At 37.5% G+C, this 72,089-nt stretch overlaps 1 protein-coding gene and 1 long non-coding RNA gene across 2 annotated transcripts; one reads left to right on the forward strand and one right to left on the reverse strand.

Annotated features, from left to right (window-relative positions):
* Positions 1–508: 508 nt before the first annotated feature.
* Positions 509–42,104, reverse strand: LOC121999870. Its single transcript, XR_006116814.1, has 5 exons — positions 41,963–42,104; positions 1,840–1,929; positions 1,208–1,285; positions 850–927; positions 509–773 (listed from the first exon to the last, which is right to left on the reverse strand). It is a non-coding gene; the product is annotated as an uncharacterized LOC121999870 (long non-coding RNA).
* Positions 42,105–44,521: 2,417 nt separating this feature from the next.
* LOC121999871 (mitogen-activated protein kinase kinase kinase 18-like) lies at positions 44,522–45,877 on the forward strand. The gene has a single exon (XM_042554504.1). It carries the CDS (start codon positions 44,555–44,557, stop codon positions 45,875–45,877), a length of 1,323 nt encoding a protein of 440 aa, XP_042410438.1. The 5' UTR covers positions 44,522–44,554.
* The last annotated feature ends 26,212 nt before the right edge of the window (positions 45,878–72,089 follow it).

Genomic DNA, 72,089 nt, shown 5'->3' on the forward strand with positions numbered 1-72,089 from the left:
GAAAGATGTCTTCCAAGCTATTTAAGGCGCCTTCCCTGAGGCAGATTAGCTCCTTAGTTGATCTCTTCGCAAGAGTGATGCTCCAGTTAACCGAAGTTGAGCTCATCCGAATCCAACTTCGACCTTCTCCTCGAGCAGGCTTCCTTCCTGGCTTCTCATCCCTCAAACATTGTGAACATCCTTCAAACATCGTGGATATATTATTGTAGCACAAGCAAGCCAACTAAAAGTAGCAGATTCAATATCAATCTAACATAGCCAAAAAAAAACATCAAAGGTCAAAAGTAATCTACTTCAAATATATTATTGGAATTTGAATATAACTAGCCAACAAAGATGTGGATGTAAGTGTAAGGCTCGCACTTGTATCATTATAATTAACTAATAAAAATATTGAAATTTACTAAGCTGAAATTAGAAGAATATATGTAGTTCATTTCAAATGCAATAAAATGAATTCATGTACATATCTATTCATAAATATGATCTTGTATGCATTCGGCTACCTCAAAGCACACTTCATTAATTTCTTCTTGAGAGTACTCTACTTTTTTAAACTGTGAACACACATAAATTATATAATCTTAAAGAATACAAAATATTTAATCGAAAAAAATGACAACTAAACAACTTATAATTATTTTAGATAATAAAGATAATATTACTATCGATCGCAGTGCATCCCCCTTAATTGGTGCAACTTTTTCGATAATTTGTCTCATAAATGTCATCACGTAATAATCGCATTGTTTCATATCTGACTTCTTAGGAGCCTACGTTAAAAAATATCAAATTGTTAATGACTAATATACACATTAAAATATTTGATTGAAATAGAAGTACACATACCTTGATTACTTCCCATTATTATCACTATTGAACCTAATTTTAAGCTTTCCAAAGGATGTCATAGAGTCCAGATTTAATCTGTTGATAAAAAAAAATGAAAAAGCATATCAAAATTCCAGTAATGGATATGTGAAGTTGGTCATCTATTCCTATCTAAATGAGTAGTATAGTAGTATATGAACAGAGTGCTATTGAAAAAAAGATGCAATACCACAATAGTCAAACAACAGCAGAGAAATACCATAGCAGTCAAAGAAGATGCAATACCACAACAGTCAAACTAAACATACCACACGATCATGACTTATGCAATAGCTAATTGTATAAGACCTGAATAAAAGGGCCAAATTGAACATACCAAAGCATCCAAAGTAAGAAAGCACCCTCTTTTATCTGGAATGTCTCACGCAAATACAGTAACCTAGCAAGCAAAATTCTGGAAAAAACAATAGGAAGTTATTTGAATTCCTCAACGACATTAAAAAATGGTAATTGAAAATAAAAATAAAAACAAATAGAACCACAAGCGTTGCAAGGTTAAACTACTGTTTCCAACTGTTTTTCACTATTTCCTCCTGTTACAACCATTTTGGAAGGAATCAAAGGTGAGGAAAAAAGAGCCAAGTTGTTCCCTTCTTTACCCTTTTTGCCCTACCACCTAAGTAGACAAGGGAAATGATTACTATCACTCCTCTCTTGCTTCTATTTAAGCTCCCATCTTCTCAAGTAGAGATAGCTTTAAGGTAACAAACAAACTATGCAAGGAAAATAAGAATAGGAATGGCCTCGGTAAGGAACAAAGTGTCAAATTAGAAATATTGCCAATGAAAACTATCACTCCTTAATTCATAACCTTAATTCATACAACATCCAAAGTGATGATTGAGCAAAGGTGTTTCAGAATTTTCTCATTCCAATCAATCAAACTAGAGAAGCTAGATGGGAAGGATCCATATTTAGTGATGACATGACAATTAACCTTAAGATTACCTGCTCTGTGTATATTGGAAAGGAACCTCAAACATGATAACAAGTCTTCCATAGTGTCGACCAAAATCTATACCTTCAGCAACTTTACCCCTGCAATAGCATATTAATTAACTCTTAATATTGAGTTCTTAGTACAGATACCAAGAAGAAAGCATACACTGAAATGTGCATATGAAATAAGACAAAAATATAATAATATATAATTAGATAGTTACTAGCAAAACCTAATCCAAGAAGTTGAAAGTTCTAATTAAATGACTTGATTTTTCCACACAGGAGATAACCTAGTATGTCTGGATTTCTGTAACTATAATATTCTTTATTTATCTATTATGTATTCATATTGATAAGGTTGTTAGCATAGATTATTACCTTCTCCACAAAATTAGCCCACCAAGAGAACCCGAGGAAGATGATGAAGAAGAACGGCCCCAAAGATCCCAAGTTCTCCTCAATCCCAAGAACAGCCAGCGCAAAGAAGTGGTGGAGGAGGTGTCGAGGAGGCACAAAGGAGTGTTTTGGCAGAGGAGGCACGGAGAAGTGCAGGCAGCTAGGTTTTGGCAGAGGAGGCGTTTTGGTGGAGGAGTCGTAAAGGAGAAGTTTTGGTGGAGGAGCGGTGCTTCGCAGAGGAGAGGCGGAGTCACGATGCTTGGAGGAGTCGTGAAGAGGAGAGGAGGAGTCGCGATGCTAGGACGAGTCGCGAATGAGCGGTGCTTGGAGGAGTAACGAAGGAGGAATCGCGAAGGTTTTTGTTTGTGGAAGAGTTACGGAGAAGTGGCAAGCCGCTGAGTATAATTTTTAGGTTTTGAGTTTTTTTTCATGAAGTTTAAAAAAATCATGGTTTATTATCATGTTTTTAGGATTCAACAATATTTGATAGACAACAGTTTAATAAAATTATTGTATAAGCAATGCTAAAAGACAATAATTTTAATAAAACTATTGTCTTTGACCTACATTAGACAACAGTTTTTTAAAAAACCGTTGTCATTTAAAAAGAAATATGATGAACAACAACAGTTTTTAATAAAATCGTTGTTAAATGGTAAAAAGACAACAGTTTCTTAAAAAATCGTTGTCTATTAGGTGTGGTTAAATCTAAAATTTCTTGTAGTGCTTACTTGAATGGTTAGATTGTAATGCATACCTTGATTAAAGATTATGCTTATGTTTGTTTCAAAAATTCATACGAATACTCCTTTGGTTTAATTGTTAAATCATAAAATATATTATAATTTTTTACTACACAAAGGGGTGTAGAAACATGATATATGAATTCTAAACTCGCACCAATAGTTGTATCAAAGTTAGTTTAATTGTTTGTCGTATGGATTTTGAAACAAGATTATATATGTTTTTAATTAGTTTTTACCATGTAAGAAAATTAGAATGGATTTGATAAAATTATTTTTCTTACAAAATGAATAATTAAGATAATATTTTTAATTATTTATGATGAAATATGATTTTACCTATACTAATTGTCTTACCAAAATTAACTATAGATAAATTGATTTGGCAATTTATCTGATAATCTTGCAATCAATTAAAAGAATTAACAATTGTTGTAGCAAAAAAAAAGTAGAATTCGCCACCCCAACGACTCCACACGATTTGTCTCATGACTATTTATATGGAGATAAATTGAGAAATTATAGTTGTGCACTATGGGGAGGATTATTCATTCGACTTTGTCAAGAATCGACCTCTGCTCATTGTAGCAAGTTCTGGCTTGCAATAGCCAACTCAACTCTGCCTCGTGGACTAATTAAAAGAATTGACAAGAAATGTAAATTGATCAATTAATTAATTAATATAAAATAGTTTATATTATGCCTATATTACAAAAAGGATGATCCAATGACTCTCACTGATTATTTATCCTTAAATTATGAATATGTGATTATGATATATATATATATATATATATATATATATATATACAATTTTGATATCATGCATACTTTTATATGAGGGACGGTGGGTGACATCTTATATGACAATCTGACGAAGCCAAAAGTGAGTTCTTTTAATCATTCTCTCATCTGCATGCAACTCTCTTATCTCTCCTGCATGCAAAGTGGTGCTGATTTCAACAAACCAGCACCACATTAGTGCGGGTTTCATTGTTATTTTTTTCTAAACAACACCATCATTGTGCTATTTTTTTTTTTCAAAATGTGGTGCTGATTTTTTTTTCAAAATATGGTACTATTTTTTTCAAACCAAAACAGTACCCACATGGTGTTGTTTTTTTTCAAACCAACACTATGTTGATTTTTTTTTTAAACAACACCAACATGGTGTTGTTTTTTTTTTTTCAAAATATGATGCAATTTTTTTTCAAACCAACATCACGTTGATGCTATTTTTTTTTTCAAAATGTAGTTTTTTAAAAATAGCACGTATTGTTTTTTCTCAAAACGTGTTACTGTTTTTTTCAAACCAACACCACCTTGGCGTTAATTTTTAAAATAACACCAAGTGGTGCTAGTTTTAACAAACCAACACCACCTTCCATGTAGGAGAGAGAAGAGTCAACACCACTTTGCGTGCAAGAAGAGAAGCGAGTTGTATACAGATAAGAGAGAGATTAAAAAAATTTATTTTTGGATGCATTAGATTGCCACATCAGTTGTCATCCACTGTCACTCATATAAGAGTGTGCAGGATATTAAATTGTGTGTGTGTATAAAATTTTATAGTATAGTTACTAGAATTTGACAAACATATGTAAAACATGTTATATCTTCGAAGTAATGAGATAAATATTTAAATTAAAATATCTTATTTAGAATATGATTCAAAATTTAGATCAAACCATAAAGAGAAAAATAAAATAATATATTTTCACCGCCTTCCGTCAACATGGTTACATGATGAACACTACCACAGTCAGTGTCTGGCTCATATCATTGGGGAGCTTGGATGTCGAAAAGTTGTGTCTTCCATTGGCATAAGTGATGTGGATTGGATGAAACTCTCATGCCTTCGGCTCATATCATTGGGGAACGTGTGACTACCATTTATTACAATTCAATATTGATGGGTTAACTTAACATATAAAGATAATCAGTGTCATATTGTTGGACCCTTATCAAACATGGCGCGAATTACATAGAGGTTGCATATGATATAATTGAGTTCTACCTTTTGGGGAATTATGATAGGCTGATATCATTTAAGGATCACAGTTGGCTAATTTAGCTCTATGTACTCACTAAGGAATTATGATTTCCTGTTTCTATTAAAGGGCGATGGAAAATGTCATAATTAGTGAAAGGTAATTCAAAACATAAAAGCTCACATATTTTATCTTATGAATTATTTAAAATATTCAGTAATATTATTTATTTGTTTTTATTTTAGTATATTTACAATATGGTATCTCGAAATCCACTTATGTGATACTAGATCGAAATAAATTAATTGGACTTAACTATTCTTACTTGTTATAGAAATTTAATGATTGTTCTGGCATCTAAAAAGAACACGTATTCATTGGATGATGTTGGTGCGGTTAGCACTAACGGTCTAACTCAAGTTTTGATGAATGACAAATCAGGTTAAGTTAGGTTTGTCGTGATCTAACACTCTGACCGAGTGTGCAGACGAAGTCCAGACAGGTCGACGGGCTGACTGGATGTCTGGCACAAAGTCTAGACAGGTCGACGGGCTGACCGGATGTCTGGCAAGAAGTCCAGCTAGGTCGACGGGCTGACCGGATAGCCGGACGTCTGGAAGGTAAGTAAGGTAAGTCACTGGAGGGGAGTGACTGTGAGGACGCGTTCCCAAGAAGGGTGTTAGTTACTACTCGGAAAACCTAGAGGTTCCACTGTACAAAAATTTTGTACAAAGGTCTGAACCTTTTCCTAGCTACCATGTGTTCTTTTAAATTAAATTTTGGATCGCCTGCGGAACTTAACACGTTTGATCCAAAACATAATCTATTTGTTCTTTTAGGTTTTGACTTGGATCTCCTGCGGAGCTTAACACGTTTGACCCAAATCACCTTAAGTTATTAATTCCATTAAATATTAATTTCCATAATTGGTTCCCAGTACTGACGTGGCTAGGCACATGGCCTTCTTGGATATGGGAGCAACCACCACCGACTAGACAAAACCTTTTATAGAAAGCTAATATTTAATTTCCTAAAATAACTTTAGGTTAACCGAAAAGAATAATCAAATCACAAGGAAAAAAACAAAAGAACACAACAACGAAAAACATATTCGAAATACTAGAATCGTAAGCCTCTTGTATTTGGTATTATTTCCATAAATAACTAGTATGATGCGGAAAAGGAAAAACTACTAGTTATACCTTCTAGAAAGACCTCTTGATCTTCTACCGTATTCCTCTTCTAACCTCGGACATTGTGTGGGCAACGATCTACCAAGATGAGAAACCACCAACCACCTTCTTCTCCTCCTAGCTAGGTTCGGCCACAACAAGGAAGCTTCACCAAGGAAGAAAATCAAAACACCAACCAAGCTCCAAGAGATGCTAGCTTTCTCTCCTTCTTCTTCTTCTTCTCCAAGTAGTGTCCGACCACCACAAGAGCTCCAAGCAAGAGATAAGTTTCGGCCACCACAAAGAGGAAGAAAAGAAGAAGATGGCCGGCCAAAATAACTTTCTTCAAGCATGAAGAATTTCGGCCACCACCAAAGCTCCAAGGGATGCTAGAGACGAGACTTGCTTTCTCTCCTTCTTCTCCTTCCTTGATCCAGCCACCAACAAAAGCTCCACCAAGAAGATAGGTTTCGGCCATCAAGAGGAGAGGAGAGAAAGGGAAGGGTCGGCCACCATACCAAGGAAAAAAGAGGGAGAAAAATAATAGAAGTTATGTCTCATGAAGGCACCCCACCCCTTCTTTTATATTCCTTGTGTTAGAGTGTATACTGAAAGCCTAAGCTTTGTAAACATTCATTATGAATAAAGAATCACATTTGGTCAAATTGTCTACATTTAGTTGTAGTTGTTCAATTAATTTATACTGTAGATAACATAGTATGTGGTGTCACATGCAGAAGATGATGTTATCAGTACCTTATAAATTATAAACAGTAGCTCACGACCAAAATGGAAAGGAACAAACCATTAGAAGGTCGTAGTGTAATTAGGTATCAGTTTATCTTGACTGTATAATTACACTAGTACACTTAGAGTGTATTGAGTAGGACCATTTGAGGTCGTTTCTTTTATGCTGATTTTATAAAGAAACAAAGACCTCGGTTATTATGGAAGTGTGTGCTCTTAATCCTGATATAATAACAAGCACATATATTTGATATTTATTTCTTTAATTTATCAATGGGTGAGATTTAGTTCGATGAATCAATAAGCCCGATAAGTAGGGAAATGGTATCACTTATAGTGTGTGTTGTTGATTATAGAAGGAAACTGTGTCCTAGAGATACTAGGTTGATAATGTCCCCAAGAGGAACTCATAAGGATTGTCATGTTAAACCCTGCAGGTGGACTTAGTCCGACATGACGATAAGGTTGAGTGGTACTACTCTTGGACTAAGATATTAATTAAATGAGTTGTCAGTAACTCACTTAATTAGTGGACATTCGATATCTTAAACACAGGGAGACTAACACACTCATAATAAGAAGGAGACCAAAAATGTAATTTGGGATTGGTGCAGTAGTTCAATAATAGTTCTCTAGTGGAATGAATTATTATTGATAAAATTAAGTTGTGTGTTCGGGGCGAACACGGGATGCTTAATTTTATCGGGAGACCAAAACCAATTCCTCCTCTCGGTCCCTATCGTAGCCTCTTATTTATAGAGTACTATACCCAACTATACCCACCTTCTATACCCACCAATGGGGGGACCAAGCTAGCTTGGGAACCAAGCTAGGGCCGGCCTAGGTATAAGATTGGGTGGCTGGCCCTAGCTTGAACCCAAGCTAGTGGGGCCGAAATTAAATTAAAAAGAAATTTAATTTTAATTTTTATTATGTGGAAGATATAATTTATTAAAGAGAATTAAAATTAAAATATCTCTCTTGTAAAAGATCTACAATAGATTAAAGAAAGAGATTAGATCTCTTTCCTTATTTGTAGATTGGTGAGATATTTTATTTTCTCTTTAAAAATTATTCACATGTTGTAAAATTAAAATTATGGAAATTTCTTTTTATCAACCATGAAGAGATTTTTGAAGAGAAATTTTAATTTTAAAATTTCCGGAAACAAATTAGGAAGTTTTAATTGTTGATTGAAACTTGTCCAATTTGTTCTTCATGATGTGGCCGACCACTTGAATTTAATTGGGCAAATTTTATTTTATTTTTCTCAATTAAATCATGTCAAGGAAATTAAGGAAATTTTATTGTAATTAAATTTCCTAATTTGCCTAGGCCAAGAAATATAAAAGAAGGGGTGAGGGTGCCTTCATGAGACACAACCTCTATAATTTCTCTCCCTCTCTTGTTCCTTGGTGTGGCCAGCCATCCTTTCCCTCTCTTCCTCTTGTGGTGGCCGAACCCCTCTCTTTCCTTGGAGCTCTTGTGGTGGCCGGGTACTACTTGGAGAAGAAGAAGAAGAAGGAGAGGAAGCGAGCATCTCTTGGAGCTTGGTTAGTGTTTTGATTTTCTTCCTTGGTGAAGCTTCTTTCTTTGTGGCCGAACCTAGCTAGGAGGAGAAGAAGGTGGTTGGTGGTTTCTCATCTTGGAAGATCGTTGCCCACACAACGTCCAAGGTTAGAAGAGGAATATGATAGAAGATCAAGAGGTCTTTCTAGAAGGTATAACTAGTAGTTTTTCCTTTTCCGCATCATACTAGTTATTTATAAAAATAATACCAAATACAAGAGGCTTACGTTCTAGTATTTCGAATATGTTTTTCGATGTTGTGTTCTTTTGTTTTATTTTTCCTTGTGATTTGATTGTTCTTTTCGGTTAACCTAAAGTTATTTTAGGAAATTAAATATTAGCTTTCTATAAAAGGTTTTGTCTAGTCGGTGGTGGTTGCTCCCATATCCAAGAAGACCATGTGCCTCGCCACGTCAGTACTGGGAACCAATTATGGAAATTAATATTTAATGGAATTAATAACTTAAGGTGATTTGGGTCGAATGTGTTAAGTTCCGCAGGAGACCCAAGTTAAAACCTAAAAGAACGAATAGATTAAGTTTTGGATCAAACGTGTTAAGTTCCGCAGGCGATCCAAAATTTAATTTAAAAGAACACATGGTAGCTAGGAAAAGGTTCAGACCTTTGTACAAAATTTTTGTACAGTGGAACCTCTAGGTTTTCCGAGTATCAACTAACAATTGGTATCAGAGCTAGGGTTTTGCCTCTGTGTATTTGGTATTAGTTTAATTATGCACATGTCATACATAATTTAGGCAGGATAATAGTAGGATGTGCTAACTTTGTGGATGCAGGATCCAACTATTATGGCTTATAGTTATTATGTGTGTGATTGGACCCTTGGACATGTCAAGGGCATTTTATTGTGTGTGCATGATTGTATTATAAAATACAGCAGGAGCTGTATTTAGTTTTATTAGGATTTTATTTTTTGATCTAGTAACATGTACATTCATTTTATGGAATATAGGATTGATGGATGTAAATTTTATTTTATGTTCGATCTAGTTTACATGTACATTCCTTCGAGGAATATAGGATCAAAATGTAAAATTTTATTTATGTCGCGGATCAAATCTTGCAAAGCGTGGTACCTTCTAAGGACCAGAGGCGCAGCGGAACTAGGAGCAAGATGGATGTGACAGCTAGACACGGTGGCAGTGGCCAAATATGGCAGCAGCTTGGGATGACAACACACGGAGGACAACAAGAGATAAAAGCCATAATAGTTGAAAATTAGATTTTCTATTTATTGCTTTTATATTGTGTGCATGTTAGTTTACATATTTAGTAGGCTAGCATAGTTAAAATTCCTCATTTATAAATAACTAAGTGGGAGAGAGATTTTTAAGTAAATCTCATGGTCTCCATTACTGGTTTGTAAGTGATGCAAACAAGCTTGCGCGTTGGCTCTGAGTGCCTTCCTCCATAACGGATGAGCTTGTTTGTGGATCACTAGAACAGACTTCCATTTTTGGATGACTATAGGAAGTTAATTAAGAGCGTGTGATCTTCCCCAATTGAAGGGGCATAATCTTATTAATGGACTTAGTGTCAAGTAATGGTATACACTTAGACACATCTAATAGTATCCTCCCCATCGGAGTCACTGCTATTATTTGTGTGACCAAATGATACCAACTATTAATTTTATTTGTCAAAAAGTTAGGTTGACAAGATAATAAAATTAATGGGTTAAAACCCTCCTTTTACAAATGTTGAATTTGTATACGTCCACACTAACGTGGCATGCAAAATTCACGGTGTTTGAGGTGTTGGTGAATTTAAATAATATTGTTTGAGGAATCAATATTTTTTAAATTCAAAAGTTTTTGACCAAATATTTGATCAAAGACAGATCAACTATTAATTTTATTCGTCATAAAGTAAAGTTGACGAGATAATAAAATTAATGAATAAAATCTCCTCTTTGATTTTGTATACGTCTACACTATCGTGGCATACAAAATTCATGGGAATTTTTAAGGAGTTGATCTTGACCAAGTATTTTTGTGATTCTTAGGATTTAAAATGTTTGTCAATCCCCTAGTAGTCATACTTTAAGAAAGACTTAGTAATCCCAATTGTAATGATTGGAAATAGGACTTGGACATTAAGGTAGACTGTCTTCTTAGAACTAAGAACAATATAGGTGTATTTAATTCATTAGTTGAAACATGTTTAGTGGTGTTATCTACCAGAACCTGGAGTGTAGATACAGATGCCATTAATCATGTCCGCAATTCATTGCAGGGTTCCAGGAAACCCGACAACTAAATGAAAATTAAAACACCGTCCACATGGGCACTACTGTAAAAATGGTAGCTGTTGCAGTGGGAGATGTTTATCTTTTGATAAGAATAAAACATGGATTTTTGAGTAATTGTCTTTACGCACCAAGTTTAGAAAGAACTAGTTTTCAGTTTCTAAAAGAACTTGATATTCTACCTCTTTTAATAACAAAGTTGTTATTAAGAAAAAGAGGGAAGTTATCTGTTCTGGTACGTTGGTTGGCAATTTATAAATCCAATAACTCTCACGATGCAACAAATGGAAATTAGTAACACAACTTCTAACTTTAAGAGAAAGTAACCTTCGGAAATGAACCAATTATATCTTTGGCATCTAAGGCTAGGTTATATTAACTTGAGTATGATTCATTGGTAGCTGATGAACTTTTGGGTTCATTAGTAGTGGAAATCTTTCCAACCTGCGAGTCTTACTTGAAAGGAAAAATAACCAAGAAGCTTTCAAGTCTAAGGGGTATGGAGTCAAAGATATGTTGAAATTGGTTCATTCTGATTTGTGTGATCCTATGACTATCCAGACAAGAGGTAGTATTGAATATTTCGTCTATTTTATAGACAACTATTCAAGATACAAATAAATTTACTTAATGTACCGCAAGACTAAGTACTTTGATTAGTTCAAAGAGTACTAGGCTAATGTGGAGAAACGACAAAGTAAAAAGACACTATGGTGAAATCATAGTGGCAAGTACCTCTTGGGAGAATTTAGGAGTCACTTATCAGAAGTAGGGATTCAATCCAAACTAACTGCACCTGGTACACCTCTGGTGTAGTAGAAAGAAGGTATAGGATTCTTATGGAAATAAGTAGATTGATGATGAGTTATTTTACCAAATTCATTTTAAGGATATACTCTGGAAACGGAAGTGAACATAGTACCTTCCAAAGTCAGAACTCTCTATTCATATAGAATTGCTGAATAGGCGTAAGCTTATTTTGAAGCATATTTGGATCGGGTAGTCCAGCACATATGCTGAAGAGAGACAATGATAAGTTGGACAGGAATTCACTTGCTTGTGGGTTATCCTAGAGAAATGAAAGTAGGTTTATAGTCTTAAAAATCAGAAGGTCATTGTTAGCATCAATGACCAATTTTAGAAAAAGGACTATGTAATAAACCATGTGCCCATAAGAAAACTTGTTCTTAAGGAAATAATAAAAGACATGTCTAATCTAGTACCAATTGTACAAGATGAGATACCACAAGGAAACTGCAACACGTATCACAAATGATACACAATTGCAGAAAGTGCCTTGTCGTAGTGGGAGGGTTGTTAGGTAACCTAAAAAGATTCATGTTTTGGGAGAGTTTTTGGACTCGATCCCTGGAGGACATGAACCTGATCTCCGGACATATGACGAAGCACTCCAAGATAAAGATGCAATATCTTGGCAAAGAGTAATGAATAACAGAATTAGAATATATGTATTCTAATAAAATCTGGAAGCTTGTAGAACCACCAAATGGTGTAAAAGCCTTTGGGTATTAAAAGGTCTATAATAGGAAAAGAGGGATAGACAGGAAGGTAGAAACTTTCAAAGCAAGGCTAGATGAAAAAGGAAACTTTTTCACTGGTAGTCATGCTTAAGTCTATCCAGATTCTTTTATCTATTTGGTAAGTGGATGTCAAGACAGCATTCCTTAATGGAAGTCTTGAAGAAAGCATCCATATAAAGCAACCATAAGGGTTCATTGCAAAGGGCTAAGAGCATCTTGTGTGCAAGCTCAATCAGTCTATGGACTGATACAAAGCTTCAAGGTCTTGGAACATCCAGTTAATCAAAGTAATCCAGACCTATGGATTCATTTAGTAACTGGATAAGTCTTGTGTATACAAAAGGTGTGATGGAAGCGTGGTGGTATTTCTTGTACTATACGTAGATAACATTTTTGGTAGTTGGAAACAATATCAAACTGTTGTCAGAAGTAAGGGTATGGTTGTCCAAACAATTCGATATAAAGGACTTGGGAGAATGTATATATTCTTGAGATCAAAGTAATAAGGGATCGCAAGAAAAGAATATTTTACTTATTCCAAGCTTCATACATTGGAAAAATCCTTGCTCGTTTTAAGCATGCAAAACTCCAAGAAAGGTTTCTTACTTTTTTATGATGGAGTAACTTTATCTAAAGATATGTCTCTGTAGACATCAAAGGAGATAAAGGAAATAAAGGCAGTTCTTTATGCTTCGGCTATCGGAAGCCTAATATATGCTATGCACGAGATCAGAAATCTGTTTTGCCAAGGGCATAGTTAGCAGATATCAAAGTAACCCTGGACAAGGACAGTGGACTGCAGTAAAGCATATATTGAAGTACCTTAGAGGCGCTAAAGATTATATGCTAGCTTACAAGGCAGTTAATTTGGTCCTAGTGGGTTGCATAGATTTTGGCTTCCAATCGGATAGGGATAATAATAAGTCAACCTCGGGGTTTTGTGTTTACTTTAGGAGGTAAAGTCATAACTATGGAAGAGTGATAAGCATAGGTGTTTTTCTGGACTCCACCATAGAAGCTTAGTATATGGCAAGCCTCTGAGGTAGCCATAAAAGCTGAATGACTCAATAACCCCAAGATAGACTTAGATATGATTTCTGGTTTGTCCAAAGATTGTTACAATTTATTGTAATAATGTTAGTGCAGTAGCAAACTCGAAGAAACCATAAGTCTATAAGGCAAGTAAACACAATAGAGCGCAAGTACCACCCAATACGAGAAATCGTATAAACGAGGAGAAGTTGTTGCTGCCTAGATTACATCAGGTGATGACCTATAGATCCTTTCACTAAGGTCCTTAAGGCAAGAGCTTTTGATGGGCATGTTGAAGGGTTAGGAATCAGATGTATGACAGCAGATATGGCAGCTTAGTCTTTTAGTATAAGTGGGAGATTGTTGGAGTGTATATTGAAAGTCTAAGCTTTGTAAACATTCATTATGAATAAAGAATCACATTTGGTCAAATTGTCTACATTTAGTTGTAGTTGTTCAATTAATTTATACTGTAGATAACATAGTATGTGGTGTCACATGCAGAATATGATGTTATCAGTACCTTATAAATTATAAACAGTAGCTCACGACCAAAATGGAAAGGAACAAACCATTAGAAGGTCGTAGTGTAATTAGGTATCAGTTTATCTTGACTGTATAATTACACTAGTACACTTAGAGTGTATTGAGTAGGATCATTTGAGGTCGTTTCTTTTATGCTGATTTTATAAAGAAACAAAGACCTCGGTTATTATGGAAGTGTGTGCTCTTAATCCTGATATAATAACAAGCACATATATTTGATATTTATTTCTTTAATTTATCAATGGGTGAGATTTAGTTCGATGAATCAATAAGCCCGATAAGTTGGGAAATGGTATCACTTATAGTGTGTGTTGTTGATTATAGAAGGAAACTGTGTCCTAGAGATACTAGGTTGATAATGTCCCCAAGAGGAACTCATAAGGATTGTCATGTTAAACCCTGCAGGTGGACTTAGTCCGACATGACGATAAGGTTGAGTGGTACTACTCTTGGACTAAGATATTAATTAAATGAGTTGTCAGTAACTCACTTAATTAGTGGACATTCTGTAACGACCCGGCCCTCTTGGCCCATTTGGAGGCCCATTTGGCGACCCTCGGGTCGTCGACCGTCGGCCCTTATGTCGTCGGCCCATTTGGCGACCTCTCATGTCGTCACTAGGACTTTCCACCCCTGGCAGTGGATTTTTGCCTCCCCCAGGATTCGAACTCTAAACCTCCAGGCTTAAGTATTAGAGTTTATGAATCCTGGTAACCAAGTGAGATGATCTCACTTGGTTACCAGGATTCATAAACTCTAATACTTAAGCCTGGAGGTTTAGAGTTCGAATCCTGGGGGAGGCAAAAAATCCACTGCCAGGGGTGGAAAGTTTTTATTGTAACGACCCGACCCTTTTGGCCTCTTGGGCGGCCCTTGTGGCAGCCCAACTAGCGGCCCTTATGTCGTCGGCCCATTTGGCGACCTCTCATGTCGTCGACCGACGACCCTTTGGCCGTGCCGTTACTCACTAGGACTTTCCACCCTTGGCCAGTGGATTTTTGCCTCTCCCAGGATTCGAACTCTAGACCTCCAAGCTTAAGTACTAGAGTTTATGAATCCTGGTAACCAAGTGAGATGATTTAAGTTGGGAAATGGTATCACTTATAGTGTGTCTAGAGTTCGAATCCTGGGAGAGGCAATAATCCACTGGCCAAGGGTGGAAAGTCCTAGTGAGTAACGGCACGGCCAAAGGGTCGTCGGTCGACGACATAAGGGCCGCCAGTTGGGCTGCCACAAGGGCCGCCCAAGAGGCTAAAAGGGTCGGGTCGTTACAATAACTCTAAACCTCTAGGCTTAAGTATTAGAGTTTATGAATCCTGGTAACCAAGTGAGATGATCTCACTTGGTTACCAGGATTCATAAACTCTAATACTTAAGCCTGGAGGTTTAGAGTTCGAATCCTAGGGGAGGCAAAAATCCACTGCCAGGGGTGGAAAGTCCTAGTGAGTAACGACACGGTCAAAGGGTCGTCGGTCGACGACATGAGAGGTCGCCAAATGGGCCGACGACATAAGGGCCGTCAGTTGGGCAGCCACAAGGGTCGCCCAAGAGGCCAAAGGGGCGGGTCGTTACACATTCGATATCTTAAAAACAGGGAGACTAACACACTCATAATAAGAAGGAGCCCAAAAATGTAATTTGGGATTGGTGCGGTAGTTCAATAATAGTTCTCTAGTGGAATGAATTATTATTGATAAAATTAAGTTGCGTGTTCGGGGCGAACACGGGATGCTTAATTTTATCGAGAGACCAAAACCAATTCCTCCTCTCGGTCCCTATCGTAGCCTCTTATTTATAGAGTACTATACCCACCTATACCCACCTTCTATACCCACCAATAGGGGGCCGGCCAAGCTAGCTTGGGAACCAAGCTAGGGTCGGCCTAGGTACAAGATTGGGTGGCCGGCCCTAGCTTGAACCCAAGCTAGTGGGGGCCGGCCAAATTAAATTAAAAAAGAAATTTAATTTTAATTTTTATTATGTGGAAGATATAATTTATTAAAGAGAATTAAAATTAAAATATCTCTCTTGTAAAAGATCTACAATAGATTAAAGAAAGAGATTAGATCTCTTTCCTTATTTGTAAATTGGTGAGATATTTTATTTTCTCTTTAAAAATTATTCACATGTTATAAAATTAAAATTATGAAAATTTCTTTTTATCAACCATGAAGAGATTTTTGAAGAGAAATTTTAATTTTAAAATTTCCGGAAACAAATTAGGAAGTTTTAATTGTTGATTGAAACTTGTCCAATTTGTTCTTCATGATGTGGCCGACCACTTGAATTTAATTGGGCAAATTTTATTTTATTTTTCTCAATTAAATCATGTCAAGGAAATTAAGGAAATTTTATTGTAATTAAATTTCCTAATTTGCCTAGGCCAAGAAATATAAAAGAAGGGGTGAGGGTGCCTTCATGAGACACAACCTCTATAATTTCTCTCCCTCTCTTGTTCCTTGGTGTGGCCGGCCATCCTTTCCCTCTCTTCCTCTTGTGGTGGCCGAACCCCTCTCTTTCCTTGGAGCTCTTGTGGTGGCCGGATACTACTTGGAGAAGAAGAAGAAGAAGGAGAGGAAGCGAGCATCTCTTGGAGCTTGGTTAGTGTTTTGATTTTCTTCCTTGGTGAAGCTTCTTTCTTTGTGGCCGAACCTAGCTAGGAGGAGAAGAAGGTGGTTGGTGGTTTCTCATCTCGGAAGATCGTTGCCCACACAACGTCCAAGGTTAGAAGAGGAATATGATAGAAGATCAAGAGGTCTTTCTAGAAGGTATAACTAGTAGTTTTTCCTTTTCCGCATCATACTAGTTATTTATGAAAATAATACCAAATACAAGAGGCTTACGTTCTAGTATTTCGAATATGTTTTTCGATGTTGTGTTCTTTTGTTTTATTTTTCCTTGTGATTTGATTGTTCTTTTTGGTTAACCTAAAGTTATTTTAGGAAATTAAATATTAGCTTTCTATAAAAGGTTTTGTCTAGTCGGTGGTGGTTGCTCCCATATCCAAGAAGGCCATGTGCCTCGCCACGTCAGTACTGGGAACCAATTATGGAAATTAATATTTAATGGAATTAATAACTTAAGGTGATTTGGGTCGAACGTGTTAAGTTCCGCAGGAGACCCAAGTCAAAACCTAAAAGAACGAATAGATTAAGTTTTGGATCAAACGTGTTAAGTTCCGCAGGCGATCCAAAATTTAATTTAAAAGAACACATGGTAGCTAGGAAAAGGTTCAGACCTTTGTACAAAATTTTTGTACAGTGGAACCTCTAGGTTTTCCGAGTAGCAACCAACACCTTGGCCTAGGCAAATTAGGAAATTTAATTACAATAAAATTTCCTTAATTTCCTTGACATGATTTAATTGAGAAAAATAAAATAAAATTTCCCCAATTAAATTCTAATTGCCGACCACATTAATAGAGATAAATTAGACAAGTTTTAATCAACAATTAAAACTTCCTAATTTGTTTCCGAAAATTTAAAAAAATTAAAATTTCTCTTTAAAATCTCTTCATGGTTGATAAAAAGAAATTCTATAATTTTATCAACATGTGGATAATTTTAAAGAGAAAATAAAATATCTCACCAATCTACAAATAAGGAAAGAGATCTAATCTCTTTCTTTAATTTTTTGTAGATCTTTTACAAGAGAGATATTTTAATTTTAATTCTCTTTAATAAATTATTTCTTCCACATAATAAAAATTAAAATTAAAATTCTTTTTAATTTAATTTGGCCGGCCCCCACTAGCTTGGGTTCAAGCTAGGGCCGACCACCCCAATTTATACCTAGGCCGGCCCTAGCTTGTTTCCAAGCTAGCTTGGCCGGCCCCCTTTAGGTGGGTATAGAAGGTGGGTATAGGTGGGTATAGTCCTCTATAAATAAAAGGCTACGATAGGGACCGAGAGGAGGAATTGGTTTTGGTCTCCCGATAAAATTAAGCATCCCGTGTTCGCCCTGAACACACAACTTAATTTTATCAATAATATTTCATTCCACTAGAGAACTATTATTGAACTACCGCACCAATCCCAAATTACATTTTTGGGCTCCTTCTTATTATGAGTGTGTTAGTCTCCCTGTGTTTAAGATATCGAATGTCCACTAATTAAGTGAGTTACTGACAACTCATTTAATTAATATCTTAGTCCAAGAGTAGTACCACTCAACCTTATTATCATGTCGGACTAAGTCCACCTGCAGGGTTTAACATGACAATCCTTATGAGCTCCTCTTGAGGACATTATCAACCTAGTATCTCTAGGACACAGTTTCCTTCTATAATCAACAACACACACTATAAGTGATACCATTTCCCAACTTACCAGGCTTATTGATTCATCGAACTAAATCTCACCCATTGATAAATTAAAGAAATAAATATCAAATATATATGCTTGTTATTATATCAGGATTAAGAGCACACACTTCCATAATAACCGAGGTCTTTGTTTCTTTATAAAGTCAGTATAAAAGAAACGACCTCAAATGGTCCTACTCAATACACTTTAAGTGTACTAGTGTAATTATATAGTTAAGATAAACTAATACCTAATTACACTACGACCTTCCAATGGTTTGTTCCTTTCTATCTTGGTCGTGAGCTACTGTTTATAATTTATAAGGAACTAATAACATGATCTTCTGTGTGTGACACCACACATCATGTTATCTACAATATAAATTAATTGAACAACTACATTTATCATAAATGTAGACATTTGACCAATGTGATTCTTATTTCTAGATAAATGTTTATACCAAAAGCTAGGCTTTTAGTATACATCCTAACAAAGGGGACATTAGGCGTCGATCCGACTTAGATCTATTTCGGATATCTAAGTCGAGATCGTGACTAGATTCTGGTCTCGGAAAGACGGAATCTAAGTCATACTTTTTATGTCAAACTTATAGACTGTGATAACGATCTATTTTGCAGGATATACATTATTAATTTACCTCGGACTAACCTTGTCTTGCAGGAAAGCTGGTCTCTGGAGAAAGGTGGTCCGGGCGCCCGGAGGGGATCCGAGCGCCCGGAAGGGATCCGGGCGCCCGAGAGGCAAAACTCATCCTGATCGCGCATCGCCACGTGGAGCTTGCTGGTTGGACCTGCCACGTCCCACCAGGGCGCCCGGAAGGGATCCAGGCGCCCCGAGCCTCCTATATAAGGAGGGTCAAAGGCAAAGTACAAAACACAACTCAGAATTCTCAGACTGCTTACTCTGCTGCTCTACGCTCCAGCGACGCTAACGAAGCTCCGACAACTCACTCCTGTTCTTTTAATTTCCTCCTTTGTCGGTATAAGCTTTGTTTTATTTTCATTAGCACTTCTGTACTTAACTTTCTGTAATCAAATATTCGAACTGCTAGTGGATTGCCCAACGAAAGCACTCGACGAGTGCGGGCCTTGGAGTAGGAGTCGACACAGGCTCCGAACCAAGTAAAACCAAACTGTGTTAGCCTTGCCTTGCTTTCTTACTTTGTCTTACCTCTATTTCCACTGTGCGCTTAACTCTTTTCGAACGAAAGTTTTAATCGATATTCACCCCCCCCCCCCTCTATCGAACGCTTACGATCCAACAAATGGTATCAGAGCAAGTACCGCTCTGATTTGGTGCAACCACCAATCAGACAGGGGGTGAACTTTCTGTTAAGTTTTTTTGTTTTTATTTTTTTTCGCATAATTCCAAACCGGTAATCTTACCTTTTTGGAAATATTTTTTTTCGTTATCTAAATTGGTGCAACACCCATTTAGATCTTTCTATCATCTTTTTCTTCCCACACTGCTAATCCAAGACCAAGTCTTGGGACTTTTTCTTGTCTATTTGTTTACTTGTGTGCAGGATTAAAATGTCTCAACTTGAAGGATTCAGCACAGTGCGTCCTCCCCTCTTCAACGGGGATGACTTCCCGTACTGGAAGAAACGAATGGAAGTGTATCTCAAGACAGACTTCGACCAGTGGATGAGCGTCACCAGACCCTACAAAATACTAGTAGACAGTTTCGGGAATCTACTAGATCCAGAAGATTGGACATCAGACCTAAAAAAGAAGGCATCAACAGAGAACAAGGCAATCAACACCCTACAGTGCGAGTTGACTAGAGAAGAACTAAATCGGGTCGGACCACATAAGAACGCCAAAGAGCTATGGGGCAAACTGATCGAGCTGCACGAAGGAACGAGCGACGCTAAGGTAACAAAACGAGACTTATTATTAAATAAAATATTTAATATAAAAATGCAGGAAGGGGAAATTGCAAGTCAGCTTCACGCGAGGATCAAGGACATCCTCAACGGGCTCCACGTCATCGACTATCAAATGGAGAACCGGGACTTAATAAGGTACGCATTAAACACATTTCCACGTAATAGTTTGTGGGCATCTATCGTAGATGCCTACAAAATCTCTAAAAATTTATCTAAACTTAAATTAGACTAGTTGGTTTGTGAATTAGAACTACACGAACAAACTAACTTCGAGGCCGAGAAAGGAGTTGCTTTGTTTGTAGGTTCATCTAAAGAAAAGAAGAACAAGCCTGAACCTGAAGAAGATTCTAACCAGGACTCTGAAGATGAAGAGCACTTGGTGAACTTGGTAAGGAAAATGTTCACCAGGAGAAAGAGGAGCTTCAGCAAGAAAGACCTTCAGAAAATCAACTCCCTCAAATCAAGGAGCGTGACGTGCTTCGGATGCAACAAAAAGGGACACTACAAGAACGAGTGCCCGAAACTGAAGAACGACAAACCGAAACTGATAAAAAAGAAGGCACTCAAAGCGACGTGGGATGACACTTCCTCGGATGAATCGGAAGCCGAAGAACAAAAGAACCAGAGTTACCTCATGCTGATGGCCCGCGAAGAAGAATCGGAGGATGAATCGGAAGACGGGTTTGAACCCGAATCGAGCCATGAGTCCGTACTCGTTTCCGAAGGTTCCGAAGAGGTATACCGAAATCTAAACAAAAAAATTTTTAAAATTATTTCTTGCTTAAATAATAAATTAGTAAAAATAGAAAATGGAAATAAATCACTCCTCGAGGAAAATCAAGACCTCAAGGAACAAATCAAAAACTCAAGTCCAACTCAAGATCTAACACTTGAGAAGGAGAATCTATCGCTAAAAATAGAAATTAATAATTTAAAAGAAATGTTAGAAAAATTCACAACGAGATCCAAGAACTTAGATTTAATTTTAAACAATCAAAAAGCAAGTTACAACAAAACTGGACTTGGTTACAAATCAAGTTCAACTAAAACTTTTAAATCATTAATAACCCAACACAAGCCAACATGTAAAGCTTGGGTTCCGAAAGCATGTCTCACTACGCAAGTAGGACTTAACCAATTTTACATACTTAAAGAAAAAATATATTATATAAATTCAAATAAACCAAATCAAAAACCAAAATACAAACCTAAAACAAACAATTCAAAATCTAAAACTCACCAAAAATTAGACTATCACCTAGTTAATTATAATTATAAAAGAAATAGACATAAACCAAAGAACAAAAAATTAAATTAATGGCCATTAATTCAGGGGGAGGCTCCAGAATAGCTGGCACCTCCAAAATTAACCTACCCGGCAGGGTAACCCCAACCAATCTACCCGAAAGGGTAATTAGGACTAGTTAAAGAGGGTTCAAGTTTAACTTGAAAAATGGTACTGGTGAAGTTTTGGATGATAGTACGTTAGGGAAGCTTAGTCTATACATGTCTAGGAAGATATGGCTTCGACCTGGTGCATTTGGCTAAGTGAAACTGACCGAAGCTACCCTTTATGAATCATAACCAGTTAGACCAAGGTTTTGTACTAAGTCCAGTGGATAACACTATTTGGAAAACCTCGAAGGCATGGTTACTTTAATGATGTCCGAGTGACTCACCATAGCCCAGAAGTTTATCCAGAGAACGCTTATTTGTTGAACCCAAAGTTAAAACCTGAATCTAACACAAGTTAAAAACAAACTCCAAAATTGAATCTAATTCATCTCACAAAATTATAGGATTCCCTGATTGACAATTTAGATCGGGTGAGATGACTAAGGATTTTAAAATTAAATTAAAAATTAAATTAAATTAAAATTAAAATTAAAATTAAAATTAAAATAAATTAAATTAAATTAAATTAAAATTAAATTAAAATTAAAATTAAATTAAAATTAGAATTAAACTAAATTAAAATTAAAGTAAATTAAATTAAACTAAAATTTAAATTAAACTAAAATTTAAATTAAATTAAATTAAATTAAACTAAAATTAAAATTAAATTAAACTTACATTTTTTGACCTAAAAATTTATTTGGATTTTTTTATATAAACTTTAAAAATTAACTAATGCTTAAGAATTAACTGAAAATAACCTTAAGTGACTAAAATTACACTAACCTTAATTCCCACTTATTGTAGGGAACTAAGTGGATCTTGGACAGTAGTTGCTCCAAACATATGACTGAAGATCACACCAAGTTCACTCAGGTAACTTACAAAAGTCTAGGAACAGTTGCCTTTGGAAACAATGCAAACTAAAGGTAATTGACATAGGTAATATTGAACCACAACTTGACTTTATCATTACAAATGTCTTACTCGTTGAAAATTTCAAGTATAATCTGCTAAGTATCAGTCAATTGTGTGACACTAGATATAAGGTTAGGTTCTTATCTACAGAATGTCTAATCAAACACCTATATAACCCTAACATAAGCCTGAAAGGGTTTAGAAAAGACAACATCTATACAATCAACTTAACCACTTCTTCAATTAAGTGTTATTAAACACAAAAAGAAGAAACCTGGTTATGGCATAGAAGAATGTCACACACGAATTTCAAAAATATAAGTAGACTAAATGGATTAGTTAAAGGACTACCAAAATTACCTAACTTAGATTCAACCATATGTAATGCTTGTCAACAAGGTAAGCAAACAAAATCCACCCACAAACCAACTAATGAATCACAAACCAACTCAATTTTAGAACTATTACACTTACACTTATTTGACTCCCATGGAGTCAAATCAATAAATGGAAGCCTATACTGTCTAGTGATTGTTGGTGCAACATCCCTCAGGTCAAGGTTAACCTGGGTGACCAAGCTGAGTCTTGGTTTGAGTTTAGATGTTTGACAATAAGAAATTGATTGAAGAAGAGTCAAGTAGGTCAAGGTTGACCGGATACTTGACAGGGAAGTCCTGGTGAGTGAAGCCAGGCAGAAGGAAAACCCTAGTGAGTGAAGCTAGGCAGGTGAAAGTCCTAGTGAGTGAAGCTAGGTGAAAGTCCTGGTGAGTGAAGCCAGGTGAAAGCCCTAGTGAGTGAAGCTAGGCAGATGGAAAATCCTAGTGAGTGAAGCTAGGTGAAAGTCCTGGTGAGTGAAGCCAGGCAAGGGAAAATCCAGATGGATCAAGGATGATCGGACATCTGGTGTTGGGAAGTCCAAGTAGGTCAAAGGATTGACTGGATACTTGGCACGAGGAAATCTGATGAAAGTCGAAGTAGGTCAAGGGAGTCCAAGTAGGTCAAGGGAGTGACCAGATACTTGGCATGAATAGAAAAGTCTAAGTGGGTCAAAGGGATTGATCAGACACTTGGTGGGAAGTCCTAGCAGGTCAAAGGAGTGACCAGATGCTAGGCATGATGTACCAACAGGTCAAGGTTGACCGGATGTTGGTTTGAGAGGCTTGGAACTTGGTTTTGGGCAAAAACCAAGTGTTGGATCGATCAGTGGATCGATCCAGGAGCTGGATCGATCAGTGGATCGATCTAGGCTTCTCCTAAGCGAACAGAGAGCCTCTGGATCAATCAGTGGATCGATTGGGACGCGGCTGCTTCGCGCGATAAGCGCTGGATCGATCCGTGGATCGATCCAAAGCCTCCCCGATCGATTGGGAACATTCGAATCGATCGGGATCCGACCGTTGGCGTCGATAAAGGCCGCATGCGTTCATTTCCTTCGGCATCTCTTCACCGTTTCATCTCAGATCTTCGCTAGCTCCTCCACAGCACTCTCAAAGCTCGTAATCGCCAGTTCTTAAAGGTTCTTGGAAGCTCTCCGAGTCAAGAGGCGGATCAAAGGCAAGAAGAGAAGCTAGGGTTAGGGTTTTCTGCATTCATTGTAAGCTTTGTGCTTGTATTTTGTTTCCCTTTCCTTCTTCTTGTACCGAGAGTCTTGTAGGGCTTCTCCGCCCTCGGTAGTTACTGAAAAGGAGTGTTTCATAGTGGAGGGTGCGTGTGTGGTGTGGATCCTTGGATTAGTCACCTCCTTTGGAGGTGGATACCAAGTAAAATCCTATTGTTAGCGTGGTTGTATTTGTTTCTGTATTTTCCGCTGCATATTCTTGAAGAAACAAGCAACGCCGAGCAACGCCAAGCACCGAGCGAACGCGACGAGCTATTCACCCCCCCTAGCTACTTTTGGTCCTAACAAGTGGTATCAGAGCGAGGCCGCTCTTCACTGGAATCATCGCCGGAAGGGTCAAGCATAACAAGAAAAGCTAGAGGGGTGAAGAAGTTGGAGCAAATTCTTCAAGTTCAAGATTTTATCAAGCTCAACTTCAAGATGCAATTCCAAGATGGACTTGGATTTGACACAAGGGTGGCTCCACCATATTCATCTACAAGCTTCGATTCTTGGAAATCAAGAATCGAAAATTTTCTTATGATGGAGATAGAGCAATGGTTTGCTCTCATGGAAGGTTTTGAAGCTCCCACAAATTCCAAGGGCAAAGTACTCAAAAGGAGCAAGTGGAGCAAAGACCAAATCCAAAGATGTGAGGCCAATGACAAAGTGACCAAGCTTTTGGTCAATTTATTGCCAAGCAACATCTTGGAACAAATTGGAGAGTTTGAAGATGCCAAGGAGCTTTGGAGCAAATTGGCAAGAATTCATGAGATCCCCTCCACTGTACCAAATCAAGGAGAATCCAAAGAGGGCGACTCATTGGATCAAGACCAAGAGGAGGACTCCAAGGTTGAGAGATGCTCAACCTCCGAAGAAGAAGAAATCCCAGAAGCTTCATCCTCAAGGGAATGCAACGAAGGGAACAAGGAGGGAGCATACTCCTTGTTTCATATTCAAGATGATGAAGCCTCCACCTCTAGGGTTGAGGGGGAGCAATCCTTGGTGACGCCGGATCAAGAAGAAGGAGAAGCTTCTACATCCGGGTCAAGAGATGAAGAGATTGAAGAAGCTTCTACCTCCACGAGTCAAGAAAAATCAAATGGAGGAGAATCAAGATCGGATCAAGAGGAAGCTTCTACCTCCGGATCCAAAGGGAAAGATGCCACCCCTACAAGCAAAGGTATAAATATTTCAATTAAAAATAAAAATCATATTATATGCTTTGAGTGTAGGGAACATGGGCACTACAAGAGCAAGTGCCCTAAATTGGCCAAGAAGAAGGGCCAAGTGGCACAAAAGGGCAAGGCGAAGCCCAAGGAGATCATCCCCAACACAAAGAAGAGCAAGGAGCATATTATATGCTTCTCTTGCAATCAAAAGGGGCATTACCGAAGTCAATGCCCCAAGGGGAAGAAGATGGTCAAGGCTCAAGGAGGCATTCGTCAAGGGGGAGCCTCCAAGGTAAAGAAGAATGTAACATTTATTGAGCCTACCCCTTTACATTATGGTAAAAAACATGATAGTTCTAACTTATATCATTTTAATGCTATTTACCATGAAAATAGAAAGCATGATAGCGTTAAAGAAAAACATATAGCTTTTCATGCTAAAACTACTACACCTAAGGCTAGGAATGTAAGTAAAAGTCTAGGCAAGAACTCTAAGGATTGTATCTACAAGCCTAGGCACAAAAATGCTCATGAACTTAATGGAAAACCAAAAACTAAGGACTTAGTGATGGAAAATCAAGTCTTGAGGTCAAGACTTGATAAAATGGAAAAGACCCTAAAAAGGATGGAAAATATCCTATTAGGGCAAAATGAGCATAACCTAGGTTTAGGGGTACAAAAGCCATCCAATGACCATAGAGGTTTGGGATACAAACCAAAGGCTAAGAAGGATGTGCCCTCTTACCATAGAGTTCCATATAGTTATGGAACAATCCCTAGGTCTAGTGGTCAAGCCAAAAATACTAGGGAAGTCATCCCTAAGAGTATTTTTGCAATAAATGTGACTAAGACTTCTAAGAAGTCTAAGAAAGTCACAAACAAGGTCACAAGGGAGGTTATCCCTAGAGTTGACCTAGAAACTGTGACCAAGGCTTCTAAGAAGCCCAACAAGGTCACTAGGAAGGTATCTAGGGAAGTTATCCCTAGTGAGTACCTAGAGCATCCAAGGAGCACCAATAGGTGTTGGGTTCCTAGGAGCATCTTCTCTACCCCATAGATGGGTTAGAGAGTGTCAACTCTAAGTAGAAGGGTAGTTAACCTGACTTTGAGGAAATTGACACTCAAGGAGCATTTTCAAGGTTTTTGTTAACCTTTGAAAATGAAGTGGATCTTTGTTTACTCCTTGAAAGAGTAAAATGTGCCTAATGGTGGAAGAATTGATTTTAATCTAAAATGGCACAAATTGGGAAAACCTTGAGAAATACCAAGTTGGGATTTTGGTATTCTCTTGGAAATTTAAGGCAATCCGGGCCTTGATTTATGTAATCACTCTTGAGGAAAAATGGAATATGCCAACATTTGAGGACATGTTTATTTTCAATTGGCATACATTAAATCAAGGAAATTAGAAATGCCAATTTAGACTTTGGCATTCTCTTGTAGCACTTTAGGGCAATCTAGGTTTAAGTTGTAAGTTTAGCTAAGACTTTAAGGATACTTAGATAGTTAATCTAGGTATATTTTATTTATGCTAAATCTTGCCATGATTGTTTGCCCATCATATGCCATGACATCATGTCTAGTTTTGCATTCATGTTTTATTATGAAAAATCCAAAAATACCATGTCATGACATTCATACATCATGTAGTAATAGGATATTTTCTTTTGAAAATTATTTTCTTTTGATGTATGCCATAACATAATCATGCATTAAGTTTAATTCCTTGTAATTAAGGACGAATGGCATTTAACGACATTTATTGACAAGTCACATCCTAGGTGGATGACTAATATTTCTAAAATGCCTAGATAGATATGCATGATCCCTAGATTAGGGCAAAAACCAAAATCTACATCTCACAAAGACTATAAGGTGACTTGTATGTGATTAGTGCACATTAGATACAAGTGAGATGTTAGGATGATGAACAAAACTCAACATGTTGATTTAGTGCATTCTTTTGAGTTTTTAGGTTCATCAAAACACATAGTTATGTGTTTTCCCATCATTGGGAAATCTAATGTACAAGTCATGTGCATTATGCCCAAGGAACATGATGGGATATTGATTTTGAAAATATTTTTAAAATGTTTTTGGAAAACCTTGGTGAAGGCTATCTTTTGATAGTAATCACCATCGAATAGTTAGACACAAACTTGAAGAAAAACACTAAAGTTTTTGTAAGTTTTCAAGTTTGTGTCAATCTTTGAAAATATGATGTATTTTCATAGAAAGCTATTTTTCCATGATTAAGTATGCCCTAAATAATGTCTACACGAAATTTCATGATTTTTGGATTTTTGTAGAATTTTCTAGGGGTTTCGTTGACTGAAATGGAATTTCAGCAACTATCGAGCTCAATCGATCCATGGATCGTTTGGAGTGCCGAATCGATCCGTGGATCGATTCGAGAATCTCCCGCGCAGAAGCTCGCTGGATCGATCACCGATCGATCAGGTAGTCTGAATCGATCGGTGGATCGATTCGAGAAGGTTCAATCGATTGGAACCCAACTCCAATCGATCCAAGTTGCTGATTTTGGTGGGAAGGCTTGATTTCAGCATCTTTGAACCTCTTTGAGGCTAGGTAACCATTCCAAACCCCTAAAATACATTTGTATACATACAAAGGGTGTTTCATGTGAAAACAAGGATGGATTGGTTAAGGAAGGCTTCATTGAAGTTTAGGTTGAGGTTTGTTTCAAATTTTGAGTATTTGAACCTCAAAACTTCTAAATTTGGGTTTCCTAAAGGTTTAGGAATTCCAAGTCATTGTTGGTGCAATGACAGAAGTTACCACCATGTCTTTAGGGGGAAGGACTCTTTAAAGACATGAAAAATTACTTTTCATGAACCTTGGAAGGTGGTTAACCTTCTTTAAAGAAAATGCTCATGTATGAGCTTTTGAACTTGAAATGGGGAGTGGATATCCTCATTATTTCAAGTGGGAACTCAAGTGGTTAGATAATGCTCAAGGTTGGGTATTGGTCTACATTGAGGGAGAAGTTAAGGATAAATGAAGGGTATGGGACCTTCATTATCGTGTTGATCACAACGAGTGATGTTGTGAACAACGATGAGCAACTCTTCAGGGGGAGAGTTTTCAACAAATGGATTTGTTGATGTGTACCCAAAATTGGGGCATGGGTTGATGTGTGCCCAAAGATGGGTTGATGTGTGCCAATAGGGGGAGAATGAAAGGACCTATGAATGAGTGTAAGTTAGGCTTTCATTACCTAGAGGGAGTGTGCCCTCGTAGGGGGAGAATGAAGAGCTTAATTTATATGTTCATTACCTAGTGGCATGAAGATTGAGGCTATAGGATTAGCCTAACTTACATGTGGTATTGTAAGTGTTATTGTGGTATTGTCAAACATCAAAAAGGGGGAGATTGTTGGTGCAACATCCCTCAGGTCAAGGTTGACCTGGGTGACCAAGCTGAGTCTTGGTTTGAGTTTAGATGTTTGACAATAAGAAATTGATTGAAGAAGAGTCAAGTAGGTCAAGGTTGACCGGATACTTGACAGGGAAGTCCTGGTGAGTGAAGCCAGGCAGAAGGAAAACCCTAGTGAGTGAAGCTAGGCAGGTGAAAGTCCTAGTGAGTGAAGCTAGGTGAAAGTCCTGGTAAGTGAAGCCAGGTGAAAGCCCTAGTGAGTGAAGCTAGGCAGATGGAAAACCCTAGTGAGTGAAGCTAGGTGAAAGTCCTGGTGAGTGAAGCCAGGCAAGGGAAAATCTAGATGGATCAAGGATGATCGGACATCTGGTGTTGGGAAGTCCAAGTAGGTCAAAGGATTGACTGGATACTTGGCACGAGGAAATACAGATAGGTCAAAGGGATTGACCAGACATCTGATGGAAGTCCAAGTAGGTCAAGAAAGTGACCAGATACTTGGCATGAATAGAAAAGTCTAAGTGGGTCAAAGGGATTGATCAGACACTTGGTGGGAAGTCCTAGCAGGTCAAAGGAGTGACCAGATGCTAGGCATGATGTACCAACAGGTCAAGGTTGACCGGATGTTGGTTTGAGAGTCTTGGAACTTGGTTTTGGGCAAAAATCAAGTGTTGGATCGATCAGTGGATCGATCCGGCCTTCCAAGCGAAGAGAGCCTCCGGATCGATCCGTGGATCGATCCAGATGTTCAATCGATCGGTGGATCGATTGGGGCGAGCGCGATAAGCGCCGGATCGATCCGTGGATCAATCGAGGCGCGCGCGAAGGCGCTGGATCGATCCGTGGATCGATCCAAAGCCTCCCCGATCGATTGGGAACATTCGAATCGATCGGGATCCGACCGTTGGCGTCGATAAAGGCCGCAGGCGTTCATTTCCTTCGGCATCTCTTCACCGTTTCATCTCAGATCTTCACTAGCTCCTCCACAGCACTCTCAAAGCTCGTGATCGCCAGTTCTTGAAGGTTCTTGGAAGCTCTCCGAGTCAAGAGGCGGATCAAAGGCAAGAAGAGAAGCTAGGGTTAGGGTTTTCTGCATTCATTGTAAGCTTTGTGCTTGTATTTTGTTTCCCTTTCCTTCTTCTTGTACCGAGAGTCTTGTAGGGCTTCTCCGCCCTCGGTAGTTACCGAAAAGGAGTGTTTCATAGTGGAGGGTGCGTGCGTGGTGTGGATCCTTGGATTAGTCACCTCCTTTGGAGGTGGATACCAAGTAAAATCCTAGTGTTAGCGTGGTTGTATTTGTTTCTGTATTTTCCGTTGCATATTCTTGAAGAAACAAGCAACGCCGAGCAACGCCAAGCACCGAGCGAACGCGACGAGCTATTCACCCCCCCTCTAGCTACTTTTGGTCCTAACAGTGATAATAGATGACTACTCTAGGTTCACCTGGCTAAAATTCTTAAAAAACAAGGATAAAACTTTTGAAAATTTTTGAAACTTTTGCAAACAAGTTGAAAATGAAAAGGACCTTAAAATTAAAAGAATTAGAAGTGATAACGGAGGAGAGTTTAAAAATCATAACTTTAACAAATTTTGTCTTGAAAATGGCTACCATCACGAATTTTCGTGCCCTAAAACCCCCAACAAAATGGAATTGTAGAAAGAAAAAATAGAACCTTACTTGAAGCCTCTAGAACGATGTTAAATGAATATAACTTACCTAAATATTTCTGGGCAGAAGCTGTTAGTAAATCTTGCTATGTACAAAACAGAACAACACTAAATAAAACCCATAACAAAACCTTTTTCAAAATTTATTATAATAAACAACCCAATATAAAATATTTTAAAGTATTTGGGTGCCCGGCTTTCATCTTAAACACAAGAGAACACTTAGGAAAATTCACTTCTAAAGTTGAAAATAGAATTTTCGTAGGTTACTCCTCAAATAGTAAGGGCTATAGAGTTTACAATAAGGTTACCCTAACAATTGAAGAAACTACTAATGTGAAATTTGAAGAATCCAAACAAAGCCTAGAACAAACACAACTTCACCCAGTTGAACTTGATCAAGAAAATAATAATTCTGAAGGAACCAACCAAACTCTAAATCATGAAGAAGAAGAGCAACCTTAGGAAAGTCAACCACCTAGAACTTTAAGAGTCAACTCAAATAATCCAACTGATCAAATAATTGGTGACCCAGACCTTAGGGTTCAAACTAGATCAACTTTTAGAAATCTAAGTCAAATATCTTTAATCTCAAAAGTTGAACCCAAAACTGTAGCTGAATCCCTACTAGACCCAGACTGGGTCATAGCTATGCAAGAAGAACTAGCTCAATTTGAGCGTAATGAAGTTTGGACTTGGTACCACCACCCAGAAATAAGAAAATAATAGAAACAAAATGGGTATTTAGAAACAAATTAAGTGAAACTGGAGAAATTACTAGGAATAAAGCTAGGCTAGTTGTCAAAGGGTTCAGTCAAGTTGAAGGACTTGACTATGACGAAACCTATGCCCCAGTAGCCAGATTAGAATCCATTAGAATGTTATTAAGTTATGCAGCACATAAAGGATTCAAACTATACCAAATGGATGTTAAGTCTGCCTTTCTCAATGTACTAATAAAAGAAGAAGTTTACGTAGGTCAACTATCTGGATTTGAAAATCTAGAACACCCTAATTATGTCTTTAAATTAAAGAAAGCATTATATGGACTTAAACAAGCACCCAGGGCATGCTATGAAAGGCTAACCTCTTACTTAACATCCAAAGGGTTCAACCAGGGTCAACTTGACCCAACCTTGTTTGTTAAATCATTAAATAAAGACATATTTATTACACAAATTTATGTAGATGATATAATCTTTGGTTCAACCAACTCAGATTTTTTAGAAGAATTTACTAATCTAATGGAACAAGAATTTGAAATGAGCCTAGTAGGAAAATTGACTTATTTCTTAGGATTACAAATCAAACAAATAAATGAAGGAAACTATATTTATCAATAAAAATATACTAAAGAACTACTTAAAAAATTCGGAATGGAAAACACAAAAGAAATAAAAACACCTATGGCAGTAAATACAATCCTAGATGATGACCCCAATGGAAAATCAGTAGACTTAAAATATTATAGAAGTGTCATAGGTAATCTACTATACTTAACTGCAAGTCGACTCGATATTTTATTTGCAGTTAGTATGTGTGCCAGATACCAAACCTGTGCTAAAGAATCCCATTTAACTCAAGTCAAAAGAATTTTTAGATACCTTAAGGGAACAACAAATGTAGGTATTTTGTATCCTAGGACCAACAACTTTGAATTGATAGGATATTCTGACTCAGATTATGCCGGGTGCAAATTAGACCGTAAAAGTACAAGTGGTGGATGTCAACTATTAGACTCATCACTTGTCATCTGGTTTAGTAGAAAGTAACACTGTGTTGCATTATCTACAACTGAGTCAGAATACATAGCAATAGGAGAATGTGTCGCACAACTATTATGGATGATGCACACCTTAAACGATTTTAACTTAACTATCTCAAATGTAAAAGTTTTAATTGACAATATTAGTTCAATTAATTTGACAAAAAATCTAGTGTATCATTCTAGAACCAAACACATTGAAATTAGGCATCACTTTATCAGGGATCATATCACTAAAGGTGACATTGAACTCAAGTACATTGAGTCCAAGTCAAATTTAGCTGACATATTCACCAAACAACTCCCTGAAAGTGAATTTAGCAATCTACGTAGGAAATTAGGGATGTGTCTAATAGACTAGGATGTTCAAAATTCAAAATTATTTTCTAAACTGATTGCTTTCAAAATTCTAGGTTAAACTTGTTTTCATTTGTTTTAAAACCTTCCAAATTTTAGAATTTCAAAACAACTTTAGCCTTAGACTAGAAAATTTCCTTAGAAATCATGTTCCTCCAGGACTAGTATTTGAGCATCTCACCAACACCCTAGGCTTACTTTGATTGTGATTGACAAACTTAGAAAGGGGTGAGATACATAGGCCAATTGCCTGGACTTAAGATGCTTATTTCAGTGCATCAATATAAGTCTGGGCGTTAAATACAAAATGCACATTAATCAAGTTAAGTTGTTCAGCTTAGTCAACCACTAACTGATCACAATGAACTTAACTTGACTAACCAGGTGAAAGCTGTCATCTTCTGATAGTCAGTAAGTAACTAATTGGTTAGACAACTATTTTAGATGTCAGGTTTAGGGGGAGGATTAAATCAACACTTAACACCAATATTATTTTCTCCACCTTAAACATAATATTTTTTTCTAATATTTTTAGTATTCAAATTGGTCTTTGGTTTCAATTTTTTTTAAGTCTTGAAAAGAAAAGTCTTTCAAACTTAATTTTTGAAATTGTATTTTTCAAATATTCTTTTAAAACTAGTTCTTATAAAATTAAATTCTTCAATTAGATTTTACAAACTAAGAGATATTTTCAAACCTAGTTTCAATCAGTTTTGAAAAGAAAATATCTTTTAAAACTCAGTTTTGAAAAAAAATTTCAAAGTTGAAAAAAAATGTTGCTTTGATTGTCAAAACTTATGTTTGAAAAATACTTTAAAACATATTTTGAAAATTCACCTTGATCCTAAAATTTGAAACTTATACTTATATTAGAAAATTAGCTTTTCAAATTTTTTTGATTTGAAAATCCTCCATGAATTTGCAAAGTCATTCTTGAAAATTAAATTATGGAAAAATAAATCTTTAATGTTTTATATTTAGCAACTCCTCGAACGTTATTAATGTTTCAGACAAATCCTCGAATGTTAAAACTCCCCCAAGTTAACTTGACATCATTTTTTTTATTCTGTATTTTTGAATGTCTTAATGATATCCTTGTTTGATGAATGCCAAAGGGGGAGGGATAGGTGGTTAAGTTAGAAAACAAAATTAAAAAACTAACTTAAACCTCATGCGAGAACAAAATGCTTAATTTTTTCGTATATTTTTTACTAACTTAACCAGGTTGTCATTCCATCAAAAAGGGAGAAATTGTTGGTGCGGTTAGCACTAACGGTCTAACTCAAGTTTTGATGAATGACAAATCGGGTTAAGTTAGGTTTGTCGTGATCTAACACTCTGACCGAGTGTGCAGACGAAGTCCAGACAGGTCGACGGGCTGACCGGATGTTTGGCACGAAGTCCAGACAGGTCGACGGCCTGACCGGATGTCTGGTAAGAAGTCCAACTAGGTCGAAGGGTTGACCGGATAGCTGGCGAGAAGTCCAGACAGGTTAAAGGGCTGACCGGACGTCTGGCAGGTAAGTAAGGTAAGTCACTGGAGGGGAGTGACTGTGAGGACGCGTTCCCGGGAAGGGGACATTAGGCGTCGATCAGACTTAGATCCATTTCGAATATCTAAGTCAAGATCGTGACTAGATTCCGGTCTCAGAAAGACAGAATCTAAGTCATACTTTTTATGTCAAACTTATAGACTGTGCTAACGATCTGTTTTGCAGGATATACATTATTCATTTGCCTCGGACTAACCTTGTCTTGTAGGAAAGCTAGTCTCTGGAGAAAGGTGGTCCGGGCGCCCGGAAGGGATCCGGGCGCCCAGGAGGCAAAACTCATCCTGATCGCGCGTCACCACGTGGAGCTTGCTGGTTGGATCTGCCACGTCTCACCAGGGCACCCGGAAGGGATCCAGGTGCCCCGAGCCTCCTATATAAGGAGGGTCAAAGGCAGAGCACAAAACACAACTCAGAATTCTCAGACTGCTTACTCTGCTGCTCTACGCTCCAGCGACGCTAACGAAGCTCCGACAACTCGCTCCTGTTCTTTTAATTTCCTCCTTTGTCGGTATAAGCTTTGTTTTATTTTCATTAGCACTTCTGTACTTAACTTTTTGTAATCAAATATTCGAACTGCTAGTGGATTGCCCAACGAAAGCACTCGACGAGTGCGGGCCTTGGAGTAGGAGTCGACACAGGCTCCGAACCAAGTAAAACCAAACTGTGTTAGTCTTGCCTTGCTTTCTTACTTTGTCTTTACTCTATTTCGCTGTGCGCTTAACTCTTTTCGAACGAAAGTTTTAATCGATATTCACCCCCCCCCCCCCCCCCCTCTATTGAACGCTTACGATCCAACAGATGAGACACTTCTAAAAGAGGCTCCTATCAATACCACCCTGATGAGTTGGCAAAACTTGAAAAATGGTAGGATCATAATCTTCAAGTAAGATATTATATGTTGGCTTCAATATCAAATGAACTACAAAGGCGGTTTGAGGAGAAGATGAATGCTATTGATATTCACAATTACCTGTAAGAGTTGTATGGTACAGAGACTTATTCAGTTAGACACGTGACTATCAAGGAGCTCATGATGGCTCATATGTGAGATGAGACTTTGGTCCATGAGCAGGGGTCAAGATGATTTGGTTTATTAAAAAGTTAGTGAAGAATTGGCTTTTACACACGAGCTATCTACGAATATCATGTTGTTGTCTCTCTTCTCTTGGTTTGACAATTTTGTGATCAACTTCAATATGAATAAGATAGAGGCTACCCTTGAAGAGCTAGTCAACATGCTTGCAAATAATGAAGTAGCCATGAAAAAGGAAAAATATATTTTCCTTTTGGGTTCATCTTCAGGATCCAAGAAAGACCCAAAAAAAGGGAAATAAGTGTTTTGCCCCTATGAAGAAGATCAAGTCTAATAAGAAGCCAAGAACCACAAAGCCTAATCAGTTAGAACATGTTTGCTTCCACTACAACAAACTTGGACATTGGAGGAGCAATTACAAGGAGTATCTTGCCTAGAATTGTTCTGACAAAGGTATACTCTATATAGAAGTTCATGTCTCTATTAACTCTACTTCTTGGGTATTGGATATTGGTCATAATTCTCATCTTTGTAATGATTTATAGATGATGGCAAGAAGTAAAAGACTTAGAAAGAATGAGACCTTCTTGAGACCTGAAAATGGAGCAAGAGTTGTTGTGAAAGCTATTGGAGATGTCACCTAGATTTTGAGCAATAAATTTAAGTTGTATTTAATGGATATTTTCTTTATTCTAGACTTAGTTAAAAATATTATTTCTATTTCTATGTTTGATAGATATAGTTATTCTTATCTTTTTGCAAAAGGTGTTTGCAATATTTACAAGAATGAATGTTTGATTGGGATGGGCAAATTAGAAAATGATCTCTATAACTTAAAATTAAAAGATATTCTAGAAATAATTTCCAAGAACAATAAACAATGAAGAAAAGAAAAGAAGATAGTTCTAATCAAGTACATATATGACACGCTAGACTAGGTCATATTTCCCAAAAAAGGATGACCAAGTTAGTAAGTAAAGGATTGTTTGATATGTCGAACATAAATTTCCTACCAACTTGTGAATCATGTCTAAAACGAAAAATGACTAAGGCCCCCTTTTAAAGGTCAAGTGGAATGTGCACATGATATGCTAAATTTGATCCATACAGATGTGTGTCCCACTAAGTGTTAGCATGAAATATGATCATTACTACTTCATTACTTTTATTGATGACTATTTATGGTATAGGTACATATATTTGATGATATATACGTTTGAATCTTTTGAAAAGTTCAAAGAGTTTAGAAATAAAGTAAAAAAATAACTGGGAAAAAGTATTAAGAAATCTCGATCAGATCAATATATAGAATACTTGAGTACTGAGTTTAAGGACTATCTACAAGAAAATGAGATTCTCTTACAGTGGACTCTTCCAGCAATACCACAGCTTAATGGTGTTGCAGAACATTGTAATCGAACGTTAATGGACATAGTTCGATCTATAATGGGATTCATTGATTTGCCATTATCATGTTGGGGCTATACGCTCAAAACTGCGATAATATTGTTGAATAAAGTTCATACAAAAATAATAGAAAAGAAACCATATGAGATATGGATAGGAAAACCCCCTAAGTATTTTTACTTAAAGATATGGGAATGTCTTGCTTATGTGAAGCAGGCAGTGAGAGATAAACTAGATAGTAGATTCATTCTGTGATATTTTGTGGAATATCCAAAGAACTTTATTGGATATTAATTCTATAATTCTAAGAAATCAAAAGTATTTGTTTCAAGAAATGTCACCTTTATAGAAAATGAGTTTCTATTAGATAGAAAAGACGGGATGATAGAACTCAAAGAGGTTTAAGATGATTCTACCACTAAAATGCTAGAGCTCACATCACAACAACCAATAGAATAAGTACACACCTTAAGAAGATCTGATAGGATCTCAAGACTACCTATGAAGTATGGTCTACTCCTTGAAAGAAATTAGAATGACCCTGATCATGGATGTGATATAAGGTCCTTTAAAGAGGTGATATCTGATATCGACTCGATGCAATGGCTAGTGGCTATGAAATCCGAAATGAACTTCATGTACTCAAGCAAAGTTTGGTCAATAGTGGATCCCCCTGAAGGAATCATTCCTATAGAATGTAAATGGATCTACAAGAGGAAACTTGGAGATGATGGGAAGGTATTGACTCAAGCTAGGCTGGTGGCAAAAAGATATAATCAAAGGCAAGGAATTGAGTTTAATGAAATTTTTTTGCCAATCACAAAGCTTGTTCATTTGAATATTGTTTGTCATAACTGCATGATATGACTATGAGATATGGAAGATGGATATGAAGATGACATTCCTTAATGGTGATGTTAAGGAAGAGATTTGCATGTCTTATGGGAAGTGAATATAAGGTATGCAAACTTCAGAGATGAAGTTAGAACCTCAGATTTGATTATACAATCCTAAAGAATGTTAGTGAGAGTGTGTACAAGAAGGTTAGTGAGAGTGTAGTGACATTCTTGATACTATATATTGATGACATTCTACTCATTGGGTAGGAATTTCCAATCAACAAAAGTATGGTTAGTCAGTAGATTCTCGAAGAAGGATTTGGGTGAAGCATCTTATGTATTTGGAATATAGATCTATAGAAATAGAACAAAAAGGATGCTGGGTTTGGCCTAATCCACATATATAGATACAATACTCGATAGATTCTCAATGGAAGAATTTAAAAGAGGATATATACCAATGTGTCATGGTATAGTTTTGTCCTAGTCTATATGCCCTAAAATAGATGAAGAGATAGAGATAATGACATGCATTCCTTGTGTGTTTTGCCATTGATAATATCATGTATAATATGATTCCTACAAGACCTGATATAACATATGCTCTGAGTGTCATGAGCCGATATTAGTCAAACCCCGATCGATTGCACTGGAAAGCTATGAAAGACATTCTTAGATACTTATAAAGGACTAAGAATTTGTTCATGACATACAGGATTGGAGAATTAAAATTGGAAGGCTATATTGACTCTAACTTCCAATCAGATGTGGATGATTCGAAATCAACATCTAGATATGTATTCACATTAAATGGTGATACTATCTCTTGGAAGAGTTCCAAATAAGACACAATTATAGATTCCACCACTGAGGAAAAATACATTGTGACTTCAGAAGTAACAAAGGAGATAGTTTGGATAAGAAATTTCATCCCAGAGTTGGGTGTTATTTCAAATGAAATTGATCCTATCCCGGTCCACTATGACAACACTGGTGCTGTTGCATAAGCAAAGGAACCAAGATCTCATCATCAGTTCAAACATATACTGAAAAAAATCTACATCATTCGAGAGATTATGGGAAGAGATGACATCATAGTCGAGAAAGTTTCTTCTATAGATAATATTGTTAATTCACTTACAAAGCCCTTGCCATGACCATCTTTTAAGAAACATCACAAACTGATGGTTTTAAAACTAGTAAGTAGTTGACATTATGACAAGTGGGATTTTGTTAGAGTAGCTACCCTATAAGCTAACTATTAGCTATGACTTTATGGACACTTGTAAATAAATAACCTTTATTTTAATATAATTCAATTCAGTATAACATTTACTTTATCTTTATACCCATGCTAGATGCATAAATAAAATTCTTGAATATACTATAGTGAGATGTAGTAGTACATATGATGACCATCACAAAATATATCAATATTCATTTAATATTCTAAGCATGTTCCTAATCTATTGAATGCCTAATGAAAAAGGATAAAAGGTCGCTCAAGTTAGAAACTAGTATCTATGATATAGTGTACTATGTTTCATTAGTAAAAATATAGAGATGTTCAAGTATACGGATGAATTTTTATATATACTATGAGCTCATTGAACAACTCTCACACGGACTTTCAAATTGGTTATCTTTTATTGAGTGGAGAAGTCCTTTATTGTTATTGTACACTAGTAGGCCTTATGATCTAGTACAACATTAAGACTCTATATAATGGGGTTGTACTATAACTCATTTACCAACACAATTAGAGTCATAAGGTGATGAGATTGGGTGTAGTAACGAAATATATAGGAGTTAGTGTATTGTAGTTAGGGATTCATCACACATTCATGAATGTGGATATCCTATGTAATATATTATTTTATAGTGTATGAAGTCTCTGTTTAGAGCCGTAAGATATGCTTTAGGAAAGAAGTTTCCTAGTTGTACATGCTTTGTTAATATAAGATATATTACATGATTATCGAATCAATATACAGTCCTAGATGTACCAATGGTTGTAGATACGGCCGGGATATATAAGATGGAGGGATCATACTATACGTTAACCACAATCGACTGATTCTTACAAGCACTATTCAGTGATACATAGGGAGTCATGTGGCAATTCTGCTAGACGTTCTTACTATAATTCATTGGGTGCTAATCATAATTAGTTCTAATATCCTATAATTAAGCAATTGATCATACGATGAGGTTATTGAAGATATGCCCAAATAAAGGATGGGCATCGTCCTAAATCACAAAGAGTTGTGAATCCACGACTAGCTGTATCATTGAACTATTGAGGGTCATACAAGCATTATTTTCCCTATTTCACTTTGAGAAAGTCAAATTCAAGTAATTAAATTTGGGGAATAAAGTTTGATGTGATCAAATAGTGAATTGACAACTAAAGTTTGATATGATCAAATATTATCATTAATATGATTATGATGGATTCATATTATTGGATTTTAGAAAAGTTCCAATATCAAATAGGTCAAGATGGAAAAAGAAAATGGTTAGGTTCAATTTTTTTCTTAGCCACATGTATCTCTTTATTTTCCTTGGAGAGATGATGAGACACAAATCTTTTCATCTTCCTTGAAGAGATGATGGATTATAAATATTGTAGTCATTTTTGAAGTTTTGTGTAGCTCCCTCTCCTAAGTTGCACTCCCCCTCTCATTAGGAAGAAGATCTTCTTCCCTTCCATCTTTTTCTCTTGTTTTCCTTTTCAAAGAATGATGTGAAGGGGTAATTGAGCAACATTTTCTTCATTTTTGAGGAAGTCATTACGACCATCTCAATAAAAAATGACACTTGGTCACTAGTGTGATCAATGTTGGAAAAGGGAATTTGATCGTGGACCGGATTAGAAGAAAGAAGCACGAGTTCAAGATAAAACATCGAAAAGCTATTTCCTAAACCCGAAATAGTTAGAGTCATCCTCAAACAAAGGTTATTTGGGAGGTATGATTCTTCACATATGTCTTTGATTCATATGAATGTTGATGCATGTGTTCATAGTTTTATTTAGATTATGCTTAAATGATCTAGTATATTTAAATTAGATAGTTTAGCATGTCTAAATTAAAATGATTAAAGTAGTATTAGATCAATCAATCATATGATATTTTATCTTTGTTATGCTTTTAGGATCTTTCTTGAATGATTATATTGTAATGCACATTTTGATTAAAGACCATGCTTATGTTTATTTTAAAAATTCATAGAACGCTCCTTTAATCTAATTGTTAAATCCTAAAATATATTTTAATTTTTCGTTGTACAAAGGAGTATAGAAACACGATATACAAATTCTGAATTCACGTCAACACCTTTTCAATGTTTGCCTTACCCCCTTCTAACATAGTCGTTCCAAGTCTCTATCCGAAGATTCCTATAGTGCTCGACAGTTGGAAGCCTACCTCCTGAGTAGGCCAACCTTTGAGAAGTTATCTTAATAACAATCAAGCTCTTGACACAGCAGTCCTCTTGAGAAGTCAATCTAACAACAACCGATCTAATTAAAGCCCGATCCAATTGAAGCTCGACTCAATTGAAGCTAGACTTGACTAAAGTCCGATCTGAAAGAAGCCGGCCTGATTGAAGCATGACTTGATTAAAGCAAGACCTAAAGAAAACTGACTTGACTTGTATCCAACCAATTAAAAATTCTTTATGATAATTATTTTACTAAGTCATCCAATCTTCTGATCTTGGATCGGATCAAAAGTAATTTCACATCATTGTGCTCCTTCCCTATAGTGGTTTCAGACATCAACTTTAGGGGTTGTTTGGTTAGAACTATGGAATGGGAATGATATTGGGATTGATTGAAGTGGGGAATGAGAATTGATCTAATTGATATAAGTGTGATGTTTGGTTAGTATTGGGGAATCATTACCATTGTCATAGAGGATGTTTGGTTTACTAATGAAAGAATCAATATCAATATATATTTTATGCATTTTACTTTTAACTATACTACATAATTGCTACCTCACATAATATTTTTATTATATTGTATTTTTTAAAATATATATATATATATATATATATATATATATATATATATATATATATATATATATATATATATATATATATATATATATATATATATATATATATATATACACTGTGTTGAGTGAGGACTAAACATTTTTGATAGTAGTAATTGTAATTTCAACTAAAAAATCCAGCAAGTAATTATAACTTCAGGATTGGAAGGTAGTGCAAGCATAACTAGTAATAAGCAAATTGATTATATTTTTTAAAAAAGAAATAAACCATGGGCATCATATATTGCAAGCAAACCCCGCAAGCTACTTTTTCCATATAAATCAAAAAATCATGTGTTTCAAGTTCTGTTTTACATATTCTTCTTCATATGAAGAGCTACTAAAAATATTCTTCTTTATATCAGATAAAGATCAAGATCACAAAAAAAAACTAAGGTAATAGGTAGGGTTGTAAATTGACAAAGTTTCAAATACCTAAAAGATGACTTTGAAGAACATTTCTTGTTGGAATTATTTGGACATCTACGGTAGTTTTATGAAGAACAATTCCTACCTCTACCTGGTTAACAGTTCTAAATATGCAGTTCTAAATGTGAATTCTGATTTCTCATCTCAGTTAATAAGTGGAAAAAATACTTTATGATAAATAACATGCTCGTAGAAGACTATAAAGAAAAATAATACATTTTGATTGCTTATATTAATACTTGGTTAGCAGCATGCTCATAGAAGACTATAAAGAAAACAAATGTCAAGGCAACTAGAAAGATTGAGACAGATAAAAATACCTAAAAGATGACTTAGAAGAAGAACTTGCGCTTAGTTTTATGGGGACAAAAATCAGATCAAGATCGCAGAACAAAATTAGATGAACATTCAGGAGGTAGCTCATCAAGCGAGAAAATGCGTCGAGTAGAAGGAAGGGTCACGGCGAGAACACGTCACAGAGAGGAAAGAGTCGCGACGAGGGTGACGTCGAGGAAAAACCTAACTTTGCAGCAAGGGAAGAGTCATGGTGAGGACAATGTCGAGGAAAAAAAAAATCTAATTTTGCGGTGAGGAACGATGTCCACCAACGTGTCGCGGAGAGGGTAGAGTCGTGGCGAGAATAATATCGAGGAGAGGGAAGAGCTGCGGCAAGAATGTGTCGCAAAGAGGAAAAACTGATTTGGATGAGAGAAAAAAAGAAATGGGACAAAAAAAAAAGAAATGGATGGAAAACAGGAAGAAGACTGCTAAATCGAAGGAATGAATAGTAATTTTTTTAATTCCCCTAATTTATCACATATTAGAGGAAATCCATATACTAATATATGAAATTTACTGTTAATAAACAATCTCACTCACCAAACGTATCAACTAATTCTCATATTCTTTCTTTTGGTCAATACCCTCTCATCAAGCAGGCCCTTAGTTATCCAAACTATATAAGAGCTGTGATTTGGCCAAATATCTAAAAATATTTACAAATTTTATACCAGTAAAAGAAACATTTAGAATCTTTTTAATTATGTTATACTATTTTATTAGCATCACATACATGTTTGTTTGTGTGGTTTTTTGGGCTTTGTATCGGAACACGATCTTTATTAAATTCCAGAAGCCGTTAATTCTCAAATCCTCCTCACATTACATATCGCGGGCTTTGTTCCCTGCCACGCGCTCAAAGATGCCAATTCCTAAACATCGGTTCTTGCCATCACGATTTTCCCTTTTTTTTATTCATTGAATTCAGTGCTTAATATCGACTCATTTGAAAATAATAATAAATCATTCCGATTAAAATAGTTAAAATTTATGATTGAATCATTTATCAACTGGCCTAAAAAAAAAAAGCTGAGCCCTTGCCCTTTAAAGAAAAATATTTAATTGAATTCTTGATTGTTTGTATTTTCTCTCATTATATTCCATACATAATTTCTCCCCAACAACTGACAGACAATTAATATTTTTAAATTATCCTAATGTGTTTTTATAAAAATAAGGGCACCTTTAAAATTCTTGTATTATTTTAAAAATTATGATATCATAAATCAATCATTACATTTTATTAACTATTTTTCTCTAATTCTTTAAGTCGATGCCTGAATCCAAAGTTATCAACTTTTATTCTTCTGATTACTTAACTTCTTTCATTCCTCACAAAAATCTATTAGCATGTCATTCCAATCTCGTCTTCTTTTTTTTTTACTTTGTTAACTTCAATTCTCCACTAATAATTTTTTATTTTAGTTGCTAAAAGTTTCGTTACTTATGTTTTGTTCTTGATCGACCAACAAGAGTGGTTGAACGCATGTCCTGGTTCAGGTTTGGTGGGTACATGGCCTCCACAAAAATTGTCTCAATTGGCTCCCCATCTAATTTCGTCGTCGTCGTCAATATTTTTTGCTTTCCTTTTGTTAATTTTTGTCCGTAAATCAAAGCCATATATATACACAATGACTCGGAACCATATACTAAAAAATTCCGTATCTGTTTGTGCTTCTTAGTGGACTCCATCTATGGATATGCTCCGTCAGAAGGAAACATCAAATCCACCAATCATCTCTTTTGTCTGTCTCATTTTATATATATATATATACTCGGATCAATTACTCTTGCAATTGGTTAGCATTCAATAATCTCGTGACTATCTTCCTAATTAATCATTACGGATACGTGGAATTAAAGACGTCGACTTTTTTTTTGCAAGCTCGGCGATCGACAGTTACGACAAAAATTTAAGATATATTTATTCTATAAAAATCTATAGGCAACAACCAGCACCAATAAGTTAACCAACCATTGATTGAATCAAACAGGGCCCTATGGCTAAACATCACTTCTTCATCAACTCCAGGTGGTTGGAGCGACTCGTCGCCACTGATGCCTTCTTACCGTCCAATTCGCAAGCAAATTAAACGTGCACCCTTCGCCCAAACTCCCCTCACCAAACTGCTAGCTAACGGAAAAGAAACACACAAGGGCATCGTGCACGTCTCCTACTTCTTCCGCAACATCCAGAAGCCACATGACGGAACACGAATCCCCCACTTCCTCTCCATCGTCTGATGATCTAATCCATTAATTAATAGCAAGTATGAGTTAATCGAACGCAACGAACCGGCAAGATTAATTTGTCCACTCTCTAGTGCACAAATAGCGTTGGCGATTGAATTGGGAAAATGCTAATTGGCGAGTAATTTGTATCGGTTCAGTAACAAAGATAAGCATCACTTCGTTATCCAACCAGAGTAATTCCGTTGCGTCCAAAAAACCGTTTCGTCTTGTTGTTTATGTTTTTTTGTGTATATCCAAAAATGCACCTTTAAATACCGGCGCCGAGTGGGCCGAGTCCATTTCACCTTCTCTGTTGAGGAACACGCGCCTTCTCTTCTTCCATGGCGAGCTGGACCAGAGGGCGGCAAATCGGCAGCGGCAGCTTTGGTGACGTCGACCTTGCCGTTCGTAAGTCAACCGGCGAGCTTTTCGCCGTCAAGTCCGTCCGCATCGATTCCCCCCATCTCGCCTCCCTCGAGAGCGAGATCGCCATCCTCGAGTCCCTCGCCTCGCCCTACGTCGTCCGCTACCTCGGCGACGACGCCTCCGGGGAGCGCCGGAACCTGCACCTCGAACTCGTGCCTGGCGGCTCCCTGGCCGACGCTCTGGAGTCCGAGAAGTGCGCGGCCCTCGGCGAGGCGGAGGTGCGGGCGTACGCCCGGTGCGTGACCAGCGCGCTGCGGTACCTCCACGACGTCGCCGGGGTGGTGCACTGCGACGTCAAGGGTAGGAATGTCCTGATCGGCGGCGCCCCTGGCGTGGCCAAGCTCGCGGACTTCGGCGCGGCGGTGCGGATTTCGGATGACGGCGTGAAGGGTAACCGCGGGCCGCGAGGGACGCCTCTTTGGATGGCGCCGGAGGTCGCGAGAGGGGAGGGACCGAGACCGGCGTCCGACGTGTGGTCGCTCGGGTGCACGCTGATCGAGATAGTCACAGGGGCACATCCTTGGCCGGAACTCAAGCGAGCAGAGCCCGAAGCAGCTATGTTTCACATCGGCTACGGAGACGAACTGCCGGAATTCCCGCTGCATATGTCGAAGCTAGGGAAGGATTTCCTCGGCAAGTGTTTGAGAAAAAAGGCGAAGGAGCGGTGGACGGCGGAGCAATTGCTACAGCATCCCTTTCTGGCCGAAGAAGGCATCTCCCCCGACAATTCGCCGAGAGGAGTGCTCGATTGGACGAATTGGGAATTTGATGGAGACAATTGCGGCTCCGATTGCAGTAGCAGCTTATCCTCTTCTGTCGATCCGATGTCTCACGCGAGAGACAGAGTGAGACAGTTGGCTTCATGTAGTAAACAGGTAAGTTGGGATGATGACGAAGACGACGACGGTTGGAAGGAGATCAGGAAGGCAGATCGGGTCAATTTAGCAGGGGATGGAACAGAGGAAGCAGCAGAAGAACATGTCCAAGATTGTAACTGCTCCTGTGCGCGATTGAACAACATTGATCGAGTAGGCTCCGTTCCTGCTTCTGATGCCTCTGCTTCTGCAGCTAATCGCTGTTGTTCTTGGTGTTCCAATGATGGCGGTGTGTGGCACCACCAGATTGGGCTCGATAGGAAGTTGTTGGTTGGTTGGTGTGAATTATTTTTCCAACTACAGATGATTATTAATACGATTCTTCATTATCTCCCTTTCTTTGATTTTGTTTCAAGCAGTTGACGGAAGGTATTTCGAAATTGGGTCGAACCGATCAATCCAGTCCATTTTTTTTGTTTTCAGTCGTGTTTCTTGTTCCTGATTTGATTGGTTAAATCGGCCGGTTGATCATCAGGTTCTGGAAACATTATCGCATAAATGACGTTATTAGTTAGTTACCTTGGCAAGTCGCAACCCCGAATTTAAGTGGTGAAAGCAGGGACACAGAGTATGGTGTGGATGAGCTAATAGATGCTTCACTTTCTTGGCTTGTGATTAAAAAACAACTTGTACATATTCTCATGCAACTTGGTGTATCATTGTGTCTGGCCAGGCTTGGTTTGGCTCGACAGGGAGTGAGTGAGTGTCTGTGTTTCGCTGCCTGGTCCTCTACACTCCTCAGTGATCGTCTGCTGCAGTGCTCTTCGACTTTTGCCTTTATGCAGGATGGATTACGTGGGGTCCTGCGCCGGGTGATACTAAAAGCATGGCCTCAAAAGGGTTAATTCGATCCTACCTTTAAGGGCACTGCCCTCACCTCTCACAAAAGAGGTGGACCCCACAGACATGCAGGTGGGTCCCACCTACTTGCATGTGAGAGGTGAGGACAGTGCCGGTACAGGTAGAATCGAATTTACCGCCTCAAAAGATACGAGGCTGCAGTCTGCTGCTGATGGCCCGCATGATGTCCCCCTCTCTCTCTCTCTCTCTCCCCCACGGGCGGGATCAACCGGTTATGACATGGTATTCTTGCATCATGAGTCGGGAGGTCAAAGGTCTGGGCAGCAATTGCGATAACATCAATATCTGTCCGTGCTAAACAACTAAGACCGCCATGTCATAACTGGACCCGTATTCACCGTGATTTACTCCCTCTCATACTTGTGGGGCCGGGGTGAGGGGGCCGCTGGGTTGGCGGTTCCAACCTTTGCATCATATACAAAATTGGGCATTTTACTGACTCACGGTCTTCTACTCTTCCCGTTCATTTTGACCACATCATTCAGCTTTTAATTAATTCACTCCTTACTTTTTATTGCCCACTATATTGTATTTGATTTTCGAGTGTTATTCAAAATAAAAAAACAAATAAATTTACATTATAGTTTCTAAAATAATTTTAAAATAACTGCCGAGAGGTCCCGCGTTTAGTAATTACCCCATTAAATTAAATAAATTTAAGATGATCACTAAGGAACTTAACTATTTGTTAAAAAAGTATGTTCTTGGATAATTTACATATCAGTTTGTATTTGCGCACTGAGAAAAAATAAATTTCAGTGTGTAAACAATAAAATTGACACTATTAAAAAAAAATTTAATACAATCTACACATACATACAATCCATATATATATTTCATACAATCCATACAAACACAAAAAAAATTAACATTCATACAAACAAACATACTAAATTATGAAAATAAACTAATGGAAAATATCTAAATATCCATAATAAAGACAATCATAATCATCTAAAATAAACAAATTACAATAATAAAAATAAACTAAACTATCCAAATATTTATATCTAAATCCAAAGAATCAAATATATAAATAGCTACCATGATAGAAAATATTCAAATAATACATCAACATATAATATAAAATTTTACAGAAAGTAAAATATGATATATTATAATAAGATTGATGTATAATTAAAAAGTTTATATATATGTATAACCAATTTTGATACTGAATAAAAATGAGTAGAAGATGATCAATATGTAAATAGGGACTACTAAAATATAAAGTAATACAATGTTTAAAAATGAGCATATTAAAATATCAAAATAAAATAAATATATTTTGTATGGTTATGTATGATAAATAAAAAACTAATTTGTAGTTGAACAAATCTCAGAAAAAGATGATCAACAATATATGATGGGTCTTGAGTCTCCTGTAACTCAAAATTATGTGGTGTCGGGGTGAAATTAACTATGACTATTGGTATATGGGTCATGAGAGCTTCATGATTGACATCCCACCTCTGATCCTCCTCGACTCTCCTCCAATCGTCCTCGGCTCTCCTCCACTCTTCAATGGCACTCTACTAATCATATCAGCCCTCCTCTGATCCATTGAGGCCAGTTGAGTACACATTTTTTGATTTTTACATATTAAAGACTGCACCTCAGTAGAAGAAGAGGAATTAGCATAACCCTTAGGAGTCCTCAAACAATCAAATGCAACTTTGGCCTAGAAGCTAAGGCCGTAGATAGTATAATTTTTTGTCTGTCCACTGACAACATTATAATATATCTCATTTAGCGTCTTAGTGGATAGAGACTGTGATCCTCCTCTGCTAGTGGCAGAGATACCTAAGCCACTTTATTTGTCATTTGCTCATGTATGGAAAAATATATTATGATCAATATCCAATTTGATTACAATTACTAAAGTTAATCAAGATAGAAATGATTAAATATAATAAAGTTAATAATCTTACGTGTATGACGTAGGATCGAGGATTAACAAATTTGTTATTCTTCTTCCTGTGGGTCTTGAGACCTCCATATAAGTGGGTTGGCTGTCTAGTTAACCTTCCTGCTTACACATATAATTGGGGACAAAATTATACAAGTTTAGTAATAAATACAAAATTTTCTTATATAACTTTAGTTAAACTCACTAGATACATGACATGCTCAATAATAGATCTAGATCATGATATATGCCGAGCGGTTCCGGTACTCGGGCCACCTGACTTTGTATTTCTATTTGATCAAGCCTTTTTAGCACTTGCTTGCCACCTTTTTGCAGCCTAGGTGGCCGTTCATACATCCCATATCTCGACTGAAACATATGCCGACCTGGTGCCCTTCTTTCTTATATAATAAAGGTCTCTGTAGAGTTTTGCACAATAATTATTCTAAGTATCTTTAAATTGTTCCTCGTGACCTTCCTCCCATATATATTTTTTTTACAATTATAAGTTAAAATTTTAGTATATTAAAGGATAAATATATTATAGAATATCAAATACATTAAATTTATTTATTACAAATTTATTATAATAAAATATCTTCGTCTACCCGGCTTCATGTAATTGTCGAGTACAAAATAAATAAATAAATAAATATAATAAAAAAATAATGATAATAAAATTAAATAAAACACGGGTTGTATAATTTATATAATTAATGTTTTAACTAATGCATTAACGGGTCGGGTCCAATTTGCATCAAACAGATAATTCCTTAGCATGTTATATAAGTAGGGGAAGAGAAGGGATTATAGGATTTTTTTTTTTTTCCTTCAATGTTTGTGTAGGATCGATGCACGCTAGAGGAGGAGGAGGGGGGTTTGTTTGAATAGTGCTCGTGGCTTTCACGTTCGTTTTAAAACAAAAATCGAAGAGATAAGGGCAGCAAAATAACGATATAAACGAAAAGCAAACAACACTAACATACCAAGATTTACTTATTTCAGAGTCTATGACGACTTATACTCCAAAGTCCGCGATTACCGATTGTTTTCATTGGGCAATCATTATTAATTCGAAAAGTTGTAGTACTAATTATAATTAAACAATTAACTTTAACAATAACAAATAATACTGATGATTTAAAGAATCAGAGCTTGAAATTATCATCAAATCAGTTTTTGGGCATCATAGATGTTTTATTAGAGCAGTGTACTGAAGCAAAAATTGTTTAGAATGTCGTTGTGAAGCCACTTACTGAAATTAATGTGTATCTTAAAATTGCAATTAAAACTAGCACTAGTCTCTAGTTTTTTCCATTTTCTTTTGGGTTGATATCATTTATGCCTATTATTTCAGAAATTCTTATAAAAAAATTTCAATCAATGATCAGAATAAATTAGAAAGAACTCATCAATTTAATATTTCTAGGTTAACTTTTGATTAAGATAAATTTATTTATTAATTTATTAAAATTGAAATTCAATCTTACGTGTTTGAGAAATTAAGAAGCTATTGCCTATAGATGTTATTGATGCAACATCAAAATCGAACTATTATACAGAATTAAAAATGAAGTTGATAAAATGCAAACGAAAATAAGTTCACAAGATAAAAAAATTCTCACACGGAAAGTGAAATAAAAAATTATATTAATTGAAAGATGATTAAATTATAAAAGTTTAAATTCTTTTCATAAACTCACTTAATAGTAAATATAAAAATAAATATTTTAAATAAAAAATAGACTGATCTAACATGAATTATAATTATTTATATTTATTATCTAAATACAAAATATTATTAAATAATAAAAATTATATCTTTGATTTTTTATTGTTGTATCAATAATGTATTTTAAGAACTATCATATGATCGAGGAAAAATTTTAATGAAATATTCAAAGATAAATACATAAATTTATGATACATCATTTCATTTTTTTTGGGTTCCATCATTTTATATGTCTATTTCTTGAGCATTTTATTAAGATTATTTTCTTCAACATATCATTTTTCATATTTTAATTCCATTTTTTTATTATAAATATGTAAATCTTAAATATTTTCCTTTTATGAATATAGCAAATGCATTTTAATATATATATATATATATATATATATATAATTTGAAATGCTTTTAATTTTTTTAAGACCCATCTGAAATTTATTTTCAAATATTTTTTTCCGGCCATATTTATTTCCTTTGCATTATAGTTATTATTAGATTATTATATTTTATCATACATCATATAAATTTTTTATCACGGTCATCTTAACGGTCCCTCTAGAATAATGTGGCATCTGACGGTAGTATTAAATCATATGTTATGTGCTGCTAAATTTGATTTGCTATTAAATTATAAATTAAATGCTATAAAAATAGTATTTAATTTTTATGTATATTTAGTTTTAAATTTTATATGATAAAAAAAAACGTGCCCACCGAGGAGATCAATTCTATCCGTGTAAAAAAGATTCTCCTCCTCGAGTAGTGGTACCAAGGAAAGAGACTAATTCGGCATCAAGTCAAATCAACTCGGGCACGTCAGGCATCAAGTGAATTCTTTTATACGGATCAGATATTTCCACTTGTTGAGCGTGTCTATAATTTACATGCGGAAATGGAAATGATCACTCCGTACGTCCACTCTGTCTTATTCGTTGGTTTATTATCTTAATTCAAGCATGAAATATGGTTAGTCTAACTCTGTTTGTATATTTGATTTGTCAGGGAGGGCGTAGCATGTTGGGGAATGGAGTCGCACTCCATTGGGATTCTTGCAGAGTCGATTAATATATATATGGGAAATGCGAGCGGCGTTGGCTCACTCGTCTAGCAACAAGATGATGAAGGTGAAGAGTTCTCACTCGTTTTCAGAAATAATTAATTAAATCTTATTGAATAACAGTTGAAAAATTCTCTCCAACTTTCTGAAATCCTTTAGCGTATTTGATGTATTGTGATTTCGTGTGTACGTTTCTACATAGCTGTGAACTAAATCTGTGCTTAACTAGTTGTTTCAAGCATTGGCGGCATATTAATTAGCTAGTTTGTTTAGCTGTTATTTGACAGCAGCAAGTTTCCTTTAAATAAGATTCATGCATGATAACAGTACTATTTGATTCTGTCAGGAAACTGAAGTTGGATGAAAGCTAGCTATGCTATACTCGCTGTTGACGGAAAGTCGTTGCGAAGCCTGGTCGATCTGGCACCTGCCGAAAAGGCTTACACGGGAGGATGACGGGAGATGATGAGATGGGGGACTCTACACACACTCAGACAAGCCGCCCTCACGTTAGAAACCAAGAACCAGGGAAAAAAATTCCTGGATCAGACCCTCCGACACTCAAGTTAGGTACTTTTTCCCCAGAAGCACAGTGAAAGGACGAAAAGGAAAAGACGAGTGCGAAAAGATGAGTGAGCGTACCTGCATAAGGGACAAAACTTCCCTTTTTATACGGTCGTGGGTGCTTCTGGAATCTGATGGGTGTCAGGGAATGTCGGATGTCAGGATTTGTCCGGCAGTGAATGACACATGGCGTCCTCTTATAGGTCTGGGAAGGAATCAACGGGTAGTGAGCTGCAGACCATTAGTATATTCTCTGACAGACAGTGATTATTCCCTGACAGGTTGTTACAGTTCCTCGGGTTGCTTGTCGTGTAGTGTATGGTTACCCCGATCTGTTAACCTTGGACTGGGTCCCTATGCCTGCCAGCTTCGATCTGTGGGCATAGACCTATATTTCCTAACCTGCGTTTGTCGCTTCATAAATCCAGACTTGTGTGTCCATCCCTATCCTGTGTGTCCTGTCCTGTGAATTCCTGACCTGCCTTACCTTGTCCTGCGTTTACCACTTCACAAATCCAGACCTGTGTGTCCATCCCTGTCCTGCGTGTCTTATTCTGTGAATTCCTGACCTGCCTTACCTTGTAAGTCGTGACCTGTAAGCCTTAGTTTAATTCCGCTTATCCTGCCCTGTACGCTTTGACCCATGTTTCCTGTCCTGCGAGCCTAAAGCCGCCTATCCTAATCTGTATGTCCTGGCCCTTATATCCCGACCTGTAAGTCCTGACCCATGTTTCCTGTCCTGCAGGCCTTCCGAATTCATACTTCTTGACATGTACGCCTTGATCCTTGTATCTTGACATGTACGCCTTGATCCGTATATCACTTATCCTGTTCTGCGAGTCTTATCCTGTAGATCCCGACCTGTACGTCCTGTAGATCCCGACATGTACGTCCTGATTCATGTTCCTTGACCTGCAAGCCTTAGTCCACTTATCTCGACCTGTATGTCTTTGATCCGCCTACCCTGCTTTAAGAGTCTTGGATTGTATATTCCGACCTGTCCTTGGGTTGCATATTCCGACCTATACACATTGGTCCATGTGCCCTGTGTCGTAAGTCTATAAATCCTGACCTGTGATCCTTAGGTTGCATATTCCAACCTGTACGCGTTGGTCCATGTGCCCTGTGCCGCAAGTCTATAAATCCTGACCTGTAATCCTTGGGTTGCATATTCCGACCTGTACGCGTTGGTCCAAGTGCCCTGTGCCGCAATTCTATAAATCCTGACCTATAATCCTTGGTTTGTCTGCCCCAACCTATACGCTTTGATCCGATCTCGACCTGTACACTTTGTCCGGGTATCCCGACCCATAAATCCGTAAATCCTGACCTGTATGTTCCACCTTCCGAGTTCCTACTTGACATGTAGGCTTAACTTCGGCACGCCACTTGCGCCCGACCATGACCATCTTGTAGCTTAGCCCCTTGAACTCACGTGGGCCAGACTTTTGACCTCCACATAGGTTGGACTTTTGACCACCACGTAAGTTTGAATTCTGACCTACACGTGAGCTTGACTTTAGACTGCCTCGTGGGCTTGACTTCTGACTGCCCCAAGGCTTTGACTTCCGACTGTTAGGACCGAAATGTAGCTAGAGGGGGGAGGGGTGAATAGCGTCTCACAAAAATCAATCGCTTCCTACGTATTCGTTAGTGCACAGCGGAAAACAAAGAATACAACCACGAATACAAATATGAAAGCTAAATACAAAGAAAGAGATGCAAACCACTAATACGTTCGTTTACGTGGTTCGGAGATAACTTGCTTCTACTCTACGGCGTGTCCGTAAGGTGGACGATCCCTCAATCCGTCGGTGGATTAGTCCCCGGAAAACCTCCGACTAGCTCAAGCTCCTTGTCGGTGGAGAAACCTCGCTACAAACACTTGAATACAAGCACACCAATCACACGAAGGCTTGGGAGACTCTAATAGGCTTTAACCAAGTCTATTTTGTCAACCATGCCCAAGCACTCTGAACTCTATTAAATAGAGCTCGAGAGGAAAATACTAAGCTATTTTCCCGCTACCAGTCGACTGTTATATGCACCAGTCGATGGTCCTTTAAGTGAAGCTGACCGTTACCCAATGGTCAACTACCAGTCGACTGCTACAGTGTACCAGTCGACTGCTACAGTGTACCAGTCGACTGCTACAGTACTACTACATTGTCACAACAGTGTTGCTACAGTGTTGCTACAGTGTCGTTACGGTGAAACCTAAAAAACCATAAGATTTTTCTCCGAGTACAATCACTCAGCAAACATCCTCGCCCGACCAACCTAGACCTAATCTTCTAGCCTCCTCCATCAGCCTCGCGTCCCTCGGATGTCTCCCCATCCTTCACGTCTTGTCTTCTGGAGCTTCCTTCAGCCTTGTCTTTATTGTCGGGTCTTCCTTTGCCAAGAGGCTCCTCACCTCCGAGACTTCATCCATTGTCAAGTCACACTTGGACTTACGTTGTCAAAACTACATACTTGGACTTAGACCGCCAAGACTCATCCTTGGACTTTCCTCATTTGCTAAGATCACACTTGGACTTTCCTTGTTGTACCTGTATCCTGCACACTCACAATGCATATCAAATACAACAATAAACCTAACTTAAACCTTTGTCCAAACATCAAAACCATGTCCGCTGTCCGACCCCACTATCATACACCGTATCACTATTGTTTGTTATATTTTCTTGCAGTGGCGGAGGCTACTGAGAGGCTTGAAAGTTGAGGCTGAATATTCTTTAGAATGTGTTTTAAAAAGATAAAAGGCTTGAAAGTTAAGGCTGAATATTCTTTAGAATGTGTTTCGAAAAGATAAAAGGCGTCTTAGAAAGCTTAACAGTGTAGCTGATTCCTTCCTTAAAAATACAGTTCGTATTCTGTTATTATCATGCAATGGACGGTTAATTAATCGTTACTAATCATGTTTGAAAGTTAGAGATGGTGTGTTGGGTAAGTAGCTATAGTGTTGGCCGAGAGAAGACTTTTAGATTAAAGAAGGGGCTATGGGCGGGTGTGCAAACCCTCTTTGCACATACTCAAATGAACAACAGAACGTTAGTGCCCAAAAACCAAGGAAGGGGGTCCTTTAACACTCAAGTCAGTGTATTGTCCGAGCGACAAGTAAAACAGTAAACGAGTAGCAGGACTCGTGCGTAGTAGAAATGTAATACGCGTCGTGTAACATACATTACCATTGGAGAGGACCTCCTTTGTATATCACCTCTATAACATCTATAATTATGAGATGATAGAGAATGTCAAGTGTCAGAAGTTATTGAGTGAGGGAATATATATGTACAGCCTGGGAGATGTATAATCACCGTCCGAGAAATCTTCAGTTACTCGAGTGTACCCTTTTTGTAACTGACACCATTAATAAGGCGGTTGAAGAAATATGCTGTCATAAGATGTCAATTGATAGAAGGTGTAGTCACCTTCGATAAAGTTTTCATTGAATGCTCACGTTACCATAGAGGAATATTCTCTGACAATGTTGTCCCCTAAATATATTCTGATCAGATGTTTAAACGACCGACTACAAATTATAGTGGCAGCTCGATATATGAATGAGATACTGAGTTTGGTAAGAATATTTGGCTCTTAAGACGACCCTGATATATATGTTGCGAGATGTTAGAGATCTGATTATGTTATAGAGAACCAAGCTCCCTAGGTCTGGGTGATTCTATAATCGACCGACTTTATACAGGGATGCTTGCTTCTAAAGAATGGGGAACCAAGTCCCAAACGGCCCAATCGGTGCTTTCAGCCGATCATCTTTGCATTTGGAGGCCTGTCCTTGAAGTAATATCCTGAGCTCTGGGAATCCGATCGAGTTTCTTCTAAGAGTTGCCTTATATGTTTACTTTGCAAAGATAAGGATGTTGAGCCCTAAAACCAGCTTGGTCAACTTTATACTTGGTTGCCTGTATGTACATGGGTGGGGGAATGAACCATGAAAGCCTATATGTCAAACCGACCGTATATGAAGTAGTACTATGAGAGTGGGAGGTTGGATTATTGAGACCCGATCGAATATGTTACCGGACGGCCTTATTCGGCATGTCAATCTTCTCTTTGACCTAGGTGTTGGCCTGGGAGTAAATTGTAGAGTTTATCAGGCCCGGATGGATATAGGGTCTGTCGTCCTTAGATTGGGAGCCTTAGCGCTGGGCGAAGAGCCATACCCTATTAAGGATGGCTTTTTGACTGCCACCTTCCCTTGACTTGGATTGTAACATCACCTTTACTCTAACTGTCATGTTACCCCAGAGTCCGTTCGTAAGATCCCGTATCACCTACCCTCTCTGTGCTTCGGAAATTAACTTAAGAAGAAACACATGATATCATCATATACTATATATAGCGAGAGAATGGGGATAGTGGTAGTCAAGGGTGACTTTGTGTTGGAAATACGAATGAAATAAAGAGGTGGAGATGAAGAGACTCTATTATGCATGAGTTGTTAATCCCATATTAGAAGTATCTTGGCTTTATTGTTGGTTTAAATTATGGCACATGCATTGATGTTGTGAACAAATGCGTAGGGAGAGGCCATCTCTCACGCATGGGTGCGCAGGAGGGGTGCAAATCCAGGGCCCGGATTACACTAAACTATGTTGACTCGTGTGCGAGCATGATCTACATGTGTCAAATGCTGGACCGATCGGGGCAAAGTTTGCCCAAGTGGAACAACTAACATTTTGTCATGTAAATCTTTTTACTGCTTATTTAATGCAGAATTTAAATAGTCGAGTGAAACGTTAGCATTTCACAGCTCGACGAGTAATGATCATTGATCGATTATTGGCATTGCCCGTTGGTCTGAGTTCCTATATAATGAGGCTGCGATCATTAGCAAATGATGTTACACACAAAAAAAGTTAGAGCTCTCCACCTACAATTCCCCTCCTCCTCTGTCGTGCATTTCTTGCTCGGCGGAGTGCCTGTGATAGCAGTTGGGTACCATTCAATTCGTCATGGCCATCAGTGTTTGGTGGGAATAACGGTTAACCATTGTATCCTAAGAAACAGATGATTTGAATAAACCTCGAAGCATAACCGGAGGTGGGGAAAATCTGTTTCAAAGAAACTGCGACCACCATAAGCCTCGGTTCATTCGCCCGCTCGGCCTCTCTGCTAGGCTAGTCGCTTGCTCACTCGGCCACTCGATTTTTCTATCCAGGGGGCCGAATACTCACTTGGTCGCACTCTCACTCGGCCGCTTGCTTGGCTGCTTGGCCACTCTACCCAGTCGGTCGCACGCTCACTCGGTTGCCACTCTATTGCTTGACCTCTTTGCTTGATCGACCGCACACTCACTCGCTGGCCGCTCGACCACTCGACCTCTCTGTCCGACCGACAATACGCTCACTCAACTGTTGCTTGGCTGCTCGACCTCTCTGCCTGGTCGGTCGTATGCTCACTCACCTGCCGCTCGACCAATCGACCTCTCTGCTCGACCGACCGCACGCTCACTCGGTCGCATGCTCACTCGGCTGCCACTCGAAGCCCAGTTAGGTCGATGGGCTGACCAGATAGTTGGCGCGAATTCTAGATAGGTCGACAGGCTGACTTGATAGCTGGCACGAAGTCCAGACAGGTCGACGGGCTGACTGGATGTTTGGCACAAAGTCCAGTTAGGTCGATAGGCTGACCTGATAACTGGAACAAAGTCCAAACAGGTTAATGGACTAACCAGATGTCTGATAAGTAAGTTAAGGTAAGTCACTAGAGGGCAGTGACTTGGTGATGACGCGTTTCTCATTCGAGGGAACAGTAGGCGTCAATTTAAATTTAGAACCATTTCGGGAATCTAAGTTGAGATCGTGACTAGAGTGTGGTCTCGAGGAGACAGAATCTAATTACTACCCTTCTGAATATAATTGTGCTAACACTTTATTTTGCAGGTTAGTATAAATTGTATTTTGCCTCGGACTAACATTTTATTGCAGGAAAAAGGTGTGCTGGAAAATGATGGTCCGAGCGCCCGGAAGGCAAATCTTATCTCGACAGCTTAGAGTGCACTGATTGGTTGGCCGACATCATAGTCTAGGCGCTCGGAAGGGATCCGGGCGCCCAGAGCACTCCTATAAAAGAAGGCCTCCACCAGAGCTTCAACAACAACTCTCTTCTGTGATTGCTCTCGTGGGCGCTGCTTCCAAGACGCTCTTGCTACGCTACGAAGCCTCTCCGACAACCAGTGATTAAGTCTTTATTTTCTTGTTGTCAGTATTTTCATTCTATAAATTCTTATACTTATTACGATTTATTAGTGATTATCCAACGAAAGCACTCTCTCGTGCGGGCCTTGGAGTAGGAGTCATCGAAGGTTCCGAACTAAGTAAAATTGGTTTGTGTTAACGTTGTGATTTTTAACTTTCCACTGCGTACTCGATTTAATAATGGATTTTTTAATGATCGCTATTCACCCCCCCCTCTAGTGTTTTCACGATCCAACACGTAAGCTATACTCATGAATATGAACTACACTATACTAGATATCTTGCTGTGATCGAAGAATACAGCGATGCAAGTTGGATATCTGATATAAAAGACTCTAAGTCTACGAGTGGATATGTATTCCCTTTAGGAGATGCAATCATTTCCTAAAAATCTTCTAAACAAACAGTAATAACCAAATCCACGATGGAATCTGAGTTTATAGCTCTTAACAAATGTGGTGAAGAGGTTGAATGACTATGGTAATTCTTATAAGATATTCCGAGATGGTCGAAACCTGTGTCGGCAATTTACATACATTGCAATAGTTAATCAGTAATTGGTCGGGCATAGAGCCATCTGTATAATGGTAAGTCTCGACATATACGTCATAGACATAATATCATTAGACAACTACTCTCAACGGGAGTTATCACTGTTGACTATGTGAAGACAAAGGATAACTTAGCAGATCCATTAAACAAAGGGTTAAACAAAGAGTTAGTTGCAAACTCATCGCGAGGGATGAGTTTGATGCCATTGTTAGTGATCAGTGCAGAGGACATCCAACTTATACTGACTAGAGATTCCAAGAACTAAGTTTAAAGGGACAACTAATTTACACTAACAAGACACACTGTGGGAGATAACCCAATAAAATAGTGAATAGACCAGGGTAATCCGATGGACTTTTAATGATCAAGAAGAGTGGATGGTTACTCTCGAGAGATCACCTATGTGAGAGAGAAGTAGGGATGCTTCGAAGAGAATTGGAGACACAATTTTTAGAGCTTTTCACAAAACCAAGCGTGTTCATGGCCAAGAACTAACACACTCATGAGAACTGAGTTATATCAGGGAGAGTCTTGAGTGAGATTTGTCAATGCTTACACAGATCGTAAAACAGTTCAAGAATATCATGTCTACTGTCAGCCAATATACAAATAGATCTTCACAAGTGAAGATCAAAGGGTAAACCTACCTATCCTATACTTGACTCAACTAGTGAATGTTATCACATACCCTGTATTCCATTCATGTGGGAGATTGTTAGAAATGTGAATAGAATAAAGAAGTGGTGACAAGGAGACTTTGTTGTGCAAGAGTTGTTAGTCCCACATTAGAAGTCTCTTGACTTTATTGTTGATTTAAATTATGACACATGTATTGATGTTGTAAACAAATGCATGAGGAGAGACTCTCTCTTACTCGTGAGTGTGAATGGGGGGGTGCAAATCCAAGGCCCAAATTGCACTTAACCATATTGACTCGTGTGCGAGCATGACCTGCGCTCGCCGAATGTCGGACTGGTCAAGGCAAAGTTTACCCAAGTAGAACAACTAACATTTTGCAATGTAAATCTTTTTGCTGCTTATTTAATGCAGAATTTAAACAATCGAGTGAAACATTGGGTTTTCATAGCTCAGTGAGTAATGATCATTGATCGATCATTGGCATTGCCAATTGGTTTGAGCTCCTATATAAGGAGACGACGATCATTAGCAAAAGAGGTTACGTACACAAAAAGTTGGAGTTTTCCACCTACGATTCCCCTCCAGTGTCGTGTATCTCTTGCTCGACGGAGTGTCCGTGATAACAGTTGGGTACCACTCAATTCATCGTGACCACTAGTGTTTGGTGGGAATCACGGTTAACCGTTGTATCTTGGAAAACAGACGACCTGAGTAAACCTCGAAGCACAATTGGCGGTGGGGTGAATATGTTTCAAGGAAACTACGACTATCGCAGTCCCCGGTTCATTCGCCCGCTCGGCCTCTCTACCTGGCCAACCGCTTGCTCACTTAGCCGCTCGATTTTTCTGCCTAGCCGGTCAAATGCTTTTCTCGACCGCACGCTCACTTGATTGCCCGCTCGGTCGCTCGACCTCTTTGCCTGGCTAGCCGCACACTCACTCGGCTGCCGCTCGACCTCTCTGCCCGGCCGACCGCACGCTCACTCGGCCACTGCTTAGCCACTCGACTTCTCTGCCCGGCCGGCCACATGCTCACTCAACCACCCGCTCGGTCACTCGGCCTCTCTACCCGCCCGACCGCCGGTTCACCATCTCGGCCACTCGGTTTCTCTGCCCGACTGGTCACTTGGCTGTTTCGCTCGTCCGACCACTCGTTTGCCCAACCGCTCGCTCGCCCGACCGCTTGGTTTTTCTGCCCGGCCAACCGAATACTTGATTGGCCGCTCATTCGCTTGGATGTTCATTCGTTTAGCCTCTTCGCTAGCTTGGCTGCACGCCCTTCCGGCCGTACGCTCGCTTGATCGTTCACTTGCTCGGCCTCTTCATCCACTCGACTGCTCGCCCGCCCTATCGCACGCTCGCTCAGCCGCTCACCCGCCCGGCTGCACGCCCATCCAGTTGTACGCTTGCTCTGCTCGCTCGATGACTCAGCCTCACTACTCGATCGGACACTTGCCCAGATCTGCAATTGGGTCTGCTCGATCATTGTGGAGTTTGTATTCGGCATATAGTAAAAATTAGCCCCTATTAATAGTATGAAATTATTAGTTCAGATCGTCTTGACATATAAATAATGCAGTTTAAATTTAATTAATTTGTAAAATATCCTACAGATTGTTTGTCTAACCCTTTGATCCTGAGAAGCTTAAAATGGAGTTAGAAAGTGAGGTCGGCGATGCGATCTAAGTCAATTACAGACCCAACTAAGGGCATTCACAGCGGCAGAGATGGGACAGTATTGGCCATGGACTACTTTGAGATTATGAGAAGCTTCAAATCAAGTTAGAAAATCAGGATGTCTTGGGTCAACTTCAAGGGTTGCCTAAGATGCGAGCTACCGAAGTTGCTGACGGTAGTAATGAAGTTCTCTACCTCCTTGAAGACGAATCTAGGTAAAGCAGACGGTCGGTGGTGATACTGGTAACGGAGAAGTTAAAATTTATTTTTCACATTAAAATTAATTTATAAAATGATTTTTCAAAATTTTTTTTTGTAATTTTTAGTGGATTTATAGTCATGGACCGTTAGGGGTAAACGAGCGAAATTAAATAATAAAACTAAAAATATACAAATTAAATCTCATTTATCATATGTGTCAATATTAAACATTTTATTTTATTTATTATAAACACGTAAATCTTAAATATTTTCCTTTTATGAATATTTGTAAATTTTTTTTTTTTTATTTACAAATACATCAATATTTAATATTTTCTAATGTGGAATACATCAATCATATGATTCCACACTACCGTCAGAAAAATCTTATATGATGTATGATAAAAAAAATAATTTAATAACAATTGAAACGGTTATGATAGTGAATCAAGAGGATGACGGATAGTCAAAGTCAAAATGATGTGACGATTCAAGCTTCATCCCCTTACTTAGCTTTAGATTGATCGTCTAATGCTAAGGTTCTTAGATCCAATCCAAATGAGTTATAAGCCGGTCAGGGAGATTGGCCTTATTATCGATCGAACATGATGAGTTTAGTGCCCCAACGATGATTGACTCCTATAGTGCCCTAAAGATGGTTAGCCCTTGAAATCGACCGAGATAAAGGACAGTCGGCTTTATGTGTCGACCGAAATGACCGAGCCACTCCACAATAGACCAACCATGAGTATGGTCAGAGGAAGGCCAAACTTCGCACTTCGTGCGAGTCTCCCTATACACACCTAGACGACCCTGATTGGCAGACACATTAATCGGTTTCCATGCAACAGTATGTGTGTGTATCCATCTAGTTGTAAAGTCGAAATAAGTTCATACTCCCAGGCCGTACAGAAAATCGGTCGGGTATAATGCAACCCAACTTAATATATTGATCGAACTGCTCAGAATGCAGCTCCATTTCTCGAGGCAACCCATTATAGATTTGGTCGGCTATAAAGACAACCAGGCCTATAGCATCTAGCCTCATATTACTGCTCGGATGTATTTCCAACAAAGCATAGGTTATCAAAAGGACTTTTAGGAAGCATGGGGTGTCATACTATTTTTCAAAATAAATGTCTCAATGTTGCACAGAATATAATCAAGCGGTTAATATCGAGATAGATATAAAGGCAGTTGGCCCTATCAGCTGGTCAAGATACAGGCAGTATAATACACGACAAGATAGATTATATGGAATGTAACCGAGCAGCTCAATAGAGACGGTCGACCTTAAGGACCGACCAAGATATACTTGGCAGACATGCATCCTAACAACCTATCAGAATAACAACTATGTGTATGAGAATATTCTTCTAGAAAATTCTTTGAGGACCATCGTATCTCCCATCAGCAAACCAATTGTAACAGCATATTCTTTCAATAGCCTCAACAATAACAGAAGCTATAAAAGACAAAAGAGGTACACATGTGGGAAAGGGAAAGATTCCTTGGAGGATTATTGCACATCACCTGGGTTGTACGCTTCCCTTTACCTAACAAACTCTAACACACTTTGTTACCTCATGATTACAGAGGTTATGTGAGGTGGTATATAAAGGAAGACTCCTCTCGGTGACTGAGGTACGTTCTCTAAATATCTGTAACTTACTCTCGCAGGCACATTCTCTACTGCTCTTCATTCACCCATCCGGACTCGTATTGACTTAAGCATCAGAGGACCTTTGCCAGGGACTCCTCCTGGTTTTTAGGCACTAACATTTTGTTGTCTCGTCTTCGTGTGCGCAAGATCAAAAGAAAGCTTTTCCAAGGAGTAAAAGGTCTTCTACTAGTCAGGTATCAAGCCACCGTGCCCAACACGTCATCCCTACAGTTTTCAGTTAGGATCAAATTTAACGTCATCTATGGGAACTTTTGTTTGAATATGAGAATCAGATATGGAGGAAGCTAGAAGACTCACTACCGTTATCTTAACGCCAGAAGAACTAGATTTGCTCATTAATGCCCGAGCACAAAAATTACTGCAGCAACAGCAACAACAACAAGTGGCTACCGGTGGCACCCTACTGTTGGTTGCTACTCGGAAAACCTAGAGGTTCCACTGTACAAAAATTTTGTACAAAGGTCTGAACCTTTTCCTAGCTACCATGTGTTCTTTTAAATTAAATTTTGGTTCGCCTGCGGAACTTAACACGTTTGATCCAAAACTTAATCTATTCGTTCTTTTAGGTTTTGACTTGGGTCTCCTGCGGAACTTAACACGTTCGACCCAAATCACCTTAAGTTATTAATTCCATTAAATATTAATTTCCATAATTGGTTCCCAGTACTGACGTGGCGAGGCACACGGCCTTCTTGGATATGGGAGCAACCACCACCGACTAGACAAAACCTTTTATGGAAAGATAATATTTAATTTCCTAAAATAACTTTAGGTTAACCGAAAAGAACAATCAAATCACAAGGGAAAGAAAAACAAAAGAACATTATATCGAAAACAAATTCAAAATTCTAGAATCGTATGCATCTTGTATTTAGTATTATTTCCAAAAATAACTAGTATGATGCGGAAACAAAAATTACTAGTTATACCTTTTAGAAAGACCTCTTGATCTTCTACCGTATTGCTCTTCTAACCTCGGATGTTGTGTGGGCAACGATCTTCCGAGATGAGAACCACCAAGCACCTTCTTCTTCCTTACAAGTTTCGGCCATCAAAACTTCTCCTAGGATGAAGAGGTTCGGCCACCACCACCATGCTCCAAGGGATGCTAGAAAAGAGGCTTCTTTTCTCTCCTTCTTCTCCTTCTTAGATCCGGCCACCAAAGCTATCTCCACCATGAGAAGGTTTCGGCCACACAAAGGAGAGGAGAGGAAAGAAAGGGCCGGCCACACCCAAGGAGAAAAGAGAGGAAAAATAGAATAGAGTCGTTAGCATTGAAGCCTCCTCTACCCCCTTTTATAATCCTTGATCTTGGCAAATAAGGAAAATTTAATAAAAACTTCCTTAATTTTTTTGCCATTGAAAAGGAAAATGTATTTAATTAAAATAATTTCCTTCTCAAATTATAATGGCCGGCCACTCTTCTCCCCAAAACAAGGAGAGTTTTAATTAAAACAAAAATTAAAACTTCCTAATTTGTTTCTAGAAATTTATAAAAATTTCTCCAATAATTTTAATCCCTTCATGATTGGTTAATAAAAAGAAATTTTATAAATTAAAATCTTTCTTTTAAACATGTGGATAATTTCCAAAAAGGAAAGTTATCTCTAAAAATTAAAATATCCTTTCAATCTACAAATAAGGAAAGATATTAAATCTTTTCTTTTGTAGAAACTAATAAAAGAGAATTTTTAATTTTTAAACTTTCTTTTAAATCATGAATATAATTAAAAGGAAAGTTTTTACCAAAATTAAAATAAACCTTTTAATCTACAAATAAGGAAAGAGATTTTAACTCTTCTCTTAATCTTTTGTAGAATCTTATAAAAGGAAGGATTTAATTTTTTAAACTCTCTTTTAAATTATATTATCCACATAAGAAAAATTTTAAAATTAAAATTCCTTTTTATTTTAATAGGGCGCCACATGAATTCACCCATGAACCATACCATGGCCGGCCCTAGCTTGGTCTCCAAGCTAGCTTGGCCGGCCCCTATAGGATGGGTAAGAAGGTGGGTATAGGACTCTATAATTAAGAGGCTACGATAGGGACCGAGAGGAGGAATTGGTCTCCGATGAAATTAAGCATCCCGTGTTCGCCCCGAACACACAACTTAATTTCATCAATAATAATTCATTCCACTAAAGAACTATTATTGAACTACCGCACCAATCCCAAATTACAATTTGGGCTCCTTCTTATTATGAGTGTGTTAGTCTCCCTGTGTTTAAGATAACAAATGTCCACTAATTAAGTAAGTTACTGACAACTCACTTAATTAATATCTAGCTCCAAGAGTAGTACCACTCAACTTCATCGTCATGGCGGACTAAGTCCACCTGCAGGATTTAACATGACAATCCTTATGAGCTCCTCTTGGGGACATTCTCAACCTAGATCACTAGGACACAGTTTCCTTCTATAATCAACAACACACACTATAAGTGATATCATTTCCCAACTTATCGGGCTTATTGATTTATCGAACTAAATCTCACCCATTGATAAATTAAAGAAATAAATATCAAATATATGTGCTTGTTATTATATTAGGATTAAGAGCACACACTTCCATAATAACTGAGGTCTTTGTTCCTTTATAAAGTCAGTATAAAAGGAACGACCTCAAATGGTCCTACTCAATACACTCTAAGTGTACTAGTGTAATTATATAGTTAAGATAAACTAATACCTAATTACACTACGACCTTCCAATGGTTTGTTCCTTTCCATCTTGGTCGTGAGCTACTGTTTATAATTTATAAGGAACTGATAACATGATCTTCTGTGTGTGGCACCACACACCATATTATCTACAATATAAATTAATTGAGCAACTACATTTATCATAAATGTAGACATTTGACCAATGTGATTCTTATTTCTATATAAATGTTTATACCAAAAGCTAGGCTTTTAGTATACACTCTAACAATCTCTCACTTATACTAAAAGACTAAGCTGCCTTATCTGTTGTCATACATCTGATTCTCAACCCTTCAACATGCTCATCAAAAGCTCTTGCCTTAAGGACCTTAGTGAAAGGATCTATAGGTCATCACCTTATGCAATCTAGGCGGCAACAACTTCTCCTCGTTTATACGATTTCTCGTATTGGGTGGTACTTGCGCTCTATTGTATTTACTTGTCTTATAGACTTATGGTTTCTTCGAGTTTGCTACTGCACCAACATTATTACAATAAATTGTAATAATCTTTGGACAAACCAGAAATCATATCTAAGTCTATCTTGAGGTTATTGAGTCATTCAGCTTTTATGGCTACCTCAGAGGCTTGCCATATACTAAGCTTCTATGGTGGAGTCCAGAAAAACACCTATGCTTATCACTTTTCCATAGTTATGACTTTACCTCCTAAAGTAAACACAAAACCCCGAGGTTGACTTATTATTGTCCCTATCCGATTGGAAGTCAAAATCCATGTAACCCACAGGGACCTAATTAACTGCCTTGTAAGCTAGCATATAATCTCTAGCGCCTCTAAGGTACTTTAATATATGCTTTACTGCAGTCCAATATCCTTGTCTTACTTTGATATCTGCTAACTATGCCCTCGGCAAAACAGATTTCTGATCTCGTGCATAGCATACACTAGGTTGTCTAACTGCCGAAGCATAAAGAACTGCCTACATGTCCTCAATCTCCTTTGATGTCTTCGGAGACATCTCTTTAGATAAAGTCACTCCATGCTTAAAAGGTAAGAAACCTTTCAAGAAGTTTTGCATGCTTAAAACGAGCAAAGATTTTCCGATGTATCAAGCTTGGGATAAGTAAAATATATTTTTTCTTTCGATCCCTTATTATTTTGATCTCAAAAATATATACATTCTCCCAAGTCCTTTATATCGAATTATTTGGACAACCATACCCTTACTTCTGACAACATTTTGATATTGTTTCCAACTTCCAAAAATATTATCTACGTATAGTACAAGAAATACCACCACGTTTCCATCACACCTTTTATATACACAAGACTTATCCGTTTACTCAATAAATCCATAGGTCTGGATTACTTTGATAAACCGGATGTTCCAAGACCTTGAAGCTTTGCCTCACACTACAAGATTGAGCTTCACAGAGATGCTCTTAGCCCTTTGCAATGAACCCTTCTGGTTGCTTTATATGGATGCTTTCATCAAGACTTCCATTAAGGAATGCTGTCTTGACATCCACTAGATAAAAGAATTCGGATAGACTTAAGCATGGCTACCAGTGAAAAAGTTTCATTTTTCATAAAGCCTTGTTTTGAAAGTTACTACCTTCCTTCCTATCCCTCTTTTCCTATTATAGACCTTTTTACACCCAAAGGCTTTTACACCATTTGATGGTTCTACAAGCTTCCAGATTTTATTAGAATACATATATTCTAATTCTGTTATTCATTACTCTTTGCCAAGATGTTGCATTTTTATCTTGGAGTGTTTCGTCATATGTCCGGATATCAGGTTCATGTCCTCCAGGGATCGAGTCCAAAAACTCTCCCAAAACATGAATCTTTTTAGGTTGCCTAACAACCCTCCCACTACGACAAGGCACTTTCTGTAATTGTGTATCATTTGTGATACGTGTTGCAGTTTCCTTGTGGTATCTCATCTTGTACAGTTGGTACTAGATTAGACATGCCTTTTATTATTTCCTTAAGAACAAATTTTCTTATGGGCACATGGTTTATTACATAGTCATTTTCTAAAAATCGGTCATTGATAATGACCTTCTGATTTTTAAGACTATAAACCTACTTTCATTTCACTAGGATAACCCACAAACAAGTGAATTTCTGTCCAACTTATCATTGTCTCTTATGTGCTGGATTACCGAATCCGAATATGCTTGAAATAGGCTTACGCCTATTCAGAATTCTATATGAGTAGAGAGTTCGACTTTAGAAGGTACTATATTCACTCCCGTTTCCAGAGTATATCCTTAAAATGATTTTGATAATATTCTTAATAACTCATCAATCTACTTATTTCCATAAGAGTCCTATACCTTCCTTTTCCTACACCATTCTGTTGGGGTGTACCGAGTGCTTAGTTGGGATTCAATCCCTACTTCTGATAAATGACTCCTAAATTCTCCCAAGAGGTACTTGCCACTACGATCTTACCGTAGTGTCTTGATACTTTTACTTTGTCGTTTCTCCACATCAGCCTCGTACTCTTTGAACTAATCAAAGCACTTAGACTTGCGACACATCAAGTAAATATATCTGTATCTCAAATAGTTGTCTATAAAATAGATGAAATATTTGAAACAACCTCTTGCCTGGATGCTCATAGGATTACACAAATCAGAATGAATCAATTCCAATATATCTTTGACTCCATACCCCTTAGACTTAAAAGCTTCTTGGTTATTTTTCCTTCCAAGTAAGACTCGTAGGTTGGAAAGATTTCCACTACTAATGAACCCAAAAGTTCATCGGCTACCAATGAATCCTACTCGAGTTAATATAACCTAGCCTTAGAAGCCAAAGATATAATTGGTTCATTTTTGAAGGTTACTTTCTCTTAAAGTTAAAAGATGTGTTACTAATTTCCATTTGTTGCATCGTGAGAGTTATTGGATTTATAAATTGCCAACCAACGTACCAGAACAGATAACTTCCCTCTTTTTCTTAATAACAACTTTGTTATTAAAAGAGGCAGAATATCAAGTTCTTTGAATAGTTTAGAAACTGAAAACTAGTTCTTTCTAAACTTGGTGCGTAAAGACAATTACTCAAAAATCCATGTTTTGTTCTTATCAAAAGATAAACATCTCCCACTGCAACAACCACAGTAGTGCCCATGTTGATGGTGTTTTAATTTCATTTAGTTGTCGGGTTTCCTGGAACCCTGCAATGAATTGCGGACATGATTGATGGCATCTGTATCTACACTCAAAGTTCTGGTAGATAACACCACTAAACATGTTTCAACTAATGAATTAAATACACCTATATTGTTCTTAGTTCTAAGAAGACAGTCTACCTTAATGTCCAAGTCCTATTTCCAATCATTACAATTGGGACTACTAAGTCTTTTCTATAGTATGACTATTAGGGATTGACAAACATTTTAAATCCTAAGAATCACAAAAATATTTGGTCAAGATCAACTCCTTAAAATTTTCATGAATTTTGTGTATACAAAATCGAAGAGGAGATTTTATTCATTAATTTTATTATCTCGTCAACTTTACTTTATGACGAATAAAATTAATAGTTGATCTGTCTTTAATCAAATATTTGGTCAAAAACTTTTGAATTTAAAAAAAAAATATTGATTCCTCAAACAATATTATTTAAATTCACCAACACCTCAAATACCGTGAATTTTGCATGCCACGTTAGTGTGGACGTATACAAATTCAACATTTGTAAAAGGAGGGTTTTAACCCATTAATTTTATTATCTTGTCAACCTAACTTTTTGACAAATAAAATTAATAGTTGGTATCATTTGGTCACACAAATAATAGCAATGACTGGGGGAGGATACTATTAGATGTGTCTAAGTGTATACCATTACTTGACACTAAGTCCATTAATAAGATTATGCCCTTCCGTTGGGGAAGATCACACGCCCTTAATTAACTTCCTATAGTCATCCAAAATGGAAGTCTGCTCTAGTGATCCACAAACAAGCTCATCCATGGAGGAAGGCACTCGAGCCAACGCGCAGCTTGTTTGCATCACTTACAAACCAAGAATGGAGACCATGGATTTACTTAAAAATCCCTCCCACTTAGTTATTTATAAATGGGGAATTTTAACTATGCTAGCCTACTAAATATGTAAACTAACATGCACACACAGCACAATATAAAAGCAATAAATAGAAAATCTAATTTTCAACTATTATGGCTTTTATCTCTTGTTGTCCTCCGTGTGTTGTCATCCCAAGCTGCTGCCATATTTGGCCACTGCCACCGGGTCTAGCTATCGCATCCATCTTGCTCCTAGTTCCGCTGCGCCTCTGGTCCTTAGAAGGTTCCACGCTTTGCAAGATTCGATCCGCGACATAAATAGAATTTTACATTTTGATCCTATATTCCTCGAAGGAATGTACATGTAAACTAGATCGAACATAAAATAAAATTTACATCCATCGACCCTATATTCCATAAAAGGAATGTACATGTAACTAGATCAAAAATAAAATCCTAATAAAACTAAATACAGCTCCTACTGTATTTTATAATACAATCATGCACACACAATAAAATGCCCTTGACATGTCCAAGGGTCCAATCACACACATAATAACTATAAGCCATAATAGTTGGATCCTGCATCCACAAAGTTAGCACATCCTACTATTAACCTGCCTAAATTATGTATGACATTTGCATAATTAAACTAATACCAAATACACAGAGGCAAAACCCTAGCTCTGATACCAATTGTTGGTTGCTACTCGGAAAACCTAGAGGTTCAACTGTACAAAAATTTTGTACAAAGATCTGAACATTTTCCTAGCTACCATGTGTTCTTTTAAATTAAATTTTGGATCGCCTGCGGAACTTAACACGTTTGATCCAAAACTTAATCTATTCGTTCTTTTAGGTTTTGACTTGGGTCTCCTGCGGAACTTAACACGTTCGACCCAAATCACCTTAAGTTATTAATTCCATTAAATATTAATTTCTATAATTGGTTCCCAGTACTGACGTGGCGAGGCACACGGCCTTCTTGGATATGGGAGCAACCACCACCGACTAGACAAAACCTTTTATGGAAAGATAATATTTAATTTCCTAAAATAACTTTAGGTTAACCGAAAAGAACAATCAAATCACAAGGGAAAGAAAAACAAAAGAACATTATATCGAAAACAAATTCAAAATTCTAGAATCGTATGCCTCTTGTATTTAGTATTATTTCCAAAAATAACTAGTATGATGCGGAAACAAAAATTACTAGTTATACCTTTTAGAAAGACCTTTTGATCTTCTACCGTATTGCTCTTCTAACCTCGGACGTTGTGTGGGCAACGATCTTCCGAGATGAGAACCACCAAGCACCTTCTTCTTCCTTACAAGTTTCGGCCATCAAAACTTCTCCTAGGATGAAGAGGTTCGGCCACCACCACCATGCTCCAAGGGATGCTAGAAAAGAGGCTTCTTTTCTCTCCTTCTTCTCCTTCTTAGATCCGGCCACCAAAGTTATCTCCACCATGAGAAGGTTTTGGCCACACAAAGGAGAGGAGAGGAAAGAAAGGGCCGGCCACACCCAAGGAGAAAAGAGAGGAAAAATAGAATGAGTCGTTAGCATTGAAGCCTCCTCTACCCCCTCTTTTATAATCCTTGATCTTGGCAAATAAGGAAAATTTAATAAAAACTTCCTTAATTCTTTTGCCATTGAAAAGGAAAATTTATTTAATTAAAATAATTTTCTCTTTTCAAATTATAATGGCGCCACTCTTCTCCCCAAAACAAGGAGAGTTTTAATTAAAACAAAATTAAAACTTCCTAATTTGTTTCTAGAAATTTATAAAAATTTCTCCAATAATTTTAATCCTTCATGATTGGTTAATAAAAGAAATTTTATAAATTAAAATCTTTCTTTTAAACATGTGGATAATTTCCAAAAGGAAAGTTATCTCTAAAATTAAAATATCCTTTCAATCTACAAATAAGGAAAGATATTAAATCTTTTCTTAATCTTTTGTAGAAACTAATAAAGAGAATTTTTAATTTTTAAACTTTCTTTAAATCATGAATATAATTAAAAGGAAAGTTTTTACCAAAATTAAAATCAACCTTTAATCTACAAATAAGGAAAGAGATTTTAACTCTTCTCTTAATCTTTGTAGAATCTTATAAAAGGAAGGATTTAATTTTTAAACTCTCTTTTAAATTATATTATCCACATAAGAAAAATTTTAAATTAAAATTCCTTTTTATTTTAATAGGGCCGGCCACATGAATTCACCCATGAACATACCCATGGCCGGCCCTAGCTTGGTCTCCAAGCTAGCTTGGCCGGCCCCTATAGGATGGGTAAGAAGGTGGGTATAGGTGGGTATAGGACTCTATAATTAAGAGGCTACGATAGGGACCGAGAGGAGGAATTGATTTTGGTCTCCCGATGAAATTAAGCATCCCGTGTTCGCCCCGAACACACAACTTAATTTCATCAATAATAATTCATTCCACTAAAGAACTATTATTGAACTACCGCACCAATCCCATATTACATTTTTGGGCTCCTTCTTATTATGAGTGTGTTAGTCTCCCTGTGTTTAAGATAACAAATGTCCACTAATTAAGTAAGTTACTGACAACTCACTTAATTAATATCTAGCTCCAAGAGTAGTACCACTCAACTTCATCGTCATGTTGGACTAAGTCCACCTGCAGGATTTAACATGACAATCCTTATGAGCTCCTCTTGGGGACATTCTCAACCTAGATCACTAGGACATAGTTTCCTTCTATAATCAACAACACACACTATAAGTGATATCATTT

The sequence above is a fragment of the Zingiber officinale genome, chromosome 7A (genome assembly GCF_018446385.1).
Source record: "Zingiber officinale cultivar Zhangliang chromosome 7A, Zo_v1.1, whole genome shotgun sequence".
NCBI classification, from domain to species: Eukaryota; Viridiplantae; Streptophyta; class Magnoliopsida; order Zingiberales; family Zingiberaceae; genus Zingiber; species Zingiber officinale.

Excerpts from the sequence above, each read along its gene's own strand:
- LOC121999871 (XM_042554504.1), top strand. The coding sequence starts at position 44,555 with ATGGCGAGCTGGACCAGAGGGCGGCAAATCGGCAGCGGCAGCTTTGGT.